The sequence below is a fragment of the Nicotiana sylvestris genome, chromosome 9 (genome assembly GCF_000393655.2).
Source record: "Nicotiana sylvestris chromosome 9, ASM39365v2, whole genome shotgun sequence".
NCBI lineage: Eukaryota > Viridiplantae > Streptophyta > Magnoliopsida > Solanales > Solanaceae > Nicotiana > Nicotiana sylvestris.
This window is the reverse complement of record NC_091065.1, coordinates 178,572,598-178,644,686: the sequence shown is the minus strand read 5'-3', so window position 1 is coordinate 178,644,686 and position 72,089 is coordinate 178,572,598. Positions and strand designations below refer to the sequence as shown.

At 37.9% G+C, this 72,089-nt stretch overlaps 5 protein-coding genes and 1 non-coding gene across 8 annotated transcripts; 3 read left to right on the top strand and 3 right to left on the bottom strand.

The window, feature by feature from the left end:
- Window positions 1-12,392: 12,392 nt before the first annotated feature.
- On the top strand, window positions 12,393-13,238 carry LOC138878652 (uncharacterized). The gene is made up of 2 exons (XM_070158340.1): window positions 12,393-12,666; window positions 12,787-13,238. The coding sequence occupies exons 1-2, from the start codon at window positions 12,393-12,395 to the stop codon at window positions 13,236-13,238; spliced, it is 726 nt and encodes a 241-aa protein (XP_070014441.1).
- A 7,760-nt stretch (window positions 13,239-20,998) lies between these two features.
- LOC104246411 (MYB-like transcription factor ETC1) lies at window positions 20,999-22,408 on the bottom strand. The gene is made up of 3 exons (XM_009802221.2): window positions 22,275-22,408; window positions 22,074-22,158; window positions 20,999-21,315 (listed from the first exon to the last, which is right to left on the bottom strand). The coding sequence occupies exons 1-3, from the start codon at window positions 22,327-22,329 to the stop codon at window positions 21,228-21,230; spliced, it is 228 nt and encodes a 75-aa protein (XP_009800523.1). The 5' UTR covers window positions 22,330-22,408; the 3' UTR covers window positions 20,999-21,227.
- Window positions 22,409-26,721: 4,313 nt separating this feature from the next.
- Window positions 26,722-26,795, top strand: TRNAT-AGU (transfer RNA threonine (anticodon AGU)). The gene has a single exon. It is a non-coding gene; the product is annotated as a tRNA-Thr (tRNA).
- Window positions 26,796-33,608: 6,813 nt separating this feature from the next.
- Window positions 33,609-37,703, bottom strand: LOC104246410 (protein translation factor SUI1 homolog 2). Its single transcript, XM_009802220.2, has 5 exons — window positions 37,625-37,703; window positions 35,677-35,763; window positions 35,243-35,448; window positions 34,514-34,567; window positions 33,609-33,974 (listed from the first exon to the last, which is right to left on the bottom strand). The coding sequence occupies exons 2-5, from the start codon at window positions 35,711-35,713 to the stop codon at window positions 33,930-33,932; spliced, it is 342 nt and encodes a 113-aa protein (XP_009800522.1). The 5' UTR covers window positions 35,714-35,763; window positions 37,625-37,703; the 3' UTR covers window positions 33,609-33,929.
- A 1,974-nt stretch (window positions 37,704-39,677) lies between these two features.
- LOC104213714 (tyrosyl-DNA phosphodiesterase 1) lies at window positions 39,678-55,406 on the bottom strand. Of its 3 annotated transcripts, XM_070155894.1 has the most exons (16): window positions 55,133-55,406; window positions 53,743-53,928; window positions 52,936-53,202; window positions 52,644-52,808; window positions 51,311-51,371; window positions 50,858-50,934; window positions 50,514-50,771; window positions 50,022-50,111; window positions 49,169-49,303; window positions 48,872-49,021; window positions 48,395-48,498; window positions 41,073-41,126; window positions 40,880-40,970; window positions 40,378-40,455; window positions 40,150-40,288; window positions 39,678-40,064 (listed from the first exon to the last, which is right to left on the bottom strand). In XM_070155894.1, exons 1-16 carry the CDS (start codon window positions 55,154-55,156, stop codon window positions 39,967-39,969), a joined length of 1,977 nt encoding a protein of 658 aa, XP_070011995.1. In that variant the 5' UTR covers window positions 55,157-55,406; the 3' UTR covers window positions 39,678-39,966. The 3 variants fall into 3 exon arrangements, with proteins under 3 accessions (XP_070011995.1, XP_070011996.1, XP_070011997.1); XM_070155895.1 differs by lacking the exon at window positions 52,644-52,808; XM_070155896.1 differs by lacking the exon at window positions 53,743-53,928 and having other exon boundaries at window positions 55,133-55,391.
- Window positions 55,407-69,060: 13,654 nt separating this feature from the next.
- On the top strand, window positions 69,061-69,701 carry LOC138878651 (uncharacterized mitochondrial protein AtMg00810-like). The gene is made up of 2 exons (XM_070158339.1): window positions 69,061-69,199; window positions 69,460-69,701. Exons 1-2 carry the CDS (start codon window positions 69,061-69,063, stop codon window positions 69,699-69,701), a joined length of 381 nt encoding a protein of 126 aa, XP_070014440.1.
- The last annotated feature ends 2,388 nt before the right edge of the window (window positions 69,702-72,089 follow it).

Genomic DNA, 72,089 nt, shown 5'->3' with positions numbered 1-72,089 from the left:
ATAACAACTGAGACTGAGATATGATATGAATGCATGAATATGACTGAGTACGAAATATCAATAAAATATGTGAGATGACATCAAGAAACGGCCACTATGGGTCCCAACATCGACATAAATCCTAAACATGATATCCAGCATGATTGACAGCTCTATTACTTTATCACATGGTGAAAACATGAATATCAACAAAATAGGACCACTACACAGTGACATGGAAACAACGGAGTCACAATCACATGGTGCACGCCCACACTCCCGTCACCTAGCATGTGCGCTACCTCAATACCAATCACATAACATGTAATTCGGGGTTTCATACCCTCAACACTAAGTTTATAAGTGTTACTTACCTCGAACAAGCCAATTCCAATACCGAACAAGCCAAGCGAAGCTTCAAAAATGGCATCCCATATGTATCGACCTCTGAACATCTCAAAACTAGCCAAAAGCTACTTAAATACATCAAATAAAGCCCAAGGAAATAATTCCAAATGATAAAGATCGAATCCTTAATCAAAATCCAAAACCGGCCAAAAGTCACACCCGGACCCATGCCTCGAAACCCGACAAGACTTATAAAATCCGACAACCCATTCAATTAAGAGTCCAACCATACTAGTTTCACTCAAATCCGACTCCGAATCGATATTCAAACTCAAAAATTCATATTATGAAACTTTAGGCTAAACCCTCCAATTTCTCTTTAGAATTCATCAAGCAATTGCCAAAAATGAAGATAGATTCATGAAATAAGATAAAAACCAAGTGTAGAACACTTACCTCAATCCTTGTGATGAAAATTGCTCTAAAACCCGTCTCAATCCATGCCCTCAATCTCAAAATATGATAAAAGAATCAAAACCTCGATTTGTATAGCTTCTGCCCTGCGTTTTCTGCATTTGCGGACAATTCGTCGCATCTGCGACCATCGCTTTTGCGGTAAAACTTCACTTCTGCGAAAACAGCCTAGCCCACCAATCTCTCGCACCTGCAGTCTTTAAGCCGCTGCTGCGATCACGCTTTTACGCACTTGAACCGCACTTGCAGTTATGCAGGTCGGTCGAAGCACCCACAGCTGCGATCATAATGCTTATATCCCCTTCACGCTTCCGCGATGACATTGCCGCTTTTGCGGCTCTACACTTGCGGCCAACACCCTGCAGGTGCGATCACACTAGAACCAGAAATCTTCAGCAATGCAACATGGAATGAAAATCATCTGAACCTCGTCTAAAACTCACCCGAGCCACTCGGTGCACGTCCAAATATACTGACAAGTCCCATAACATAACACGGACCTACTCGAGGCCTCAAAACACACATAACAATATCGAAACGACGAATCACACCTCAATTCAAAATCAATGAACTTTGAACCTTTAAACTTCACAACTGATGCCGAAACCTATCAAATCACGTCCGATTGACCTCAAATTTTGCGCACAAGTCCCAAATGACATAAAGAAGCTATTCCAATTTCCGGAACCAATATCCGAATGCTATATCAAAAAGTCCAGTCCCGGTCCAACTTCCCAAAAATCCAACTTTCGCCATTTCATGCCAAGTTCAATTACGGGCCTCCAAATCACAATCTGGACACGCTCCTAAGTCCAAAATTACCCAATGGAGCTAACGAGACCATCAAAACTCTGATCCGAGGTCAAATACTCAAAAAGTCAAACTTGGTCAATTGTTTCAATTTAAAGCTTCCTAGTTGAGAGTCATTCTTCCAAATCAATTCTGAATAACCTAAAATCAAAACCGATGATTCACAAAAATCAAGATACATCATACAAAGCTACTCATGCCCGTAAACTACTAAGTGAAGTACAAATGCTCAAAATGACCGGTCGAGTCGTTACATAGAAGCTGCTACGAGGGAACCACGTGAAGGTTTAGGATACAAGCAACTGTCACCAGTGCACATCTCCATAAGAAAGGCAAGCAATAATTATATCATTGTAGAAAAAGAATCAGCCGCTTCTAACAAACCTTCTGTCTTTCATCGACTTGGAATCAACTGTGAGGACTTCTTTATTCGAAAGATTGGGTCCATTAAAGAATGGAAACAAGTTCTAGAGAAATCATCAAAGCATAAGAACACCTGCTTCGCCTAGAATCCAGAAGATCTCTAAGGATTTTCAAAATTTGGTTCCTTCTAGAATGAGGCGACAAACAAAACTTGTGGTTTCCTGTAAAGAAGTATTGAAGGTAAAGCCATATAATGTGGTCTACACTAAGGAACATGACAAAAATGAAGAAAGTGTGGGTTCTTCGTATCATGTTACTGCATATGGCGAGAATGGTATTTCGTCTCTAATGAAGGATGATGAGAAATTGGAGGACGTTTCACCATGTTATCACATATCCTTCAATGATGGGGATGCTCAAGAAGATGAAGATGCAAAGGATTCTCCACCAGAACTTGAAGAAGGGGTAAAACCAACAGTGGATGCTTTGAAAAAAGTGAACCTTGGCACTAATGAAGAACCGAGGCCCACTTATCTAAGTGCTTTACTAGCAGCAAGAAAGAATTTATATGGAGTTACTCAAGGAGTTTAATGATGTCTTTGCTTGGAGTTACAAAGAGATGATTGGCTTGGACCCTAAAGTAGCAATCCATCACTTCGCAGTCAGAATGGCACTCGTCTTGTTAAGCAAGTTGAAAGGCGCTTTAGGGTGGACTTGGTTCCCTTGATTGAAAGTGAAATTAACAAACTCATTGAAGCTGGCTTTATTCGTGAAGTTAAATACCCAACATGAGTCCAAGTATTGTCCTTGTAAGGAAGAAGAATGGTTAGATTTGTGTGTGTGTTGACTTCAGGGATCTCAACAATGCGTGTCCTAAAGATGAATTTTCTCTTCCTATTCTAGAGCTAAGGATCAATGCTACTACTATTTATGAGTCAATGACTTTCATGGACGGTTCATCGGGTTATAACCAAATTCGCATGGCACCAAAATATGAAGAGCTTACTATATTCTGCACCCCCAAGGGCATTTATTGCTACAAAGTAACGCCTTTTGGCTTGAAGAATGCTGGTACTACTTATAAAAGGGCTATGCAGAATATCTTTGATGACCTTCTTCACAAGAATGTCGAATTATATGTGGACGACTTGGTAGTAAATCAAGAAAGAGGGGTGACCACCTGAAAGACTTGAGAATGGAGTTTGAATTGCTCTGGAGGTACCAACTTAGGATGAATCCATTGAAATGCGCCTTTGGAGTTACTTCTGGAAAGTTCCTTGGTTACATTGTCCGACATCGAGGGATCGAAATTGATCAAGCCAAAGTGGATGCCATTTTGAAAATGCATGAGCCTCGCGATATTCATGAATTGAAAAGCATGAAAGGAAAGCTAGAATATCTTAGGAGATTCATCTCAAACCTAGCACGGAGGTGCCAACCATTCAGTCACCTCATGAAAAAGGCATTCCTTTCAAGTGGGATGTCATGACCCAAACCAATGGGCCGCGACGGGCACCCGTTACCTTACTCAACCAAGTACCTACGTAATGTATATTTCGTATCATACTATCATAGGTAAATGAGCCAGAAAGGCTATCGTGTGATAAATAGAATAAAATATGGAGAAATACTCGACATTGGATGAGCCAACATGTAATCCAAATTTATACATATGACGTACAGGCCTATAAGGCCGGCATGATCCTTTATATACTCAAAGTATAGGCCGACAAGGCCATACAAGAATCCATATATATGACATCTGTCTGCAAACCTCTAAGAATACATAATATCGTAAAGGTCGGGACAGAGCCCTACCATACCAATCAATGCATGTACTAATCATACTGACCCAATAAGCAACTCCGGAGCAAATGGAGCACACAAATATCTTCTGCTGAGCTGATAGCCTACTTGGAGGACTCTCGACCTCTCTGTTGGGACCTGCGGGCATGAAATACAACATCCCCAGGCAAAAGGAATGTCAATAAAAATAATGTACTGAGTATGTAAGGAATGAAAATCAGTAAACAATAGACATGAGAGAAACATGGAGTAAAAGACTCGACATGTAAATCTGAAAAGCTCTGTGAAATCCATTAATATTTAAAATGTCATGCATATACGTATAAATTCCATGCCATGTATGGGTATATGTGTTCATAACTTCATCAAGCCTCTGAGGGCATCCCATCATATCATCTCATCCACTGTGGGCAAATCATCAACGTATACCAGCTGATCAGGTGGTGGTGCGTATATAATGCCATAACCTTTTCCCATATACCATATACATATAATTATATATATATACCATATACATATATATACATACATATATACGCGTATATAATGCCATCTGGTCATGGGTCAATGTACATGAATGCAATGCATGAAAAGTACGTCAATAAAATCTTTCAAAGTGTCATAAGACCATTATACCTTTGAGTAATCTCATGAAGTAAACTTTTTTTTCAACTTACATATTTTTCTGAGACCCATGAACAGATGATAGAATAATATGGCACATGAGGAATCAAGAACATAAGCATTTCTAGTATTTCTATGAATAGAGTAATTTATGGAAATTGTGCATTTGCTCATTTCGCTTGTGTCGTATAGATCATACCAAAAGAAAGAAGGGATAGCCTTAACATACCATAGTCGATTCTCTTGAAAACCCCTCTAACACACGTTAATTGTGACAAAACACATAATGGCGAACCGAAGTAGGGAAAAATCTGTATGATTGTCTTAAGAAAGATTGCACTATATTCCCTTATAATTGCCCAATCCTCACATTCTGATATATGAGACTTTTATGCCCGATTCTCATATTCTTAAGAATGAATATAAGACTTTTATCCCCAATTCTCATATTCTTAAGAATGAATATAAGACTTTTATGCTCTTAAGAGTTGATATGGCATTTCTTTAATAAATGGATATGTTCCTACTTTCTTAAGAATTGCCAACTTCACATTTCAACTTTTGCCACTTTTTGTAATGACTTGAAGAGTCATTTATGGATTTAAGGGGGGATGCCACGTGAGTTCCCCCTCACTTATCCAATTATCCACCCCTTTATCATAGTCATTCCATTAATTTCCCCACTAGTCCAATAGTTCATCAATTACCCACATAATTAAGAATTATCTCAAATTACATAAAATATCACTTACTTTTAATACACTTTATATACCTTACTATCATATCCATATGGTACCTTGTATGGTACTAGTCCATAAATATCAGGTATTTTAGCTTGGGCCGTATTTGATCCCAAAATGCTAAATTTCGACGAAATTCATTTTTTCGATTTGCTTACCCTCTCACCTTCACGAATTTACTCATTACTTGTTTGAGGTAGCATAATATTTGTAACCTAAAAATAATCTCATTCCCGAGCTTGCGTCGATAAACTTACGACGAAACCTTAACGTCCGAAAATGAGAGATGTAATATCTCATTTCCAAGCTTTCATCAATTTATTTCTAGCATATTTCCATATACGAAAATATAGGGTGTAACATCATTCCTCCCTTTGGAATATTCGTCCTCGAATGTTGACTGGTGCACTTATCCTTTTCATGACGTATGCCTTTTGAATACTTTAGTACTTTCCTTTCCATCTAGGCAACCGTTTTGTAAATAATTCCAAAGGCCAGGGCATTTCCCCCTTTAGGCCTTTTTCTCACACTATGACTTATGGTCGGAATCCTTTCAATCTCGTAACTGTTGTTACCTTTTATCATGCAGCATGTATGGCTTTGACCTTGTAAGTACGCCTATGCGACTCTTCTCCCCTTTTTCCTTTAGCTCTTAGCCAATCTCTAGGCCTTATTTTGTAAACATATACAGAGCTTGACAAGGTGTCCCCCCTGGGCATCTATAGGTATACTTGAAGTTCTTTGCTCGGTTGTACTTACGAATATTGCTATATCTTATTTCATAGACCCGTTTATCCATCCGTATGACTTTAATGCATCAATGTAGGTCTTACTATACCACAACTCTTACTTCAATTTATCGTTGCTGATGTCTACTACCAAATTCCAGCTTACTCCCATTGCTTATCATATATGCATAAATCTAAGTCCTTTAGTGTTTCTTCATTACTGTTCATCTTAAGAATGATGGTCTAATCTCATCCCATGCTTGTAATTTTTATCCATCCACTATTGATTCACCTTAATATCGATAACTTGATCCCTTATGTAACACTATCGCTAGGGCTCACATCTCATCAGGAGACATCTGAAATGATTAGACTGATCCGCCTAGGGCGATACCAAGCTTTCATAATCGTATCTCATAGCATCCCAATGGGATTCACCTTACGTGGGTATTTTAATCCTGTATAATTCAAGAAATCCTTCCTTTTCTTCTTCAAATCCACTTTCGTCACAATTACACCCTCATTCTATTACCAGGGCGGCATTCCATCTCTTCTAAATACTACCAGTCTTAGAATCCTTTGAGTTCATTCGGCTATACTCAGCTTTCTACAACTTAGAGAAACCATCAACTCTCTTGTTTTCATGGTCTTAATCTTGAGGACTTATCCCTTCTCATTACCTTCTCACTAGCCCTTTCTTATACTTACTTCTGTCTTCCTAAAACATTGTCGCTTTATCATATTTTAGCTTGCGACCTATACATATCTATTTATACTACTCGTAACCTTTCATCAATCTTGCTTACACCATATATTTCCTTATGTTATTCTAGGATGTCAAGCGAGACATTACATCGTCTCTAACTCTGCTTTAGTCTCTGAACTAGACCTCTCGGTACCTAGAAACTATAGGCTGGAAGATATGCCACTTATAACTCCAATATCGATACTGAATCCCAGCACTTCTAGACTTATGTATGAAGTATGGACTATTCACAACCTTCTGCATTTGAGTATCTTGTGCGTTTTTCACCTTTTCCTAACTTACCTTAAAATATTTCCTCACATTCATCTATCTCTTTCATAACCTCCCTTCTACATTGGTATAATTTACCTCCACAGCCTGAAGCTCTATTATAATACTTGCACCTCTGGTGCATACATAATTTGGTGGGAGCTTCATACTAACTTCTTATGATGCTAGTACCTTTCTAACTAGTTTTATCATAGAGCCATTATAGAATATGGATATTGTACTATCTCTATTGTACTTATGATATTAAGAGTAATTCTGTGATGTTCTCAATCACGATTTCTATAATTTCCTGGGTCCAATAATCAAATTCTTGATTTATTTCGTTGACGTAACTCCTTAGTTTCCCCTTCTTCTGATCAGCCTTTATGTAGGCTTAAACTATCTCCTGATCTGCGGCTCATGGTACTAGTATTACTTTTAGCCTTTCATGGGCTCTATGGAAGATTCATGATGCAATCCTTTAACAGTTCAATCCTTTGTCTATGCCCTGGGCTCAATTTATTCTTTTAACTTATACAGAGTCTTCTACGGTTGTATGAATGTCAGTATATATGTTGCATGGATAATATTCCGAAATCGTAAGTGCGTTCATGGCGTAGCTAATTCTGTATTACTAATCGAATAATTCCTTTCGTTCCTTCTCAGCTTTCTTTAACGTAGGCAATTATTTTTCCTGGTTTTTATGCCCCAATGTTACGTGCATACTTCACTTATCTTAGTTTCCATATGTATTGGAATTCCATACTACCCATATAATCTTGAATATCACTTTTGATTTTTACTTCCCACCCATTAGCCATGGTAGGTACCACTTTCTTAAGGAGCGCATACAAAGTTGTAGTGAGACTGATTTTACACGACCATTTCATTCTTCAAGTTACCATGCCTCGGTTGGAGCCTTCTTCATTATTTTCCCAACTAGTCTTCCATTGTAGTACTTAGGGAGGACCACCTGATTCTTGCAAGGCTGCGAGCTTATTACCTTGTTTACCCGAGGAAATTTTTTGATGCCCTTCCTCGCCTATAATTATCAGTAGTTACTTACCTCCACGCCTTTGTGCTTGTTGGGTTGCTTCTGAACTTGATATTTGACTGCCTTCCTGGTGGCATTCTCTTTTATTTCTGTAATAATCATACGGTACCTTTAACTACCCCCACTCCTATCTGAGTATTTCTCAAGGTTACAATGTCATATCTATGAGATTGAATGCCTCATGTTGGGGTTCATTATGTTTATCTTGTACGATCTATTGAATTGTTTGTATCTTATTGCCTAGCCATAACTAGGCTTTCCCTGAATCAACTACTAACTACTCGTTGGCCCATTCTCATATCAGTATTTCGCGTAATCTTTCCTGGGTCATTTCTTTTATCTTAACTTACCTCTTACACTGGCTCCTTATTTATTAAAAATATCCCGGGCCGGAACCTTTACTTTCTCTCCTTGACATCGTGTCTGCATAATTTTCTAGAATCGTAGCATATCTGTAGGCTTTGAATAAGTGCAATCTAATCCCTCTCTTATTTTTATCGCATTCTTCCTTTACCTTTCCATAATTACTAGAACCACTTAATCCCGACTTAATGCCACATCACCTCATTTTCCCCCATTTAGAGAAGTACTAAGACTTAGTGCTACGATGATCTACGTGTAGATGTTTTATCTCTTCATCTTTGGCATCTTTTCACATCATCGATGACCCTTACTCACCTTGCGGCAATCCTTCTGGATCAAGGATAATAAATTTTCTTACTCGCGAGGGTGTAACTGGCACATATAGTCCCTTAAGCTTAACTTTGCTTACCTTTCTTGCTTTAGGAAAGCTTCTTCCTGAATGACTTTTAAAGGTTATTCTTCTATCGTCCATTCTACTATCACCGGAACGCAATCTCTGAAATTCTCATGATGCCGACTATTATCAAATCATTCAGTCCCTAATTTATGTTTAGTTTATCTTGTTTACCAGCCCATACTAGTTCCTATTACCCTTGGGTTTAACTTTTCCTTCTGGTAGTCGCGTTGGAGTCACAAACTTATTTCTTGAAATGAGGATATGACTTTATGGCCTATACTTTTTTTTTGTCTCAAGGCTTACCACCTCTTGTCTTTTCCTTCACTTGACAATAGACTCTATAATGTTGTCATCTTTTGACCTACCGTTGTTATCCATGTGTCACATCTTACTCATAATGCTTCATTAACTTTCTTCTTATTTCCCGCTAACATTTATGTCTCTCACTTTATTCTAAAAACTCGAACAAAACGTCCTTTTGCTTTTAACGCCCCTTGTTCCATCCATTGGCTCTTCAGGTTGCCTACCATTCTTTCTCTACTAGGGACGAGAGCCATACTAAGGTAATTTTTATCCCTTCCAAGGCTTCCAATGCCTAACTTTGTAGTACTCATATCTAGCTGTACTATTTTAGAGTGCACCATCTGGGTGTCTGATAAGGAGATCTATTAGTACATATGCAATATCCTTCGTAAATGTCGACTAATGCAAACAATCCATCCACCATTTTTGGGTCAATCTAACCCCAGCCATATCTTGATATCCCATCTTTTTCTCAAACCATATTTTTTAGCTCCCATAGGACATAACTGGGATGGGTGTGGTCAATTATACATACCTCTATCACTGCTGAAGATAACTCAGAATGCTTATATTTCTCTGCTTGAATTGTAAATAATGATCATCTTCACTAACTAGGTACCTCGTACCCTTCTTTATCTTGCTTCTTTTACTTGTTAAACTTGTACATTCTGAATCTCTCAATGCTTTTCACCATATGGGTGGGCAAATATTTCTTCCTTAAGTCCCCTTATCAAGAGGCTTACACATCTTAGTACACACATGATCTGCTGGAGACCTTACATTTACTCATCATAAACATGATGTAAAATTGAGTTGCTCCAACTCAACTATTCCACAGCCACATTCAATTCCATACCAACCATCTTTCTTGATGTAGGCGTCGTCATATTATGAATAAGATAGAGCTTAGAAAATTGAGTTCTTACAACTGAGCTCTAACACACGATCTAGAGTAAAAAGAAAGAGTGATAGTCCTAAATGCCCTGTATCCTCCTGCTTATAAGTGTGATGCACGACACACCTATAAACAAGACTCTACTAGACGCGACTTGTAGAATCCCTAGGACAGAACTACCCTAATACCACTTTGGTCACGACCCAAATCGATGGGCCGCAATGGGCACCCGGTACCTTACTCAACCGAGTACCTATGTAACATATATTTCGTATCATGCTATCATAGTTAAATGAGCCAAAGAGGCTATCATGTGATAAATAGAATAAAATATGGAGAAATACTCGACATTGGATGATCCAACATGTAATCCAAACTTATACATATGACGTACAGGGCTATAAGGCCGGTATGATCCTTTATATACTCAAAGCATAGGCCGACAAGGCCATACAAGAATCCGTATACATGACATCTGTCTACAAGCCTCTAAGAATACATAATATCGTAAAGGTCGGGACAGATCCCCGCCATACCAATCAATGCATGTACTAATCATACTGACCAATTAAGCAACTCCGGAGCAAATGGAGCGCACCAATATCTTTCGCCGAGCTGATATCCTACTTGAGGACTCTTGACTTGTCTATCGGGACTTGCGGGTATGCGATGTAGCGTGCCCAGGCAAAAGGGACGTCAGTACAAATAATGTACCGAGTATATAAGGAATGAAAATCAGTAAACAATAGATATGAGAGAAACATGGAGTAAAATACTCGACATGTAAATCTGAATAGCTCTGTGAAATTCTTTAATATTTAAAATGTCATGCATATACGTATAAATGTTATACCATGCATGTGTATATGTGTTCATAGCTTCATCAAGCCTCTGAGGGCATCCCATCATATCATCTCGGCCAATGTGGGCAAATCATCAACGTATACCAGCTGATTAGGTGGTGGTGCGTATATAACGCTATAACTTTTTTCCATATCCCATATACATATAGATACATATATACGCGTATATAACGTCATCTGATCATGGGTTAATGTACATGAATGCAATGCATGAAAAGTACATCAATAAAATCTTTCAGAGTGTCATAAAACCATTATACCTTTGAGTAATCTCATGAATTAAACTTTTTTTTAACTTACATATTTTTCTGAGACTCATGAACAGATGATAGAATAATATGACACATGGGGAATCAAGAACATAAGCATTTCTAGTATTTCTACGAATAGAGTAATTTATGAAAATTGTGCATTTGCTCGTTTTTCTTATGTCGTATAGATCACCCCAAAGGGATAGCCTTAACATACCTGAGTCGATTCTCTTGAAAATCCCTCTAACACACATTAATTGCGATGAAACACGTAACGGCGGATCGAAGTAGGAGAAAATCTGTATGATTGTCTTAGGAAAAATTACACCGCACTCCCTTATAATTGCCCACTTATCACGTTCCGATATATGAGACTTTTATGCCCAATTCTCATATTCTTAAGAATGAATATAAGACTTTTATGCTCTTAAGAGTTGATATGGCCTTTCTTTAATAAATGGATATGTTCCTACTTTCTTAAGAATTGCCAACTTCACATTTTAACTTTTGTCACGTTTTGTAATGACTTGAAGAGTCATTTATGGATTTAAGGGGGGCTGCCACGTGAGTTCCCCCTCACTTATCCGATTATCCGGTCCTTCATCTTAATCAATCCATTAATTCCCCCACTAGTTCAATAATTAACCAATTACCCACATAATTAAGAATTACCTCAAATTACATAAAATACCACTTACTTTTAATACATTTTATGCACCTTACTATCATAGACATATAGTACCTTGTATGGTACTAGTCCATAAATATCGGGTATTTTAGCTTGGGCCGTATTTGATCCCAAAATGCCAAATTTCGACGAAATTTATTTTTTTCGATTTGCTTACCCTTTCACGTTCACGAATTTACTCATTACTTGTTTGAGGTAGCATAATATTTGTAACCTCAAAATAATCTCATTCCCGAGCTTGCGTCGATAAACTTACGACGAAACTTTAATGTCCAAAAATGCAAGATGTAACATCTCATTTCCGAGCTTTCATCAATTTATTTCTAGCGTACTTCCACGTACGAAAATATGGGGTGTTACATGGGACTAATCTTATAACAATGCCCTTGAAAGCATCAAAACTTACTTGATGAAGCCTCCAGTTTTGGTAGCCCCTATACCTGGAAAGCCGTTGATATTATATATTTCAGTACAAGAAAGGTCTGTTGGAGTGTTGTTGGCCAAAGAAAATAGTGAAGGGAAAGAAAACTCCCTTTACTACTTGAGAAGAATGATGATACCAAATGAGCTGAATTAGTTGCCAATCCAAAAGTTATGTTTGGCACTAGTCTTTTCAATTTAAAAGTTGAAGCACTACTTTCAAGCTCATGTCGTTCGTCTTATTTCTAGAGCAAATCCCATCAAGTTCGTGATGTCAAAAGTTGTCCTTAGTGATCAACTAGAAAGGTGGTACCTCCAGTTTCAACAATTTGAAATTATGTACATCCCTCAAAAGGCTATAACAGGACAAGCGTTAGCAGACTTCTTGGAAGATCACCCTATACCGGATGATTGGGAGATAAGTGATGAACTACCTGATGAGGACGCAATGGTCATTGAAGTTCAACCTCTATGGAAGATGTACTTTGATGGTTCTGCACATCGCGGAGGAGCTGGTGCTGGCGTAGTATTTGTCGCTTCTCAAGGTGAAGTTTTGCCCTACTTTTTTACGTTGACGCAACTCTACTCTAACAATATTGCTGAGTATCAAGCATTAATACTTAGGCTTGAAATAGCTGTCGAAATAAAGTGATTGCAATTGCAAGTCTTTGGTGACTCTCAGTTAGTGATCAACCAGATTTTAGGTAGTTACAAGTTCAAGAAACCTGAACTCTGCCCATATCATGATTATGCTAAAACATTAATGGGGTGCATCGGTGACGTGACTATTCAACATGTGCCTAGGAAAGAAAACAAGAAGGCTAATGTTTTAGCTTCCCTAGCTTCATCGTTAACCCTGCCTGATCAAGCACAAGTTACTATCTGCCAAAAATGGGTAGTACCGCCACCAAATAAGAGTGAAAATGAACTCAAGCATATTGTCGTTGTTTCTGAAGCTGAGGAGGAAGAATGGCGACAACCCATTATCGATTACTTGAGCTACAAGATACTTCCAGAAAATCCGATGAGAAGGACTAAAATCCACCGTCGTGTACCTCGCTTCCTTTACTACAAAGATACCCTATACAGAAGATCATTTGAGGGAGTACTCTTGTGATGCTTAGGGGAAGATGAAGCACTCCAAGCTTTGCAAGAAGCGCAATCTGGGGTATGAGGATCACATCTGTCTGGACCAAAGCTCCACTTTCATATAAAAAAGATGGGATATTATTGGCCGACAATGGTAAAAGATTGCTTGGACTACGCTCAAAGATGCAAGGCTTGCCAACTCCATGCAAATTTTTTTCATCAGCCTCCTGAAGTGTTGCACCCAAATGTTATATCCTGGCCGTTTGACGCTTGGGGATTAGATGTTGTTGGATCAATACCAAAGTCCTCTGGTGGGCACCTATATATCTTGGCTGCAACTGACTACTTCTGAAAATAGGCTGAAGTTGTTGCTCTTAGGAAAGTAAAGAAGGAAAATGTTGCAAGTTTCATCTGAGTAAACATAATCTATCACTTTGGCATTCCTCGTTACATAATAATGGATAATGGCAAGCCATTCGACAATAGGTTGATGAACAATATTTGTGATCTCTTTGGCTTCAAGCAACGTAACTCTTCTATGTACAATGCTTCCACCAATGGTCTAGCTGATGCATTCAACAAGACTCTATGCAACTTGTTAAAGAAAGTTATCTCCAAATCCAAATGAGATTAGCATGATCGTATGGAAAAATATATGTGGGCATACATGACAGCTCATCAACACCAACCCAAGCGACCCCTTATTCACTTGTCTATGGAGTCGAAGTCGTTTTGCCACTTGAGCGTCAAATACCTTCATTATGATTAGCTATTCAAGAAGGGATCACTAATGAATAAAATGCTCGACTTCGACTAGTAGAGTTGGAGGCTCTTGATGAGGAGGTTGGAAGTTTAACTGAGTCTTGAATGTTACCAAGCTCGATTATCTCGTGCCTTCAATAAAAGAGTTTGCCCAAAATCCTTTCAAGTAGGAAATCAAGTTCTTGCCATACGAAGACCCATTATTACTTCCCATAAACCTATAGGGAAGTTCACTTCAAAATGGGATGGGCCATATGTTGTGCAAGAAGCTTATTCAAGTGGAGCTTACAAGCTGGTTGATGCAGATGGCATGAGAATCAGCCCTATCAATGGCAAATTCTTAAAGAAGTATTATCCTTGAAGTTGCAACGTCCTTTGATGCACGAGCCTAAACTGCATGTTCCTACACTCCTGGCCCACATGTGTCTGAAATGTGTACAGGCCACAAAAAAGAGAAAAAAAGTCTGCTAGGTTGAAAACCTCGAAAAAGGCGACCTAGGCAAAAGTTATGACATAAAAAAATAAAAAAAATCACCCATTATGAATTACGGTATGACTTGATCCTCTTCATCGAGGTACGTAGACAACTTAGAGTTTTATTCTAAGTTCAGTCGCATAAGTTCAAAAGATACATATTGCCCCAATCGTTGTCCAAATGAAGTATGATAGAAGTAATTCATTCAGCCAGCACTTGAAGTCGGGTTGAAATATCGTTCTTCTATTGAATTTTGGATCTCATATGACTTACAGGGGGCAAGCCTCTATGGTAAATCAGTGTCTTCAATGGGACGATTATAGTTTTTTCAGAGGCCACCAAGTATTTTTGCTGAAGTCCGGAGTTCACTATGTCTTCATGTTAGCTATATTTTTAAGTCTATCGGTCTTCAAGTTCTTCGTTCTTCAAGTCGAAATATTTAAGCCTGGAAGTCTTCAAGTTGAAGTCTTCAAGTCTGTTAGTCTTCAAGTTGAGGTCCTCAAACTCGTTGGTCTTCAAGTTGAAATATTTAAGCCCTCCAGTTCTTCAAGTTGAGGTCTTCAAGTTTGCAGTCTTCAAGTTGAAGCACTTAAATTTGGTTGAAATATTTAAGCCCTCCAAGTCTTCAAGTCTGCAGTCTTCAAGTTGAAGTACTCAAATTCGCTGGTCTTCAAGTTGAAATATTTAAGACCTCCAAGTCTTTAAGTTGAAGTCTTCAAGTTAAAGTACTCAAATTCGCCGGTCTTCAACTTGAAATATTTAAGCCCTCTAAGTCTTCAAGTCCGTCGGTCTTCAAGTTGAAATATTTAAGCCCTCCAAGTCTTCAAGTTGAAGTCTTCAAGTCTGCAATCTTTAAGTTGAAGTACTTAAATTCACTGGTCTTCAAGTTGAAATATTTAAGCCCTCAAAGTCTTTAAGTTGAAGTCTTTAAGTCTACAGTCTTCAAGTTGAAGTACTCAAATTCGCCAGTCTTCAAGTTGAAATATTTAAGCCCTCCAAGTCTTCAAGTCTATCGGTCTTCAAGTTGAAGTTCACGAATTCTCCAGTTTTCAAGTTGAATTGTTTAAGCCCTCCAAGACTTCAAGTTGAAGTCTTAAAGTATGCTAATTTTTCAAGTTGAAGTTTAAAAGTCCACCACTCTTCAGGTTGAAGCGTAAAAGTCCGCCGAATCTTCAAGTCCATCAAATCTTCAAGTTTGTCAGTCTTCAAATTGGAAATCTGCAAAGTCCGCCAAATCTTCAAAGTTCGCTAAGTGTTTAAGTCGATGTCATCAAGTCCACCAAGTCTTTGAGTTGAAACTTTCTAAATTTCCAATCTTAAGGTGGACATTTAAGTCCTTTTGCACCTTAAGTTGGCATGTTCGTGAGTTTGTCCTTAAAGGGAATTATAACTTTCCAATCTTAAGGTGGACATATAAGTTCCTTTGCACCTTAAGTTGGCCTCTTCATTGGTTTGTTCTTAAAAGGAACTATAACTTTTCAATCTTAAGGTGGACATATATAAGTCCCTTTGCACCTTAAGTTGGCCTCTTCGTGGGTTTGTCCTTAAGTAACTATACTTTCCAATATTAAGGTGGATATGTAAGTCTCTTTAATAGTCGGGTCACCTTGAGAGTAATCCCTCCGATAGTCGGGCCACCTTGAGAGTAATCTCTCCGATAGTCGGGCTACATTGAGAGTAATCTCTCCGATAATCGGGTCACCTTGAGAGTAATTTCTCCGATAGTCGGTCCACATTAAGAGTAATCTCCCCGATGGTCGGGCTACCTTGAGAGTAATCTCTCCAATAGTCGGGTCACCTTGAGAGTAATCTCTTCGATAGTCGGGCCATCTTGAAAGTAATATCTCCGATATCCGGGTGGTGATGAATATCCATCCCTTCGCACCATAAGAATAATACCTCCGATATTCGGAAGGGGATGAGTACCCATCCCTTCACACACTAAGATCACCTTCTTCATATGGGGAACTTATCCTTCTTTTATTAACCTACAAAAAAAAGAGAACAAAAGATAGTGTAGAACAAAAGAAAGAATTTGCCTTAACAGTGGGTGCTCCCTAACTGTAGCTTATGAATGTTACAACTGATGCCAATTGAAGGAAAATCACGTCGTTACTTATAGAGCTTCCAAAGACAGGTATTGAAGAGTTAATACCGATGTGGGATCGGTGGTTATCAATGTTGAAGAAGGACTAGGTATCCTATTCCTAATTCAATTGGAAAAGCTACTGGCGATGAAAAGTTTTCCCAACATATTTAGAGTTGGACAAACCATTATCCAAGTAATACCTACCATAGCTTTTAACTTCTAGTAGGATTTGTAAGAGTCCAAGTAAAATTCAAAAAAATTGTCCTATGTGTATTGGGAGGCTTATCTTTATCAATATTAAATAATTGATCAAAGAAAGCTAACGCTAAGTTTATTAGTGAGACAGTCACGTGAAGTTATATAGAAGGCTAACATCTTCTTAAGTTCCATTCTCCTTAAGTTACAACTATACGTGCGGAGATCAATTGAGCATTTATAAGAAATCAATCAAATGAAGTGTGATAATTGCTTTTTATATACTAAGTTTCGTCTTCAAAGCTCGACAAACGTTGAAGTAGGGCGCATTTGTAGGCATACAAAATTTATTGAATTTAAATTCTATAAAATAATTTGGACTATATATTAAATATGTTAGTCCTACTAAATATTATGGACTAATATAAGTAGATTAATTATATAAGTCTTAAATCTTAATCCATTGGGCTAGCCTGTTTAGTTGGGGTAAAGTGATAAGCCCACTTTATTATGCCCAAAATGTCATTTTCCTAGAGGCCCAATTTAGTGCCACACGTGAAATGATGTGGCACGTCAAGTCAAACGGAAGAGCCAATAAGATCATGCCACATGTCAAAATGACAAGGCATGCCAAGTCACATTAAAAGGCCAATGAAATCATACCACGTATGCAAGTGACATGTTCTGGCTAATCAAATGCAGTCTTGTCACACTTCAATTTGATTAATCGGAAAGAGTTTGTTCTTATCATAACTCTTTCCTCCCACAACTATAAATAGGGGTCTTCATAATCCAGAAAAGACATCAGAAGTTATACAAGAAGTAAGAAAGAGCTCGTGAAACAAATGCTGCAAATTCCTCCACAAGTTTCAAGCTTCAAGTAATCAAGTTCAAGTTCAAGCTCAAGAACGAAGAACAAGTCAAGTTCAAGCTCAAGAACAAAGAACAAATCAAGGTTCAAGAAATACGAGTTCAAATCAAAGTTCGTGCTAGTTGAATTCAAGATCATCGTTCGTGGCAACAACTACATATTCAAGATTAAGCTCAAATGTCCTTGAATTTATTTACTATTGGAAAGAAGAATCAGAGGATTCATAGAGATTACAATAACAACAACAACAACAACAACAATCCAGTATAATCCCACTTAGTGGAGTCTGGGGAGGGTAGTGTGTACGCGGACCTTACCCCTATCCTGGGGTAGAGAGGTTGTTTCCAAATAGACCCCCGACATCGTTCCCTCCAAGAACTTCCCACCTTGCTCTTGGGGAGACTCGAATTCACAACCTCTTGGTTGGAAGTGGAGGTTGCTTACCATCAGAGCAACCCCTCTTGTCTTCATAGAGATTGTACACTTATATTATTTGAAATCAAATACTACGATTGTTGCAATATTTTTCGATATTGATTTTATTTTCTCGACGCAATTTATTGTCTATAGTAGCGTAGTCAGGAATCTCGCCAAGGGTGTTCAAACTTTAAGAAAATCGATAAAATTATTTTTGATGAATGGGTGCACCAAATATTAATATTTATGCAATATTTAGCTAATCAATTAAAAAAATACTTATAATAGAACTATAATTTTATAAATTAAAACTAAAATAAACAAGATAACAGAATAAATTTAGGAAAGAGAAAGTCGAGGGTGTTCGTATCACTTTTAAATTATAAAATTTGTTTAGGATACAACTTTAAGATTAGTTGTTTGCGTCTTACACAAATGTTAAGTTTTAAGAGTTATTTATTAGGAACTTTTTTAGATTGAAAGAGAGTTAAATAGATACATATGGTGATCTCCGTTTTGTTTAAATGAGAAGATAAAAATATTTAGACAGAGATTCAAACCCGTAAACAACGCCTCATTTTAAACACTCTGAACTGTTAGATTACCTCATTCAACAGTATTAAGGGTGTTCAAAATATAATATATATAATCATATAAAGTAATATTTAACTTATATACACAATATAATTATTCGGCGAAAGATGTTTGCTTGACCATCCTTAATGTGGCTACGCCATTCACTACTAGAAATTCGGCAAAAACCGACCAAGGTCGACTGACCAACTTTGGTCGGTCAAAAAAACCGGCCAAAATTGGTCGATTTTGCAAAATATTTTATTTTTTATTTTTTTTTACAAAACCGACTAACTTTGGTCGGTTTTCTTTGGCGCAAAAATGCGGGAAACTATTTTTGAGTTCCACGAAATTTATTTTTCAAGAAATCGACCAACTTTGGTCGGTTTTTTATTTAAAATAAATTAAAATTAATATTTAAAAAAACAACCGAAATTGGTCGGTTAATTTGGGCGGTCATTTTAAAAAACCGACCAACTTTGGTCGGTAATTTTATTTTTTAATAAAATCGATCAATTTTGGTCGGTTATTTTCGTGCAAAAATATAATTAAAGAGTATAAATCGAATAAAAGACAGTCTTAAAATAAAATGCACCAATGGTCTAGTGATAGAATAGTATCCTGCCACAATACAGACCCCCGGTTCAATTCCCAGATGGGGCATTTTTCAATTACATAATTAAAATACTGACCAACTTTGGTCGGGTTTTTTGGCAATATTTTTTTAAAATTTAATTGACCGACCAAAGTTGGTCAATAATTTCCGACCAACTTTGGTCGGTATGCCTTTCCGACCTTCAAAATATCGTTCACACGTAAATGGTCGCGTTTTGGACGGTTATTGGCCATTACTGACCAACTTTTGTCAGTTTTCTTGGACGATTTTGCCTGAATTTCTAGTAGTGATTGTTCGAGGTTTACAACAAATTAATATAAGACATGTGTAGTTACATACGTATATATTTTTATCGCTTTGATGCGCGTGCCCAGCCATACATGATACACCTGTGAGCTCGGCCACACAGAATCCAGACAATATAAAGCAATATCTTTCCATGTTCTCTCCTCTGTGACAATACGACTTCTGTATTGTTTTTGACAATTTCCTACTAGGGATCTGGATATATTGCAGATGAACACATTATCGGAATATCCATAGTACATTATTTGCAAGCAACAAGTACATCAAGATTCTAATAAGTATAGTCGTACTAGTGCTTATAATAGGTAATGTACTATGCTTAATTCTAATGTTAACATATACTCTTTCCGTCCAATTTATGTGACATAGTTTGAATAGATACTATGTTTAGAGTATCTTTGTGTTCAAAACGGATAATATCACACTATGTTAATAGTAGTTTCGGGTCATTTTAGCCCGACCAGAGTAATGTTTGATGATCTAACTTAGTTTGTTACCGTAGGGATCTCATCCTTTTACCATTTGGTGTTTTTGGTGAATTAATTAGATCAAATGTGATGAGTGACAGTGGATGCTTGTTAAGTATTTGATTCGGATATATAAACATATAGAAGTTTGTTGAATGCTTAGATGTGTACAAGTTGACCCGAATATTATTGCTATAAAACAAGAAAAGAAAAGGAAAATATGAGATTTGCAGCGCTATGCACCCATGGCAACGCCGACTGAAAGGTAAAGCAAACCAAGCAATGGCTTTAAGCCCCAATTTTTGGGGGTTGGGGGGGGGGTGGGATGGGGCAATTTCCATTGGTAGTAATTTTTTAGATAAGAAATTATTGAGTATCTAAAGGTTAAAAATTATACTCCCTCCGTTCCAATTTATGTGTACCTATTTGACCGGGCACGGAGTTTAAGAAAAAATGAAGACTTTTGTAATTTGTGGTCCTAAACAAGTCAAAAAGGAACCTAGAATATTTGTGTGGTTATAAAAGCTTCTCATTAAGGGTAGAATGGTAAGTTTAAGCTAAATTGTTACCAAATTTAGAAAGGGGTCATTCTTTTTGGAACGGACCAAAAAGAAAATAGGTTCACATAAACTGAACAGAAGCAATAATATTTAATACAAAAAGGAAAATAAAATTTTAATTTGTTACTTGACCGCTGAGATTTGAATAATCTAATTTGTTAGTGATGTTGGCTACTGAGATTGGAATAATCCGAAGTGTATAAATACATTTTTGATTTTTTATTTAATAAAATTGATATTACTAATGATAAGAATATGAAAATAAATTATTGCCTTAGCCAGGATTAAAATATAATAGATACTCTGATATGATAGTTTAGACTTATTTTCTAAATTATACAGTACTAAAAGAAAATATTACAAGTAGAAGATAATACTCTAATCGATATACTATAAAACTTGATTTTTTTTTCAAATGCTACATTCCTTATAGAAAGATATTACTATAATAGTTGCATTAGGGGAAAGAATTTTTTCTAAATTAAACTTGATATAATCTTACATAGGATCAACAATGTTTTAAGAGAAGCTAAATGGATCAGATTAGCTATATTATCAGTTAGAAAAGAATTATTAGAAGAACTCAACTATAAGAAAATTATTAATAACTTTGCATCTAAATTAAAGAACTCAGTAATTAATATAATGTTCTTCACGATAGAGGCATAAAATGTTATTGGCATTATTTATTGACTGGTTGAAGATCGAGTGTCCCAATACTTCTCAATCTCCTCTGCAGTTCGTCCGGGGATTCTTCCAGCTATAAGAGACCACCTGATAAATAAATAAAAAAGAACTATCAATCACAACAAAGCGCGCAACTTCTTTTTCCGTTCCATTTTACATGACAATGTTTGACTTAACATAGACTTTAAAAGGAAAAAGATATTTTTAGTCCATTTCAAAAGTACTCTATGATGGTGAGACTTGGAGCAGCGGCAAAGTTAGAGGTGGAGGTAGAGTTTGGCCGCCAAGTTTATCTGACCCATTACTTTTGATGCGGAACATAAATTTATCTGTACAAATTCATTAAAAATGCAACAAATGGTAGTATGAACCCATAACTTTAAAAATACAATGTGTTTAATGTTAAAAACCTTAGAAGTTGAACAAATAAAATTTAAATCTTGAACCGCCTCTGGATGAAATTGTCTTCGTGTGACCTATATGTCACGGGTTCAAGCTGTGGAATCAACCACTAATACTTGCATCAAAATAAGCTTCCTATATCACATCCCTTAGGATGCGACCCTTCCCCTTACCCTACATGAACGCGGGATGCTTTATAAACCGGGCCGCTAGCTCATTCCAAAAGTACACTAAAATTTGTGTTCCTAAATATATTATAACCTTTCTATTCTATAAAAGTATTTCTATATCATTAAGGTAAAATAGAAAGTCTAAAATTTAAAACTTTTTAAACACAAATTTTTTTTTTTTTATAAAACAGAGTAATAAAAGAGTGCCATATATATGAAGTAGAATAAAGGGAGTAATAAGAAAGTTGAAGCAGTTAGAAAGGTTGAAAAAACCTCTCGCCGAGCAAATTATACATCCTGATTATCAATTCTTCTTCATCTTCAGAAAATTCAGTTTCAACTTCTTTCGATATCTTTCCTGAAACAAATATCCAACGAACAGTAAAAATTCATATAACCGACTCCAACTTGTTTGATATAAAGTAACAAAAGAACAAACATTGAGAACAAGATCAATTAGAGGTGAGTGGATACCTTGAGAATCAGGAGGAGTATAGTCAGAGAAAGAAAGTTGTTCTGAATCTGCCATATTAAGTAGAGAATGAGAGTACAATATTACACGTTAGATCAACTTTAAATAATGACAGGCTTCAGTCTTCTTTTTTAAACTTATTCCTATCTGTACAGGATGGCTTAAAATAGTAGTACTACTCAAGCTTAAGTTTGTAAAATAGCACAGATATTAAGGAGGTGGAATGCGCTGACTGTTGAATGGTAGGTAATGAAGAGCTAGCCTTCCCTCCTCCTACTACTACTACTACAGGGGTTGTTGGGTTTGTTTTTTTGGAAAGTAAAATCCTGGTGGACAGTGTATATATAAGATTTTTCGTAAGTGGTATCAAATGTTAGTAATGTTTAAAGAAGTGAATAAATCAGTATAGGACAATAGGGGTTACTTATATGGTCAGCACCATTCACCTATAATTCTAGGATTGTGAGTTCGAATCACCAAATGAGTAATAACTACAACAAAGAGAATCAAAGGGAGAGGGGAGTAAAAAAAAAGAGAATTAAATCACTATAGTGACAACTGACATTCTTTTTTATATTTATAACCAATATCTTTATTTTACTTAATGTCTATATATTGATATCTAATAAAAGTGACAAAGCGATGTGTCATGTGACACTGCTTGGGAAGGTAGATTAGCCCCTATTGATGGATAATAGGTTGGATTAATCCCTCTAAGCTAGAGGGGTTCCGTAGTAGGATTTTTTCTCATGCCCGAGCGAATTTATGTGGAGGGAGGTGGGGTATATGCATCCATGCTTCCCTTTCTAGCTAGGCTATGGATAAACAATAGCAATTTTTCCGATTATGTACCTAAATATACTTGTGGCCACCCAAACTCAAGTGACTACTTTTGTGCACCGGTGAATAAGTCAGGGCCGGCTGGAGGGCCAAGCAAATAAAGCATTTGCTTTAGGCTCCCAAGCACTTGGGCCCCACAAATTAGTACTAGTAATAATTCTTTTAGCTTAAGCTAAGAAGTATTGGGGAGAGGTGATCATGCAGGATATGGCGAGGCTTCAGATTCCAAGGACATGACATTTGATAGGAAGATATGGAGGTCGAGTATTAGGGTTGTAGATGATGTGTAGCTATAATTTCATAGTTTCGTACATTATGTGCCTTGTATTTTACATGCTTTAATGATAAATCACACTTTATTTGCGCGTAATGGAGTCTATTTTATGTGTAGGTGAATTGAAGATAAAAGTAGAGAAAAAGGGATACTTGAACGTAGTTTGCTCGAGAACAATGAAAAGGAGAGGCCAGCCAAAGGCCAGGCTGAACCAGGCTTTAGCCTGGCAAGGCCAGGCTGAGGCTGGCGTTAGGCCTGAGGCCAAGTCCAATCCGAGTTTTGAAGGCTTATTTCATCTCCTGGTTTGACTAGGGCTTGGCCTACACGTTTAGGTCTTTTCCTACATATATAAATAAACCTAAAAATATCACTTTTGTATTTAGACCGAGATTAGAGAGATCGATTTTGGAAATAATTTAGACCTAAGGAGCCGTCGTGTAGACGGGAGATTCGACCTAATGAGGCAAGAACACACTAGGAGCAAGGCGGAGAATTCTTCTACGAGTTTTTCACTTCCTTCTTTCATTGTTGGTTATGAATTCTAGTATTGTAGTTATGCATACTATTATGAATAGCTAATTTATTATCTAGAGTTTTGATGGAACCTATTGGAAGATGATATTCTTGTTACGTTAATATAGATTTGTTGTAGTATTTTCTCTAATTGTTCAACTACATTTATATTGTGGTTGGTTGAAGAGCTCTCAATCGACTGTGCCTATTTAGTATGTATTACTCGGGAAAGAGTGCATATTTAGGTAGTTGTTGAACAACATCACTCCTAACGTATAGGAGAGATCAATACGGAGGGTTTAAAGGTGGGATTAGGGATAACGAAACCTTGGTGCGATCCGATTGAGCCGTACTTAATGCCAGAGAATATGTCTAGTAAATTGTGGTAATTACTCGGGAGAGAGTTATGACAGTCAGAGTACTCATGATCGGTAGAGAAAACTTAGGGAAATTTATAGGAAATATAGCGGAAAGGATTCCGACAATAGGGAAAATCATAACTCTAGACCTCCATAATCTTATCTCCAATCCTTATCTTTGTTAATTAATAGTTTACTGTTTTCTAGTATTTGTTGGTTAATTAGATAAAAATAAATATTATAATCTTTATAATTAAGAATTGTTTAGACTTGTGTTTCTTAGCGATATTGAACAACTGTATCTAAGCCTTAGTTCTCTGTGGGATTCGACTCCGGACTTATAAACCGGATTATATTTGCAATGACCGTACATTATGTGCCTTGCATTTTACATGATTTAATGATAAATTACACTTTGCTTGTGCGTAATAGAGTATATTTTATATGTAGGTGAATTGGAGATGAAAGTAGAGCAAAAGGGACACTTAAGCGTTGAAAGTGTGCTCGAGAACAGTAAAAAGGAGAGGCCAGGCAAAGGCCAGCTTAACTAGGCTTTAGCCTAGCGAGGCCAAGCTGAGGCCGGTGACGCCAAGCCTAATCCAAGTCAAGTCCAAGTTTTGAAAGCTTATTTCGTCTCCTAGTTTGACTAGGACTTGGCCTACACGTTTAGGTCTTTTCCTACACATATAAATAAACCTAAAAATGCTACTTGTGAATTTAGACCGAGATTAGAGAGATAAAGTTTGGACATAATTTAGACCTAAGGAGCCGTCGTGGAGACCGGAGATTCGACCTAAGGAGGCAAGAACACACTAGGATCGGCGTAGGATTCTTCTACGAGTTTTTCACTTCCTTCTTCCTATTTTCATCATTAGTTATGAATTCTAATATTGTAGTTATGTATACTATTATGAATAGCTAATTTGTTATCTAGGGTTTTGATAGAACCTATTGGAGGATGATTTTCCTGTTACGTTAATATAAATTTGATGTAGTATTTTCTCTAATTATTCAACTACGTTTATATTGTAGTTGGTTGAAGAGCTCTCAATCGACTGTGCTTATTTAGTGTGTATTACTCGGGAGAGAGTATATATTTAGGTAGTTGTTGAATAACATCACTCCTAACGTATATGAGGGATCAATACGGAGGGTTTAAATGTGGGATTAGGGATACTGAAACCTTGGTGCGATCCGAATGAGCCGTGCTTAATGCCAGCTAGCATAATTCGGGAGAATATGTCTAGTAAATTATGATAATTACTTGGGAGAGAGTTATGACAGTCAGAGTGCTCATGATCGGTAGAGAAAACTTAGGCAAATTTATAGGAAACGTAGCGGAAAGGATTCCGACAATAAGGGAAATCATAACTCTAAACCTCCTTAATCTTGTCTCCAATCCTTATCCTTGTTAATTAATAGTTTTTTTGCTTTCTAGTATTTGTTAGTTAATTAGATAAAAATAAATATTATAATCTTTATAATTAGGAAATTGTTTGGACTTGTGTTTCTTAGTGATATTGAACAATTGTAGCTAGGTCTTAGTTCTCTGTAAGATTCGACTCCGGACTTGTAAACTGGATTATATTTGCAACGATCGATTAGTCCTTTTTATAAAGCATAGTTGGGCGTGATCATAGGTTAGGAGGTAGTTTAGTCTTGTCTTACTTTGTACTTTTGTGAGCCTAGTCTGGTAGGGTTTTTATCTAAGATAGCTAGTGGCAATGTTGTGTCTTACTATTTCGCTTTTCAGTGCAGGACCTATTTAATAGCCATCGCTTTTCCTTTGCATCTTTCTTCTGGATTTCATGTTGTTTCTATTTTTCCTTTGATTTCTGTGGTGAAACTAATATTGTCTCCTTTTGTCTTTTTATTCTCTTGAGCCGATGGTCTTTCGAAAACAACATCTCTACTCCTTCAAGATAGGGGTAAGGTCTGCGTACACACTACCCTCCCCAGATTCCACTAGTGGGATTTTACTGGGTTGTTATTGTTGATTCTTTTAGTTTAATTTTTTAATAGAAAATATTGAAGAAATGAAGTAGCAAAAACGGACAACTTATGGATGGAGTTACGGACATACCATATTCCGGTTTCCTTTTTAAGGTCATATTTTCCTAATTCTATTTCATTCTTTTGAAAGATTTTAAGCATTAAAATAAACAAAGTAAAATTGATTTATTCGATATCAATCGTCAAAATTATCAACTTCTAGCATTAAATTAATCCTATATTGTTATAATATTTTTTTATGTGATAGCTTTATTTCCTGTATGCTTATTTATAGGTATACCTTATGTTTTTATTATGTACTAGAATTTAAATATATCAACTGAAAAAGTGGATCACCTCAAGTCTTAAAAAAGAGGGAGAGAGAGAAGAATTGAAATTTGATATAATTTCAAAAAGATTTTTTTGATGAAGTCTTAACAAACAATAAAAAATTGATCGTTCTTTAACAAGGCTCTTGTAGCTCAGTTGGTTAGAGCACCCGTTTAGTAAGCGGGAGGTCTTGAGTTCGACTCTCAATGAGAGCATTTTGGCTGAGCTGAAATTCCTCCTAAAAAGGCTTCAATTAGCGACAACAATACTGACTCGGCTAAAATGATTCAAATCGCCTAAAGTTGTTAGAAAGTTTTTGGCATGTAATATTGGCTAGAAATACTATGCATTGTATTTCCTATATATATATATAACCAAAAAAAATTGACAGTTGTTGCAAAAAGGAGAAGAAGAAAAATTAAATGAATTAACCTTATTATTAACTGAAAGGGATTATTAGAAGATATCGACTATAAAGGATTAATTGATAACTTTGTATCCAAAAAAATAAAAAGATAAATTTTAGCTAAAATACATATGAAATTTCATTAAAAATAATTAGGCCTCATAAATAATTGTAGCTTTAGACCACTATTATAGTTGAGCCGCCCAGGAATAAGTGTCCCTTTTGGCCCTCAGGTCGGGGTTCAATTCCCATACAGTTCTTTTTAATTAATCCTTTTTAATAATTAATAAATAAACAAACCCTAATTCCCCATGCCCTTTTTAATTTAAACACACCCATGTTTTTAAACTCCTAAATATGCCTCTGCTCCCGTCTTTTCTTCACTTATATAGACTCTAACAACAAGAAGACTTAGCTAGCGTTTGGCCATAGATTTTTAAATTTATTTTGAAAAATCTGATTTTGGTGAAGTTTGATTTGAAAATGAAAATGTGTTTGGACATACGTTTTTAAAACATATTTCCCAACTTTATTTTGCAAAAAACATGTATATAATTCCCAAGTTTTGAGATTTTGGCCTAAAATCAGCAATTGGGGTGATTTTGAGATTTGGAATTTTGGATTTTGCCAAAATGTGGGTAAAATTTATGGCCAAACATGAATTTGCCAAATAAATCCTAAATTTATTTTGGCAAAACTCATGGCTAAACGGGTCCTTAAATTCTTGTCGTGCGCCTGCTACGCACCCATACACTGTACTATCTTTAACTTTTTAAAAATTTAGCTTTGGAATCGCTAAATGTTATTGTGACGAATATATCAACTTGTCATCTTTTGTTATACAAATTGGTTAACTCGATTTTTGACTAACAAAAAAGTGATGGACAGTTTTAACAAGATTATTTCGTACGGAAAGTAATAAATTATATTTTTAACGAGCTATCGACTATGGTATATCAAAGTTAACCAATTTACAGGCAGGAGTGTACGCAAAATTTTTGTAAGCGATATCATCATTTAAAAAAAATGATTATGACGATGTGAAAAATAAAAAGTTGAGAAGAGTATCTTCAGCCAACCCGATCACTCAGAAGTTGTAAATCATAGAAAAAGAGGAGTAACTTTTGTTTCAAAATTATAGTTCTAAATCCGTTTAAGTTATACTAAAATAATTGCATGTTATATTTGTTAGCTATTTATCACTTTGATTAATGTGTAAGGAATTTGGTGTACTGGTTAGAGGAAAGAGTTTTATCCTTTCAGAATCTAATTTTTAATCTAAAAATGCTTTTAAAATGTGCAAAAAATCGAAGGAATGGTTTTCGATCCCCCCCATTTTTGGGGTGAAAATGGACGTACAGTCCATCAATCAGATCAAGCAAGCTTATTAGCCAAATAGTATCCTTTTATTAATATTTTTTTTGATACACTGGTTATATGTGTATTTAATAAAGTTTTCCGAAGAGGTGTCGGATGACACCGCTTGCACCAACGTGCATCCGCCCTTGTTTACAGGTCGAATCCTAATAGATCCAATATGTAGTTTGTTTCTTTCCATATTCTGTACACAGCAGGAGCATAGTATATTTTTTTGTTTTGTTTTGGGGATCGAACATTTCAGCCGTATAGAATTATTAAGAAGTTATGATCACTTCTGTGATAAATTTTTAATTCTTATTATATAATGGTTAAATCATTTTCGATCTTAATTTTGGGTTCAATATCAACCACCTCTTCCATAAATAAAACATTTGTCCTTCTTCAGTATGGTACTGACAAGTTTTTAAACGCAAAGAGAATTTGATATAAAGCCAAAGATTGGGATAAAAAGCATATTTAATTTCCAGTTACAGACTTGCAGTAAGGTATGTCAATAATATTATTGACTCTTTTAATTTCTTTCTCTACACACTCACAAAAATGCCTTCGCTATTGAGTTGTCCCACGTCGGAGGGATTTGAGGTTCTTGGTCTCCTTGTATGGCTTGGGCAATTCTCACCTCATAAGCTAATTTTTGGGATTGAGTTAGATCCAAGGTCCATTCTTATCAATGTCCGTTTTTTCCTTTCTCCGCACTTCAATATTCTTTTTTTTTTTAAGAATATTTCTTGAAGGAAAAAGAAAAAGATTAAGCATTAAGAAGTTGATTCATTGATAATTAACTATAGTTGATATGAACTAGGATTTATATTCCAATGAAGGTTAGTGGAAGTGAAAAGGACTAATGCACCAAATTAAAAGTCTTAATCTCTATCTAGTGGGAAGATAGCTTACTTGTTTATTTGATATTAATTTCCCCTCACATGGATAATTTTGTCGTCTTTCATACATGGTGAAGCCAAGATTTTTACTAAGGGGAATCAAAATATAAAGAAGTAAATTCATGAAAAATTCATAGGATGTCAATACATAGTAGATATACATAAATTCTTTTTTTCTCTTTCTAGCTAAATAATACAATTTTCCAACAAAAAGGTGTCGGTTGACGCCTCTTCAATACATGTAGCTCTGCGACTGCTTTCATATGTGTTTAGTTGTTTACTGATTCTTGGCTGATACCTCTCTTGTACTTAAAATGTTATTCCATTTCTTTTACTTTCTAGTGATTGATGAAGAAAAAATTACCCACATTCGGCAGTGGCGGAGCCATACTGAACTAAGGGGTGTCAAGCGACACTCCTTCGCCGGAAAATTACACTATATTGCTAGATAAACTTTTTTATTTTATGTATATTTACTATACGTTGACTTCCCTTGACTTTTCGATATATTTAATTATTTATATTTTGACACCCCTTGATGAAAATTCTCGCTCCGCCACTGATATTCGGTATTTATATTTAACCTATCAATTTAATTATAACAATCACAGATTAAAGCAAGAATATATTTATGCAAGATACATGTCATGCACAAGTTATTTTGGGTTTAATAAATATTAAATTAAATTTGCTAAATTTCTATTGGCCACTTGGGAAAATTAATTTTGATTAAAACCCCCCACTCCCCACTTTGATGGAAAGTGGAATTATGCCTTAAAACTATCGGTCCTCTTTTTCTGTCTTTAAAAGGCAAAGAATAACATATTTCAGCGTTGTTGTTCTGAAAGTAAGCAGAAAGAAAAGAGAGAGAGAAAGAACTTTCTTAATCACAAGTAAAGGTCACACAATTCCGCTACGAATCATCAAGAAAACATTATGGAATCATGTATGTTTCTTGATTTATGTATTTACTTTGTTTAGAGTGGTAGAGTTAAGAGTGAGGAGGAGTGTGTCTATTTCCGAGAACCAGTTCGGGTTCATGTCGGGGCGTTCGACTACAGAAGCCATCCACTTTGTTAGGAGATTGATGGAGCAGTATATGAAGAGGAAGAAGGACATGCATACGGTGTTCATCGACTTAGAAAAAACGTACGACAAAGTTCCGAGGGAAGTTTTGTGGAGATGTTTGGAGGCTATAGGTGTACCTGTTGCCCGCATTAGGATGATTAAGGACATGTATGATGGAACAAAGACCCGAATGAGGATGGTGGGTCGGGACTCGGACCATTTTCCGGTTATGATGGAGTTGCATCAGGGGTCGGCACTCAGCCTTTTTTGTTTGCCCTGGAGATGGACGTACTGACGCGCCACATCTAAGGGGAGGTGCCGTGGTGCATGCTATTTGCAGATAATATTGTATTGATTGACGAGATGCGAGGCGGTGTGAATGCGATGTTAGAAGTATGGAGGCAGACCTTGGAGTCTAAAGGTTTCAAGTTGAGTAGGACCAAGACAGAATACTTGGAGTGTAAGTTCAGTGGTGTGACTCAAGGGGGGGAGGGAAGGTGAGGCTAGTCTCGGAGGTCATCCCTATGAGAGGAAGTTTTAAGTACCTTGGGTCTATTATTCAGGGGGATGGGGAGATTGATGAAGATATCACACATCGTATTGGGACAGGATAGATGAAATGGAGACTCGCTTCTGGTGTTTTGTGTGACAAGAAGGTGCCACCGAAACTTAAAGGTAAGTTCTACAGAATGGTAGTCAGACCGACGTTGTTGTATGGGGCTGAGTGTTGGCCAGTCAAGATCGCTCATGTCCAGAAGATGAAGGTAGCAGAGATGAGGATGTTGAGATGGATGTGCGGGCACACCAAGTTAGATAGGATTAGAAATGAGGTTATTCGTGACAAGGTCAGTGTGGCCCCTATTGAGGACAAGATGCGGGAAGCGCGGCTTAGGTGGTTTGGTCATGTAAGGAGGAGGAGCACAGATGCCCCGGTGAGGAGGTGTGAGAGGTTGACATTAGAGGGTCTATAGAGAGATAGAGGTAGGCCAAAGAAGAGGTGGGGAGAGGTGATTAGGCAATACATGGCACAACTTCAGCTAACCGAAGACATGACCTTTGATAGGAAGATATGGAGATCGAGGATTAGGGTAGTAGAGTTGGTAGTCTAGAGTATTCATAACAGTAGTATTGACATGTAGTCTCGCCTTCTATTGGTAGTAGGTTTTTATGACTAGCCGTTATTTTCTTCCATTGTTGATCACCTTACTATCTTGTTGTTTTTATTCTACTTTTATATGGCTTTTTGGTGTTGTCCCTTCTTGTCTATATTTTCATTAATGTGGTGTTTATGCTTTACTGAGCCGGGAGTCTATTGGAAACAGTCTCTCTATCCTCACAAGGTAGGGGTAAGGTCTGCGTACACACTACCCTCTCCACATCCCACTGATGTGGGATAATACTGGGTATGTTGTTGTTGTTGTTGTAATATGTGAAACCACATAGTTCCTAGATCCTGAAACTTATGATAGGTTTATTATGTTAGTTGTTTATAATCATAGTCTAGAATTGTAAAACCTTACAATGCATTCATTGTTTGGTTTAAAGGATAAGTTTATTCCAACCACAACTGTTATGTGAATAGTTAACAAACTATTTTAGGTATCTTTAAACAAATAATCAGACATATTTATTGTTTATTTATTCTAGCCGGTATAATTATGCACTAATTATACATAATTATGCATATATTATATATGAATTATTCTTATATTATACATCCGTCGACTATTTTATTTTAAGCGATTGAGTTGACTATTTAGGTCAATTCTTCTTTAAGGTTGTACGCCTTGACAATATAAATTAGAGATTTGTAATTCTATAATAATTTAATCTAATTGTGTAAAATATTTTTACATAGTCATGGAATAGAACTTGATCACACTCTTATATCCCCTTTGAGATAAGAGAAGATTCTAGTGTAATAGTTCAGGAGTTCAAATTGCTTTAGGCTATTGGTGCAAATTTTGTGTGACTAGATTTTTTTTTACATCCCCATATATGTATACTTGACTTCGTCAAGGAAAGCTCAATTTCGTGGCCTAAAGCCAAAGTTTAATATAATTTTTTTTATAAAAAAAAAGATTATACTATATATTTTTATTTGAAATCTATTCTTCTAGCTCTTTAAGATGCAAAGTTGTTAATAATTTTTTATAATCGATTTCTTCCAATAATTCCTTTCCAAATGATATTATAACCAACCAACTTAATCTTTCTTGAGGCATTATCGATCTTAGCTAAAATTTATTTTAATTTTGAAAAACTTGTTTCCCCTGAGAAAACTGTTATAGGAACTGATAACATTATTCCATAAGCAATATAAATATTTGGAAAAGAATCAAGCCTTTTTATTTGATTGAGTATATAGTATCTTCTATGTGTACTATTTTTTCTTGTCAAATAAATTTCAATTCACACATTAGAAAAATCATTCATACTCTCCATTTTTAAGTAAGTCAAACGATTACTTTAATTACATATCTAAAAAATTTCTTTCGTTTTATATAAAAAAAAGTCTACTATTGTACTAAAAATTCTAAATTTTATTTTATTTAAATAATTATATACTTATTATTTCTAAAAAGTGGGGCCCCCCAATTTTGGGGCCTAAGGCACAAGCCTTATTAGATACAGCATTAGAGCTGGCCTGAACTTCGTGCAACACATGACATAATTATGGGTGAAATTCAAAAATAGCCAGATTTACAATTGGTCGTTCAAAAATAGCTCAGCTTCAAAAGTAATCGAAATTTAGCCACTTTTCATGTAAAGATAAATCTGAGCGAAAACACTGTTCAAAACCCGAAAAATACGCCAATAGATTATACTGGAGTTGCAGCATAAGTATACTTGAACTCCAGCATATTATACTGGAGTTCCATGATAAGTATGCTGGAACTCCAGCATAATATGATGGAGTTCCAGCATAAGTACACTAGAACTTCAGCATAATATACTGGAGTTCTGGCAAGTATATCATTCCCGCATAATATACTGGAGTTTGGAGCACCGGTGCTCCAGTCTCCAGTATATTATGCTGGACCGGTCTTTGTTGCAGCAAAATAGTGGCTATTTTTCATTGACTTGGTAAACGCTGGCTATTTTTGAATGACCAGTACGAAAACTGGCTATACTATGCTATTTTTACCATAATTATGATCTTTCATAATTAGTACTTTGTGGTATGAGGTATATACCCTTCCTGTAGGATTACAAGACTGGATCACATATATGGCCATGGAATTTAAACAAGCCAATTTGCAGAACACTAACAAGCACAAAATAAAAGCTCATGAAATAAGCAAATGAATATTGATAGTAGTAAATTATTATATACAGAATGACACAGATGTTCATCCAAATTAATAGAATATAATCTGGTAAATTTTTGGAGATTTTTCTCCACCTCCATTGGGGACTCGAGAAAAGCAGCACACCAAACAACTACCAGATTTTTCATATACTGATCTGCACATCAACAAGCTACTAATACCAGCTTCTTCTATATGGGAAATGCCACAAAAATTAAACTCAGAAACTGTCGTAGCGCGCACTGATGGAAAAAAAACTGGAAATTGCACAGAAATGCATCAATCCCCTTCCTTTGCTTGTCTTTAGAAACCATGAATCTTGATGTTTTCCTTCTTCACAATGCCAGCCTAAATCACAAAAGCACCAGAAATCATATTCACTAAAGGATTTAAGTAATATACCCTACCACGCAAATACTTTTTATATTACCAGTGTTGTTTAACCTGTACGCAGTCTTACCCTACATTTCTGCAAGAGTTTGTTTCCACTGCTCGAACTCATGAGCTCCTAGTTGCTGCCATGTGACTAGGAGGTCAGGGATTTGAGCCGTGAAAACAGCCTCTTGTAGAAATGCAGGGTAAGACTGCGTATAATAGACCCTTATGGTACGTCCCTTCCCCGAACTCGCACATAGCAGGAGCTTAGTGCACCGTACTACCCATTTTAATGTTGTTTAACCTATAATAGTAGGTCGCTTAACAATTTTAGTATGTTACAGATTAATGCTTGTCATAGAGATTTAGTTGTAATTACGTTATAAGTAACTTGACTGTACGAATAAGTATTGTTTACGCATCAGTATATAGGACTTAAATTCTTTACTAAAACCGTTCATAGTTATATGTACTCCTATATCATATCTCAAGCAATAGGGCTAAGATCACACCTGTATGAGGAAGGTTGAAACATTCTTCCGCTGATCGCCTTGAAGCTGGATAACCTGTGTGAATGAAACATTCAGTAGAGGAGAAAAAAGGAGAAAGAGGAGATACAACGAATAGCATCGGTTTTTCTTTTCTTTTTTGTTTTAGGCATCAGGTATCAGAAACTTACTAGCCCGACTAATCTAGATTGGCAGCGTAAGAGACAAAAGGAGAGGGGTTATAGAAACGATCTCTACCAAAAAGTTTTTCTTTCTTAAGACTTGAACCCGAGAACTCTAGTTAGTGATCCCAACCATCCTACTATGGTAATAGCATCAGTTTTTCTTTTCTTTTTGTTTTAGGTATCCGATATCAGAAACCTACTAGCCCGACTAATCCAGATTGACAGCGTAAGCAACAAAAGGGGAGGGGTTATAAAAGCGCTATCTACCAAGAAATTTTTCATTCTTAAGACTTGAACCTGAGACCTCTGCTTAGCAATAGAGTGATCCCAACCATCCTACTAGGGTAATAGCATCGGTTTTTCTTTTCTTTTTACTTTAGGCATCCGATATCAGAAATCTACAAGCCCGACTAATCCATATTGATAACGTAAGCGACATAAGGGGAGGGGTTACAAAAGCGCTCTCTACCAAGAAGTTTTTCATTCTCAAGACTTGAAAACGAGACCTCTAATTAAGAATAAAGTGATTCCAACCATCCTACTATGGTAATAGCATCAGTTATTTCACCTGGCCAAGTTCTGGATCTTGCACAACAGTACCATTGCAGCAAAATTCCTTCTTGAGGTCCTTCAGAATTTTATTATAGCTGAATTCCCTCTTCAGGCCTTGAACTGTAGTCAGACTTTTCCTGCCATTTCGCTGCTGAACTCGGATATGCACATACTCTTTCGCACCTGCACCTGAGTTCTGAGCATTTGCATCAGCGAACGGATCTGTCCTCACCAGACAAAGCACAAAACAATGTTACTGTAATCAGTTGGTTGTCAACAATAACATAAGTGGAAAAAGGAGAAACAACAACAACTATGCGTCATAGCGTCAGTCCCAAATAAGCTGGGGTCGGCTATATGAATCCTACACTGCTTCATTTAAGCTTAACTCATGTCATCTGTGAGCAATAGGAAGACCAGAACAATAACGAAAAAAGGGATACTACATACCAAAGTTGGTAGGGATTTGGACGTCGATCTCAGACATGAACCTAGCTTTCAGAAGTACGGAGAACAACCTTGAATGCAAAATTCCAGCTGAAATGAAAAAACAAGAAGTGATTCACTTTCAAGCTCATGTATACTACTAAAAGAGTAACATTAAGGGAAAACAACAGAAAAGGTTCAGTTATTTGATGAAATAGAAAATTGCACGTTTAGTCCGCCATTTACCGGCAGTGGCGGATCCAGAATTTTAAAGTGATAGGTACTAGCCGATAAAAAATCCGAAAGAAGAGGAAAAAAAAGTTTAGTTATGGGTGCTCACTCTATATTTATCTAATTATTTTTATAATTGTCTATGCAAATTTACTAAATCCGGTTAAAAGTAATGGGTGCTTAAGCACCGATAAGTATCCATGTACATCCGCCACTGTTTACCAGGATACTAAACTCCCGCTATGCGTGGGACCGGGGAAGGGCGGGACTAGGAGTGACAAACGGGCGGGTCGGGTCGGATATGGTTCGGGTCGAAAACGAGTAATGAAAAAACGGATAAATTATCCGACCCGGCTCATATTTAATACAGATAGAAAACGGGTTAACCGGTGGATAATATGAGTAACCATATTATCCATGACTTCTTGCATATGATCACTTTTGGGAGAATTCTTAGTCTCCCTAACTTGAGGAACCCAATTTGAGGCTTTACAAATGTAAAAGTTAGATCCACCAGTTATCCATTTTTTAAATGGATAATATGGTTCTTATCCATATTTGACCCGTTTTTAAAAAGTTCATTATCCAACCCATTTTTTAGTGGATAATATGGGTGGTTAACCGTTTTCTTTGAACCATTTTGCCACCACTAGGCGGGACTATAAGGGTCTATTGTATGCAGTCTTACCCTGCATTTCTGCAAGAGGCTGTTTCCACGATTTAAACCCGTGACCTCCTGGTTACATGAGGCAGCAACTTTACCAGTTACTCCAAACATCCCCTTCCTAATCTGCCATTTACTGATAGATTTTATTGGCTATCGGAATTCTAATTAAGGACATTCAACCTAAAAGTAGTAGAATTGCACGTTTTTGTTCCTTAATTAACAAATTTATACTAATCAAATGAAGCTTTCAACTTAGAATAAAAATTAAAAATAGAAATAGAATTTCATCCTAAGCTCACCGTACAGGCTGGCTATAAACAATCCTTTCGGGGCAGAATACTCGAATTGCGAAAGCATCCATTTTTGTGACCTAAATGCTATAGACTAGGGGTTGGAATTTTAGCCCAAACCCTTTCAACCCGCCTAAGGTTGAGCCTGTCATTGACCTACCCATTTATTGAATCAGCCTATTTTGACCAGCCCGGAAACGATTTGTTCTTAATGATGAATCGATCATTTGATATCCTTTTCTTTCTCCCACTTCGTCGGACCCCAACTAGTTTGTGATTAAAGCGTAGTTAATTGATTGATTATCCCCCTTCATGGTTATAAAAATTAGTCTTTTTCTGTTTCTCTATTTCTTCAATGTCAAATCAAGAATAAATTAGAGGTCATAATTGTATGGAACTAACACCAAATAAAGACTAAAAATAGAAAAATTAACACCCAATATCCATATAAACAAGCCTAATAAGGTCCAATATTCTGTTTTATCAGAAATAAATATGGTGAAAAAAGATGCTTTTATTGGAACTTTGATCAAATATACTACTAGTATTTTCTTATTTTTTCTGAATACTGAAGAAAGAGATGAAACAAAAGAAATATACAATAACCAAAATATCAATTCAGGGTATAAAAAATAATCAAGAAAGCTGCATGCATGAACAAACAGACAAAAACTAGTAAATTTTGATATTATAACAAACTCTGAACAACAAGAATTACATTAAAGAATTAGAAAAAAAAAACATATTCTTGTTTAAATTAAGTTGAAAATTGAAGAGAATTTACCTGACAAGAAGAAGAAACAGAGATAGGAGTTGAAATATAGAGAAAAAATTGTATAGAATGAAATTAATGTTTAAAAGATGAAATGTGAGGAGATAAAAAAAAGGTTTATATATAGAGAGATACAAAAACAGACAATGTTACACTTTTTAGAATGATCAGACACTTGGATTGTTCTTCTTTTTTATGGAATCTCAGCTTCCAAAATTATCTTTCAGTTATTACAACAAGTTTACGTTTATTAGGACCCGTGCATGGTGGCCAACCTCAATATCATATTCTCTCTGTTTCTTTTTTTTTTTAATGCATTTTTTTTTCTTTTTTGATTTTATGTTGTAGGCGCTGGCTAACTGTGGAAAAAATATTTTCACAAATAAAAAAAAGATATTTCGGCGCACAAGGTATCCTACATCGCACCCCTAGAGGTCTGATGTAGACGGTCTATCCTAATGCAAGCATTAGTGGTTGTTTTTACGGCTCGAACACGTAGAGCCCGTTTGGGTTAGCTGATTGTAAATAGCTGATAAACTTGAAACGCTAAAAAGTATTTTTAAGTGTTGAAACTAATTTTTTAAACAAGCATTTACGTGTTTGGATAGACGTATTGAAACTGATAATTGATTAAAAAAATACTGATAAACTGTTCTGTTATAAAAAATGACTAAAATACCCTTAAAAACTTTACAAAAGATTATAAATTTAAAAGTTTCTTTATAAAGAAAAGCGTGAACAATGAATATAGAATGATGAAAAAGTTAAAAAAAAAATTAATTTTTTTCCTTTTTTGATTTTATGTTGTATGCGCTAGCTAATGGTGTAAAAAATATTTTCACAAATAAAAAAAAGGATATCCCGGTAACAAAGCATCTTGCATCGCACCCTAGAGGTCTGATGTAGACGGTCTATCCTAATGCAAGTATTACTGGCTGTTTTCACGGCTCGAACATGTGACAGATAGATCAATATGGAGACAACTCTACCGTCACAGATAACAAAGTAATAAATCCTTTGTTTTTCATCTTCTTCCAACCTCCCTTTCAGTTGATCTCTCTCCTGTTTAGTTTTTCTATCAACTTCTCTTTTAGTTGATCGCTTTTTTCTTTGACTTTGAACAGTGTTCAAGTAGATCCCTGGCTTCTCCAACTTCTTTGATCCTACATTATAATTTACTTTTGCAACTTCAGTCGCGTATGCATGAAGTTGATGCTAAAGTGGCTTGCAAATTTTTATACACGGCATCTATGGCATAAACAACGGTCCCAAAATTGACTATTTGTGCACTTTACTCGGTTGATGAAGACCGGTCAAAAAGGCGAATCGGCAGGCTTCTAAATTAACAAGCTTCTGAAAAATTGGTGCATACACACCTTAGATAAATCTCACATCGAAAAAGGAGGAAGAGTGAAACCATATACAAGATAAAGCACAAGTTCACATAATAATTGGTATGTGTCCTTTTGCACTCAATGATGGATTAACTCGAGAGATAAATCCGTGAGGTTTGTTAGGAGTTAGGCCAATATGAATAATACGTGCCATGAGCTTGAATTATAACATAGTTTAAGATTTTTTACACTGTCAATGACTTTTCATCTATAATTAATGCTCAGAAACTTACATGTATTTAACTTATAAGTGACCAAATTGTGTAAACATTTTTTATACCTACATGGCTCGTTTGGTACGAGTGATAAGGGATAATTAATCCCGCGATTAAATTTAAGATGAGTTTATCTCACGTTTGGTTGGGATAAAATCGTAGTATAACTAATCCCGGGATAACTAATCATGGGATAACTTGTTTTCCAACCAAACGACCCCTCAGAGTATAGAACTTAAACTTTCTTATATTCGAGTCCAGCTTAAATCAGCTGAGTAAAGGCTCAAATCAGCTGAGCAAAGGCTCAGGGACTCACCTTAAAAGATGCAAATAACAAAAGCAGTTCTCAAAATATGATTGCATTGGAGAAGATAGGTTGCATTCCTAGGTAATTTCAAGGATAAGAAAACATGGGAGTAATAGCTAGAAGCCTAGAACAAAAAGAACAAGGCAGGGTGGGGAAAACACATCAGCTGTATATGGAAAACTTGCTGATAAATGGCACTCACATTCTAAAGATTCATGCCTAATAATATATACAGAAGCAAGGACTCTAATTGAGTGTCAACCGACGAAGAGCTCATCAACTGTCTACAGAAAATCAGCTCATAATGGTGCTACCAACATTCTAAAAGATTCGTATCGCAGAATATATACAGAAAAAGCAAGGACTCTAATCTAGTGTCAATTGATAATTAAATCATTAAACTTATCACCTAACACAATAATCCCATCATCGAGAATATCATGAGTCTTGGTTGGTGTATAGCTTCACTTGTCTTGGCCAAACTTGGCCATACACGTCTTTCTTGGTATAATGACGATCCCATGACCAAGGGATATCTGCATTTAACAAAAAATGTGGTGAGCTTGATGTTGTAGCGGAGCAGCATATAATGGGATTCTAATAGAAAAGCAGAGCTAAGACCTTCAGGATAATATGGTTTTGGAGGAAGCTCGTAAGGCACAGGCAACTTTATTACTTCGGCAGAATCATCGTTTTCCTTTCCTTTCCAAGCCAGAGTTACCAGCTTTATTCTTTTCCCTTCGTGCATACTAGTTTCGTCCTGTAAATTCAAAGAATCAAAAGCCGGACGATACATATCAAGCTAATAAAGCATAAATATAACACGAAAAACCTAGATTATAGTTGTACCTCTGATGGATAACCATTATCTGTACAAGAAAATCCACAGCCACGTTTAACAGAAGATGACAAAAAGAGCACGCCTAGCTGTCAAGGGCAGCAATAAGTTACAATCACAGAGTCATTTTTGCAACCTCAACTCAAGATGAAATTAAAGGATAAACAAGATATCAATATTAATCCATGAAAACTATCACCAAAAAAAAGATATGATTCAACTTTAGGGGAAATGCGTAAAGGGGGAATTTCTCCACGTGTCCACATACATTGCAGTGGTTTATAGCGCTAGGACTGATTAAAATGCACATGAGGAGGGCCATCGATAAAAAAAGGGCAAAAGTGGTTCTTAATGGAAAGTGCATTCATATTGGCAAAGTATAACGGTAGACAAAAGTAAGCAATAGTCGATAGTTCAGGTGCAAGTTTGGAACTTTTTACTAATTACGTATCATCGATATCTATTTCAGTTCGTCTCTTGAATGCTTATAGCCTCTCAGAGAGAGAAAAATACCTCGTAGGAACGAATCATCAACTGAGAATTATTTTTCTGAAGACTTCCCCAGGCAGCTTTGCTGAGATTTGACGAAGTAAGCAATAACCACCTGTTTTATCAGAGAAAGAAAACGAACATTAACAAAAGCAATCATGTAACATTGAAGGCTACTGGAGAAATCAAATCTCCAAGCAGAGTTCAGGAGTCATACGCTAATGATTGACCATTGTAGCGTAGAAACGTCTTGATATGAGGCATTGCACGACTGAAGCATTAGAAGAACAAAAGGTAAGTGTCCTTTCTCCAGAAAATCAATGAAAGCAAGAGCCAAAATCCTGCCTATTCATTCTGTTAATGTACTTGGTACTGGAATAGACGTAAACAGATTTTTTGGAATTTTATGCAAGTACATCAGCATTTCCACTAGAACCATTGATCCTACAGCAGCTTCGCAATGATCCTCGTCCGTGCGTTGTTATGTTACTCAAACATTGGACAACTACCACATAATTTTACAAGATATATTGTATGAGTTTATAATAGTCCCCTGGCAATTTATTTCGCAACGCATACAGCCGAAGTACGTAAAAGTAGAGACAAGGTTACAAAAGGTTATGCTAGTGCGACTGCTTTCATTGCCACCTATTAAATAGTTATGTATAAATAGTCCTAGTCCTATATTTAGTAGGAGTAGAATATGTCCTAGTCTCATATGTAGTAGGAGTAGAATATGTCCTAGTCCCATATGTAGTAGGAGTAGAATATGTATTATATATAGGGCTCATTGTATCATTGTTAATAAAAAAAGATAGATTTTTTTTTTGAATTGGTAACTATTGTATATATTATAAAAATCAGTACATAGGTTGCACTGAAAACCAAATTTACATAGAGAGAATTTATAGATATTCTAATTTGAGACCTAGCAGGATCCTAGTATGTCTATGATTGTCAATGTATCTTCTGTGTACATCTGTTTGCACCAAAAACAAAATAGAAGAATACAATTGAGTTTGATCTTCTGCAGTGAATTGCTTCTATCTTCAAAACATCTAGTATTCCTTTCCCTCCAGACTGTCCACCAAATACATGCCGGAACAGTCCTCCATCTATCTCTACTTGTTGCTTCAGCTCCAGCTTCTTCCCAGCTATAGATGACATCTTTAATCCTGTATGGCATTGACCATGATATACCCCTAAGACTAATAAAGATTTTCCATAGTTGGTTTGTAACCTTGCAGTGTAGGAACAGATGGTTGACCGTTTCTGCATTTTCCCCACACAGAAAACATCTTGAACACAGAGAAATTCCCTTTTTATGAGATTATCCTGGGTTAAAACCGCCTCCTTTGTTAGTAGCCAAGTAAAGCATGCTACCTTGTATGGAATCTTTGTTTTCCATATATGTTTCCAAGGCCATGTGTCTACCTGTTGATTATCATGATTCAAAATCTTATATGCATCCTTCACTCGGTAAATCCCTTTGTTGTACCTCTTCCACCATATTGAATCCAAACCTTCCTGTAGTCCTGTAAATGCTTCCAGCTCTTTGTAGAGGTCAGTTAATCTTGTTATCTCCCAGTCATTCAGCTGTCTTCTTAGAGCTATTTCCCATCCTTGACAACTCCTCATATCAGCGACTGTCTTATGCTGGTTTTGTGCTAAACCGAACATATCTGGGTATCTTTCCTTTAAGCTTCCCATTCCTAGCCAGTTATCATTCCAAAATGATGTGTTCCTTCCGTTGTTCACTCTTATGGAGGAGTGATTCTTCATTATTGGCCAAAGTTCTCTGATTGATTTCCACACACTTACTCCATATGATGTACTGACTTTTTTTGACACCCAGTTGTTTTCTTCACCATACTTGGCTTTGATCACTTTGGCCCATAAAGATTGGGGTTCTTTAGAGTACTTCCATAACCATTTAATTCTAAGAGCCTTGCTTTGATTCTTCAAATTCCTTATCCCTAATCCACCTTGTTTTTTATCCATTGTTGTTGTCTTCCAATTGACTAAATGGAAGACCTTTTTCTCCTTATTGCCTTGCCAGAGGAATGTTCTTCGGAGTTTGTCCAATCTCTGTAAAATGCCTGATGGAATTGGGAACAAAGACATCATGTAAGTAGGTAGAGAGTCTAATACTGAGTTGATTAGAACTAGCCTTCCCCCCAATGATAGGTACTGCGATTTCCATCTTGACAACTTCTTCTCACACTTTTCTATGACTGAATTCCAGATTTCTTTTGATTTGGATCTTGCACCAAGAGGCATACCAAGGTAAACAGTTGGTAGGGACCCAACTTCTCCTCCCAATATCTGAGTCAGTTGCCCCATGTTGTTTACTTCATTAATGGGAAAAATATTGCTCTTTCTCCAGTTAATGTGTAATCCTGATACTCCTTCAAATAAAACCAAAATGATCCTTAAGAATCTAAGTTGGTCTTTTTCAGCATCACAGAAGACTAGAGTATCATCAGCATATTGGAGATGTGTGATCTCTAGATTGTTAGCCCCACTCCTGTTTACCTCAAAACCTTTAACCCATCCACTGACTTTAGCCGTTTTGATCATGTTGTTCAATCCTTCCATGGCTATGATGAATAAAAAGGGAGATAGAGGATCACCTTGTCTGAGACCTCTGTGTGAGTAAAAATAACCTTTAGGACTTCCATTTATAAGAATGGAGAATTTCACAGTAGATATGCAAAATTTCATCCATCTAATCCATTTTTGCCCAAAACCCATTTGTTCTAACATTCTTAGTAGGAAGCTCCAGTTCACATGATCATAGGCCTTCTCGATATCCAATTTGCATAAGATTCCAGGTTCTTTCTTTTTTATTCTTGAATCCACAGCTTCATTGGCAATCATCACTGCATCAATTATTTGTCTTCCTTTGATGAACGCCATTTGTTGAGCATCAACAAGTTTCCCAACCACCCTCTTAAGTCTTTCAGTTAAGACTTTTGAGAGCAGTTTGTAGAAGCTCCCTATCAGACTGATCGGTCTGAAGTCTCTCAATTCTTTCGCACCTGTCTTCTTTGGAATCAATGCTATATATGTTGCATTGAAGCTTTTCTCAAACATCTCCTGTGAATGGAAGTTGTTAAAAGCCGCCATGATATCTTCCTTCAGAATGTCCCAACCCTTTCTGAAAAAACCCATTGTGTATCCATCTGGACCTGGAGCCTTGTCACTTGCACACATTTTCAAGCTGCTCAGCACTTCTTGTTCCTCAAAGTTACTCTGTAGAGACTCCCTTTCCGATTCAGAAATGCTTGGAGTATTTTCGAAATTGACTGTTGGTCTCCACTGTTCAGGTTCTGTGTATAGCTCCTTGTAGAATTCAATAATCTCGTTCTCTATTCTTTCTGGATCCTCGATTACTTCATGTCGAATCATTATTTGGTCAATGTTGTTGTTTCTCTTGCGTGCATTTGCAGTCCGATGGAAAAATTTTGTATTCCTATCCCCTTCTTTGAGCCACAAAGCTCTTGATTTTTGTCTCCATGCAAATTCTTCATTCTTGAGTTGCACCTCAATCTCCATTAGAGTAGCTGCTTTCCTGACTGATTCCTCCTCTGTCAACGCTCTTAGTTGTTGCGTTGTCTCAAAATCTGCTAGTTGACTTAGCAATTTTGATTTCTGCAGTCCCAGATTGCCTTCGTAACTTCTGCACCATCCTTTTAGCTTGCCCTTGAGAGCTTTTAACTTGCAAGCTAAAATGTAATCAGGTCTTCCTGAGAATTCAAAAGATCTCCACCACTCTCTAATTCTGTCCTCAAAACCTTCCACATTCAGCCACCAATTTTCAAACTTGAAGTATGATTTAGCTTGTTCCCACACACCGCATTCTAGAGCCACAGGTGAATGGTCCGAAATCAGCCTTTGTTGGATAGTTTGCTTGATGTTTCTGAGTCTTACATCCCATTCATCTGAAATGAGAAATCTATCAATTCTTGAAGCCGCTGTGTGATTGTCCCCTTTGAACCAAGTATAGTTTCCTCCTTCAAGTCGAAGATCTATCAGCTCCATATCTTCTATAAAATCCGAAAACTCTACCATCGCTCTGGACCTCCTTGAGCATTCCCGTTTTTCAGAAGAGTACCTTGTAACGTTAAAATCGCCACAAACCGCCCAAGGACCTTCCATCAATCCCCTCACTGCACCAATTTCATTCCATACTTTTTTCCTTTCTATTCTACAATTTGGAGCATACACTCCTGTTATGTGGCATTGAAAATTCTGTAGAAGCGCGTCAAACTTGCATGTCAAAGTGTATGCACCAATCTGTAACACCTCCCCTTTCCATACTCTGCAATCCCATAACATCAAAATTCCCCCTCTCGTGCCGCTAGCTTCTAAACTTGCATACCTAACCCATCTACCACCCCATGTTTGCTTGACTATTTCCTCGATATCCCCCTCGACTTTTGTTTCTTGCATGCAAATAATGTCTGCCCTCCAATTCTGCACTTGACTTTTTATTATCTCCCTTTTCTTCTTATCATTTAGACCCCTTACATTCCAGGAAATTACTTTGATCCTCATATAGAAATAATTGATAGATCTCTTCCCCTACTCCTTTTCCCGTCACTCTTGAATTTGACATCGAAAGAAGTCAAACCTTTTAATTCCAGTGATCCTTTGAATCTTTGTTTCTTCACCTCCAACTCTGTCTCCACCCTTCTAACCTGTCTGCAGCTGTCAATTTGCATTAACAATTCCAGTGCTTCTTCTTCATGTCCTTGGAAATCTACTCCAAACATTTTCCCCAATTTGATCATATTTTGATGGACCCATATTGTTGCATCCATGTCTTTATCCAATAATGGATTGTACTGCTGAACTGCTAAAGGGTTCACCTCCTCAATTTCCCACTCTTGAATAGGGCTACATTGCTTTAGATGTTCCAAAGTACATCCCACGTGATCATTCCCCATCTTTAAGTTTGTGCTTTGCTCCCCTTCCTTCTGTTTCAATCTTGCTAAATCTACTCCACCTTCTGGCTGACTACAACTGGAAATTGTTTCCTTTTGCATACTTTCACGATTCACATTAAGGTTTTGCTCCCCTGGAGATGACTCTTTTGCCCCCGCGTGAGAAGGTCCTCCCATTTCCTCGATATAGGGCTTCAGCCCAGTATCAGTGAACTTACACGAGAGGTCATTAAAAATGACTTGTGCAGCCATATCGGGGTCATAGTATTTCAGCTTGACTTTTGACTCTCTACTGTTTTGATTCATCGAAGTTGAACCTTGTGTAAATTGACCACTTGCCTTTCCTTTACCATTGTTTAGCTCATACCGTGTCTTTCTTTCAGCCCAGATTGGGATGAAAAATTTGGTACCGTCTCTTACAATCCCCACCTCATTGGGAGTCTTCCTGTCATCACCAGCAATTTTGATTCTTGCCCACTTGAGATGGTTTTTGAGATCAGTTTCTTCTTCTGTGGCTAGCCAACCCCCACAGAGATCTCCTATTTCTTTGAAGATCTTTTGTGACCATAGATGTACAGGAATCCCCATGGCTCTAATCCAGCATGTTTCCTCAATTTGTGAGTTTGGAATGCAACCGGCAGTATGATTCCACCAATCCAGATGAAGCTTGAATTTTTTCCATCTCCATTCTCCTTGCACAACCTGCTCTGCCATGAATCTGTTTGGAAATTCAAAAAGAAACATGTTTCCTGTCATTTCATAAATGTTTACTCCGTATGCTTTGTTCCATGACGCACTAGCTCATCGCCTTATGTCTGCTAAAGTGGGTCTCTCATTGATTTCTTCCCCAAAAGACCCGATAATGCATCTTTTTAGTAGGCCTGTGTCCTCTCCTCCAATAGGGTCCAGAACAGAGATACCGCCATTGCTCGTGCTGACCCTTGCCTCTCGAAGCGTATTGGATTGCCATTTACTCTCCTTAACTGCTTGGGCATAAGGGAAATTGTCCACAGTGTTTCTAGGTGGTACTATGGGATTCAACTTGATGGTCTGATATATGAATCTCTCTATCTTAGCTGCTATGTCTTTCCAACCAGAATTCAAAGTTAACTCTGGGATTATAATCACTGACCTCCCTTCTCCCTTCAGTGACAGAATACTCATATATCTTCCATGGGTGTTAAATTTCCTAGTGCAGAAATGTTCTGTCAATTGCTCCTTGTACTTCCATCTCTTCACTAGATTATTTTGATCTGTCGACGCTTCTTTAAGTGTAAAGCATATCCATTCCATTGCCTTTCTACCCATGGATGATCTTCTCATCATGTTGCGGCTTCTCTCCACCCATTCAAACCAAGTGTCTTTGTTGGAGTTCCATCTGGTGATATCAAAAGATTTGAATCCTGCGTTGAAATATATCCTGTTGTCTCCCATATTGTACAAATCAGCTGCACAGGTTCTGGAATTTTAGGAGTTGTTTAGAAGTTATCACAATGAGCTATAGAGCTTGGCAAAGAAAAACAGAACCCAAAATTTCTGAACAGAGAAGGGTTCCCCGCCACCGGAAAAAATAAAAGTTGTCGGAATTCAGAACTAAATGTATGGATGTACTCGGAATTTCCCAGCGAGTGTTCTGTCCAAATCGAAAATTTTGAAAATTGGCCGGGATTGAGCTCACGCGCCGGCGCGTGGATTTTGCCTCGCCGGAAAGAGCCGCGCGTGCGGTGTTGTTTGTCGGAGCTGTTTTCAGAGGGTCGGTCGGAATTGAATATCCGTGCTAATGGTGTTTATGGATACTCAAGATTCTTTTTTCTCAGGCTCCTCGGGGAGTGTGCCTGAGAGCTCGGGTAAATAGAGAGAGAAATTATTAAAGGGTTAGAGAGTAGTAAGATAGATTTTTCTCCCGTGCATTCTCACACCACCACAAGAGAACATCCACAACTATAAACGCTCTTTCACCACTGCCACCACTTTTCTCCCACCAATCCCAGTCATCTCTCATCATCATGATTTTACTTTTTTTTTTTCATAATACAACCAAGAAAAGACATTCATTTAATCTATAACGTAGAACAAGAACAGGTTCAATTGGTAGTACCAGATCAGATTTATTTTAACTAGTAAATTTTGACGTGAAATTTACATTAATACAGGCCCAACAAACGGAAATGAGCAAAAACAGTTTTGACAATGTTTTTAGGTTGAAAATATTTCCCATTTTGGCTCCACTAAACGGTCTCAAGGAGCTCTCCGATGTAGTAATGACAGCTTCAGTCAATTACATGCTCTTAAAATGACTAGTATAAGATGTTTGGCAAGCCCGAAACCTTAGGCCAGGTCATTAAAAAGAAAAAAGAAGAGAACTCATGTGATAATTCAAGTATGCAATTACTTAACAAGGCTATGCCTGATTTTCTCTCACTCTGAGACCCAAGTGATTACTCAGCAAAATTATAGAGGTCGAAGCTTTGAAGGATGCATCCATAGGTTTAGGAATTTAATAGAGAAATGCACGGGCTTCAAAGGGATTCTAGAATATTGTATTGAAACTTGTATTTAGAAAATTCAAAACTTTGTAAGGACATTATACCAACGACCAGTGTGGCTAGCCTTCCATCTAGCCCAATACTTCTTCAGAAATTGTTTCTCCACATTCTTTAATGGGCTTGGAACGGCATTTCCAGCTGCGTATCCCTACACGATGAAGCAAGATGCACTAAAATTCATGATACATAAATGAAAGGAGGAGTTAGGTCTCACCTCTGAAACTCAGTAAGTATCTAAAATAGCAAGCAAATGGAGGCATGCACTATAAACTCCGGTTTAACTTGTCAGGTATTTCAATCACATCTATTGCAAATTTCAACTGAATAATAAAGACAAGTTTATAAGTATGGTTTTAAGTCCCACCAATAGGCTGTGCATTTTCCTCTATATAAACAGGTCAAAAATCTCAAGATATGAGGACACCAAAAGAATTAAAGGGACCATATAACTTATGTTTGACATCCATAGTCAAGTTAGTGATGCCAGTAATAGTCTAACAAGAAGACTTGTTCAATATTACCTCCAAAGAACATCTAACATCTTCGACACTGGGCCATACTATCAACGGCTCCCCAATGCCCAGAGGTTTTTTATCTTCTGAAACTCCAGCCGACATTGAAGAGGCGAGCTCCGCCATCCATTTCTCATCCAAAGAACCTAGGGAGGAGAACTGCAGGAGGCAATAGATGAATCACATAAATTGTATGAAAGAGTAGAATGCAGAAAGAGATTTTGTATTTGATAATGCAGGTGCAATATAGAAATAAACATCTGATGAAAGAATCATTGGAGCTGAATGGAATGCAAATACAAATACCTGGTAAATAAGAGGAGATTTCTGAAATTCTTTGCTAAAAGTACATTCCTGAAGAATAGTACGTAACTTGATATGACCCCACTTCTTCAAACTAGGACCTGAATGATATCCAGGCACAGATGCAATTAGCCTAACCTGGAATTGAAGAAACGACGACTTCAAGGTCACGTTATCACATTGCACCTTAAATGGTACAACAAACAGTTTCCCAGCCACCTTCTTAAGAATGCCAAGCAACGATTTACACTTCTTGTCACCTCCGCCACGACATGGAAACAAGAATCTTAAACGGAGAATCAGCCACTACGATAACTAGTGAAAGAGAACATAGCACCCAGTTACAAAGGCCTTCCTTTCCTATTTTCACACATGTTAAAGCAAACTTTTTCACCAAACAATGACACGCTAGCTTCAAAATGTGAATATGAAGTGCCATGTTTGTCAGCTTTAAAGGGCAGCCCAGTGACAAAGCATCCCGCATTCACACAGGATCCGAGGAAGGGCCGCACCCCAAGGGGGTGATGTAGACAGCCTACCCTAATACAAGCATTAGCGGCTGCTTCCACGGCTAGAACCCGTGACCTATAGGTCACACGGAGACAACTTTACCGTTGTTCCAAGGTTCCCCTTCATGTTTGTCAGCTCTATTTTGCTTTTCTTTCTTCTTTTTCTCCTTTTTAGTGGTGAGGCTGCCTATGAGCTGTAAATGAGAAGAGAGCTGACAGTAAAGAAATGAATATTTATGCCCTGGGGGTCGGTAAAACCTCAGGCACCACAGCATCTGAATACAGAATCAGCACATGAAGTATGAGCAGAAAGGAGATAAAGTTCCATTAAAGAAACGAGCAAATACCGCTGCACTACTGTAATCAAATCTTTTGAAGAACAAGGAATTGATCTTGCAGCTTCCAAAGGCTGGTATGTTAGCAGTAAATTCTGGCCACTGCAAATTTTAACAGAATTAAACAACGTCAAGGAAAAAGGAAATACTCCGACAGAAGAGGGTGAGTTAAAAAGTATGGAAAAAACTAAATCTCATCAGAATGCAGACACCAGGAAAGTGTGAAGCTTCTTGGTCCTGATTTATTGCATAACAAGGTAGAGTTCCCTCTGAAATAGCATGTTATGCAGCATTAACAGATACATAAAGTCATAGCTTTCCACATAGAATGAAACACTTAATTTCTTTATTGCCAAAAAAAAAAGTGTACTTCTGCATATATAAATAGGCCATCAAGTTTAAGAAACCAAAAGGACTAAAAGCAGGGGAGACTACAAATAAAGATTAAAAGTTGTTCGATGCAATGGAAAGTAATTCTTCATCAGGGTTTGAATTCATCTGTACCTTTAACGCACTTAGATAATCAACCAAATCATTTTCAAATCCCCCATCCTTGCCCAAATTGTTTTGATCCTTCCATGGGAAATCTTGCATCCATAATCCCTGGCTTTTGTTATTCCAATCAACATAGATCAAGTTTGCAGTATGCACAATAACTCTAACTCCTGTTGGATACACAAGAATCATGGCTTTTGAATGATGTGTTCCATATGCAATTGGTAAAGAAGGTTTGTGCAGAATCCAATTTGCGGGCTTGCTTCTCTGTAAAGGAAAACGATAATGAAGTCAAAAATTTCATCTAAGAGAAGCTCCAACGACATCAGATTCTCATAACTTAAAATTTTAACCTTCATGTGCTCCATGACACCATCACCTTCTCCATGAATGATGAGAACATTGGGAATCCGTTTAAGAGCTGGACATGCTGCATTAGAAAGGACCGGGAGAAAAAGATTAACATACTTCATAAAGCAAATAAACTTATACAGAGTATTTAACAATCAATGGCAACCACAAATAAGCACACATAAATACATTTAATGAGACATTTATAAGACTGCATGCAAGTGAACTTTGTGGTAATGTAAACAAGTGAAATTCACAACAGAAAAGTTTGAAAGGGAAAAAGACTGGAGAGTTTCATCAGCAATAGCTGTAAACTTGGACAGAATTAGTATGCTAGGAAACCACTTCATCTAACAACCCAACGTCAAAACGCGTAAATAAAAGGAGAAACAGACAATGGGACAAGACAAGAAACAAGAAAACAAACGAAAAGGCAAAAAATTGACAGAACATACCAGAAAGTAGCCAATCCATATCCACCATGTAATTCGAAAGGATAGCTACAAGCACATTCCCCTGCGATGAAATACAGAATGAAAGTCAAGCCACCAACACAAAACATAGACATTATCCAACAGTTACAGGCTCACATAAAGGGTTCATCAGTTATCATATTGGTACAACAACAACAACAACAAAAACGACCTAGTGAAATCCCACTAGTGGAGTCTGGGGACGGTAGTGTGTACGCAGACCTTACCCCTACCCCGAAGGAGTAGAGAGGCTGTTTCCGAAAGACCCTCGGCTCAAGAAGACAAAAAGACAAAAGGAGACAATATCAGTAACACCACAGAAATAATATGAAAAATATGAACAACATGAAATCAAGAAGAAAGATAGAAAGCAAAAGCGAAATAGTATCCCTACCAAACTAGTCTCACAAAGTTATGACATAAGGCAAGACTCAACTACCTCCTAACCTACATACAACCCTAATACTCGACCTCCACATGTTCCTATCAAGTGTCATGTCCTCGAAAATCTGAAGCCTCGCCATATCCCGCCTAATCACCTCCCCCCAATACTTCTTAAGCCGCCCTCTACCTCTTCTCGTGCCCTCCACAACCAGTCGTTCACACCTCCTTATCGGAGCATCTGGGCTTCTCCTCTGAACATGCCCGAACCATCTGAGCCTCGCTTCCCGCATCTTGTCATCAATAGGAGCCACGCATACCTTATCCCGAATATAAGTTATCATATTGGTAGTGTAAAGAAAATAGACCACCTTGGGCCTAAATCAACCCGAAAAGCTAGATCATGAGATGAGTATTGTCTAATACCATAAAAGAAGACATCAACGCCCATTCCCTCAACCAACATGGGACATTCTAACACTTCTGCACGTTTTCGACTGGACAGCTGGAGCGTGGAAAATATAACATGGAGGCCCAACTCAATCTTAAAGCTAGCTCATGAGGTGAGGATTGTCAAAAACCATATAAGGAGACAACCTATTCCCTCGACCAATATGGGACATTCTAACAGGTCGCAAATGTAGGACACTTGTACACAGTGAGCACTTGGAACTTGTTAAACAACATCGCTCCAAAGTCTTCACTGCCATATATATATATTATAAACTTTGTTTGTAGAAAAGAATTAATAAATACATAGACTCGGACTCAAAAAGGAAAGAACCTAGAAACATCAGTTCAGGCAATTCAGAGGCGAACTTGATATCGCATCTGTTTTCACCCCTTTACTAATTCGTGAACACTAATGCACCCAAGGACCAACATCTCATGCAAACAGAACCAATCACACAACAACCATAATGCATAACTCTACCTGAATAACATCATTAATAGAAACGGCCTCGGTATTTGCCCATGCTGGAAGCTCACGCACTCTCATTAATTTGAATGTGAGCGGTAACTTATGCTTCGGAACCCTAAACTGGCGTATGGCCTCAACAGAGCTTTCTGTTTCTTGGCCATTGTTGTGCAGCATATTCTGGATACGAAAGACATGCTTTAACAAGTAAAATTAATTGAAACTTTCTTCATAAATATTTTTTCCGACACGTACTAGTGAACTCTGCCTACTCAGAGACAAAATGAGGAAAGAAAGAAACCCATACCTTTTCTGAAGCTTCCTCTTGACAGACTTCTCGAGCTTTCTTCTTACCATGCATCTGACCTTTGTCGGTAATACTTTCTTCACTGAAAGGCCTTTTTTGTTTGTTGATTGTTGAAGTTTCATCCTTAGGAACTGTGCTAACATACTTAAATAGGTAATGGCCCGGTATCAACTCTATGACATCACCACTTTCAATTTTCCACCTCTCTCCAGACAAAAGCTTCTTTCTCTCACCCTTTAATCTTATAACAACGGGATTCGTTCCTTCCTACAATCCATTCTCCATGTTTAGTCCAAAGAAAAGACTTCAATAGCAAATTAAAAAGTAAGAAACTTACGTACTTTTACATTAATAATTTGAAAAGCAATCACACTGTGAATAGAACTCATGCATTTAAGCAATGTATACATGAATTTAGGCGTCACGACTTTAAAAAACTGCCACCAACCCACCGAATCACTCTGTATACAATCCTAGGAAACTTAGCAGCACATTCACCATTGCAACTGCAGACTCAAACAAGATATTATCAAGAATCCTAGTATCCACAAGTTACAAACAGGTAATTCATAATAAACACAAGAGCAACACACACTCCTGTGTGTTTGTGTACACACACATAAATGTATGTATGTATTAACTATGATGAATCATCCAAATATTGAATTCAACCTGAATAGAGTTAATGGACATATCCGACCTAACTACTTTGAGATTGAGGCATTGTTGATTGATTGATTGATAAATGAAAAAATACATGAATAGTATTTGAATATGGACGTGAAGGAAAATTAGTTAGAAAAGTACCACGAGGACATCAGTGGAGCCAGTGGAGGTGGCAGTGACAGTAAGATGCTTGCGGCTCAGCCGTTTATCAGTAACTGGAATGCAATCGCGGCCCACCCAATTAAACCCTTCTAGAAGTGGAATCTTAGGTATGGAACTTTTCTCATCCTCTTCCAAATTATCACTTAGAGGCACCAAAAATCCAACCTTTGGAACCAAACATAAAACAAAATCAATGTGAGAACTAGAAAAATACAAAAAACTAAGGTTGTGTTTGGTATGAAGGAAAATGTTCTCAAGGAAAATAAGTCATTTCCTGGTGTTTGGATGCCATAAAATATTTTCCAGTGATAAAAGTTTCCACCAAAAGATGGAAATATCTTTCCTCACTTTTGGGCAGAAGTATCTTTTCCTTCACAATAATCTCAACTCTTAACTATATATCACTGCTTTAACCAACAATTAGACATTATTACAATCTTTAATACTTAAAACTCTCATTGAACACCATCCAGTTTGCTAATAGTATTCTCAATCTTTAATAAATATTTTTTTCCAAAAAATATTTTCCGCTCTCATTCTCCTCACACCAAACATAACCTAAAATAAAATAAAGCCATGCTACTAATATACAGAGTTTAAGTTTTATGCACTGTAAGTACAGTAGTGGAGCCAGAATTTCAAAATTTAAAGAAGTAAATACACAAAGAAGTCAATAGGTTCAATACATAGTATACATACATAAAAAATATTTTTTACCTATTTAAACAGTGTATTTTTCTGCAAAAGGGGTGTTAGTAGACACCCCTAGGAGCTATGTAGCTCCGCCATTGTGTCCGTGTAAAGATTTTATACACTATCAGTGTCACTTTAAGGGCCTCCCTAACCGGTGAAAAGTGGTAGGTGTCCACTAACGGCCAACCCTGGCTCGGCTCCAATAACACAATTTCGGGAGGAGTTGGTAGTTGGGGGTTTTCCGCGTTACTGTTCCAATGTTCAGAAGGACGAATGCTACTAGGGGAGTGCAGAAAAGAACAGCTTAAGATGGAAGAGTGAAGCTCTAAAAGTAAGTTCAAGTCGGTCACTTTAAGTTAATTACAGGTAAATCTTTCGTCAAACAGTAGTTGTTAAGCTGGTAAATACAATAACTAATAACTAACCGATTATCAAAGGTCAAAATCCACTGATAGTGCAAAAAATCTTTACATTGTCTGTGTACAAAACTTAAACCCCTAATATATATGACACCAACTTAGTTGAGGAATGTTTATTCTGGATTGTAGCATAATTGTAATTTAGAGAATCACTAGCTTTAGACAAATTTAAATTTTTTTGTTAAAGCAAACAAATTATTTAGTACTACTAAAATGAAATGGAATTTTTGGAATGAATTGTTTAATAGAGAAATTACCTGAACCTGACAAGAGGTGGACATTGAATTGTAAGGTGTTAAAGAAAGGTCAAGAAATTATTTTGGGGTTTGTGGAAATGCAGTAAGGAAGATTTTTGGGGTGGCAGCGATGTAGCAGTTGGTTTTTTACCGTTCGGTGCCGCCAGCTTCCCCTACTGAAAATACAATTGCAAACGAGGGCAAGAAGCATGTACAGTACTGTTTTTTTCTGATTATTTTACGTTACTTTTTGAGTTCTCTCTCTCTCTTTTGGTTTCATTTTTGGTGTTCTGCCTTTGAATACTTCTCGTCATGATTTAAATTATACTATATACTATAGCACAATTATTTGATCTATTATAATAAGTTATTATTATTTACAACTTTTAGTTTAGGTATCTAAATGTAAAACTGAGAAAAGTTTAAGGAACTGCATATGTATTTAGCCTTGATAAAAATCATTTCCATTTCCTTCGGTTGTGACTAAAAGTCTACTTTACCTATATTGCCCTCAAATATGAGGTAACAATATAAATTTAAACTACAATTATATCGTTTAATAATTATTAAGTTTTGTAACTTTTGGAGCTGGTTGACAATCGTTTAGCAAGTCTCTCTCGCTCTTTAATAGACATCGTACGGTTCTTGGTCATCATCCTTTGGTTGCTTGATCGGGATAGAGCCCACACTTCGTTAAACTTTTTAAGATTTAAAAGCACAAGGATAAAAAATGTACCTGTCAATTGATTGAGGTTAATGTACTTAACTAGATATTATAAGTATCAAAATAAAAATCTATCAATAATTTAGGGACTAGTAGTGTAACCTTTAATATTTGAAAGTATATGTATATGTGTGTATATATACACACACTCTTTATATGTATGATGATTATGTGTCACATGTCGATGTATATGTAGAGGCGGATGCACACTATGGGTTAAGGGGTCACCAGCACCCCAAAACTTCAGCAAAAACTCCATGTGTACTTGCAAATGTCTTCAAGAAATAGTTAAATATATGCATAAGTCCTCGTACAAAAAATTTCTGAGCAATGATAAATTTGTATTGAATATCATAGTGGCCCGGCGACCGTCAAATCATGGGTCCGCCTCTGCATATATGTGAGCAGTAGATTTATTTTGAGTCAGATTCAGATCGATCAAAGATGAAAGGAAGTCCGTGGACTTTATTAGCAGAGTTATATTGTAACTCTATTTCCTATGTAATATATTCTAACTAGGTTGTACAGTAGGAGTTTTCCTATATTTAGAGTTCTTCTTGGCTTCAGTATCCCTCTATTGTAACATGTATATAAGCATATATTGTGCCTATGGAGAATAACGAATAGTGGAGGTTTCACTGCAATTCTTTTGCTTCAGTTTTTACATGGCATCAGAGCCTTGTTGGCTAAACATCTAGAATAATGTTCAAGCATCAACAAGGCTTAAAAGGAGAAGAGTTGAAATCGATTGGTTTCAGTTCACCATTTTATCCTCATGCCTCGGACAATCCCGGGATATTACTTACCTCATGTCTGCTTGATGGAACAGATTATGCAACATGGTGTAAAGCCATGAAAACGCTCGAAGGTCCAAAAACAAGTTGGGTTTTGTGAATGGTTCAATCACAAAGCCGAAGGATGGAACTCTAGAGGCGAACTCATGGGAGAGGTGCAATTTTAATTATCATATCATGGATATTCAATTCACTAGACAAAGGTTTACACAGTAGCATAGCATATGCTGAAACTACAAGAGAAGTTTGGGTAGATCTAGAGGAACGTTTCTTCCAAGGGAAGGCTCTAAAAATTTACCAAATCAAAAGGGATATCAGTTTTCTCGTACAAGATGGACAAACAGTGCTTGCCTACTACACCAAATTAAAGGCGCTATGGGACGAGCTAAAGGACCTCGACCCGCTGCCTGAATGCAATTATGAAGCAAAAGATGACCACCAACGCATATAAGAGAGGAACGAGTTTACCAGTTCCTCATGGGCCTTGATTCAAGGCTCGATGATTCAGTGAAATCGCAGATCCTTAATGTTGAGCCAATGGTGAACTTAAGGAAGGAATATTCCATTGTCGTCAGGGAAGAAGGCTAGCGTAATGTTGACTTACAGAGGGAGATAGGGCTGACGATGGATCAAATCAATCAATTGTTTACTCTATTCAAGGAGAAGCAACAACAAGAGGACAACACAGTTCAAATGAGTGGAAAGCTAATTCATAATTCTTGGTTAATCGACAGTGGAGCATCTCACCACGTGACACCATTTAAATCATTATTGAATGATCTTCATGAGTTAAAGGTACCAGTACAAATCATGATGCCCAATGGAGAGAAGTTAAAGGCATACCAAGCAGGGAGCGTCAGATCAAACACTATAACCTTATATGAAGTGTTGTTTTACCTAGTTTTGCCTGCAACTTAATTTCTGTACATAAGTTGGCAAAGGAAAGTAAACGTATAATAATCTTTGAAGCCTTTAATTGTTTGATAAAGGACTATACACTGTGAAGGCAGATTGGACAGGGTAAACTTGCCGTTGGAGTCTATTGTTTAGAGAGCATGGTGCAAGGTTGCAGTCTAGTTGTCATTCCAAGCAAGGATGAAGACCTTTGGTATGCAAGATTGGGGCATCCATCATATGGAAGCATGGTTCAATTGTCTAGTTTACTTGATGTTAGATTCAATAAAAAATCTTCTTTCCCTTGTGATATTTGTTATAGGGCAAAACAAACTAGAATGCCATTTGCTGATAGTAGTAATAAAAATACTAGACCATTGCTTTGGTGCAGTGTGACTTACGGGAAAGATATAAAACCCCTTCTTTATTTGGAGCACATTATTTTCTCACTATACTGGACGACTATAGTTGAGGGATATAGGTCTACCTTCTTAAAGAAAAGAGTGAAACGTACAATGTGATCAAAAATTTTTGTGTGATGGTTGAGAATCAATTCAACTTAAAGGTACAAAGAGTTAGAAGCGACAACGGCATGGAATTCATGGGGGCTGTTACAAGCATATTATAGGGAAAAAGGAATAATTAGTGAAACATCTTGTGTAGGAACACATCAACAAAATGAAAAAGTTGAAAGAAAACATCGCCACATAATGAATGTAGCAAAGACCTTACGGATTCAAGCAAATCTGTCATTGATTTTTGGGGGAGATCGCGTGCTAACTGCTGCTCATTTAATAAATAGAACTCCCACAAAGTCAAACTCACATAAAACACCATATGAGTTATTGTTTAACAAGACACCAAACTATAATCATTTAAGAACTCTAGGATACCTATGCTATGTTAGACCAAGTCATGGACAGAAAGACAAGTTTGGCGAAAGAGCAATAAGATGCATTTTCATAGGATATCCTCAAGGTCAAAAGGGTTGGAAAGTGTACAATTTGGCGTAAAGGATATCTTTTGTTTCACACGATGTAGTGTTTGAAGAGAAAGTTTTTGCTTTTGCAAAAAAACATTGGGATGATCACAAGTGACATTGAACAAGCAATAGAAACCTTCAGATGCGTCAATGAAATACCTCCAGTTGAGGAAGATGTTGAGCAGCCGCAAAATGATGATAACACTCAACAATTTGATCAACTCGATGCAGGAAATGAACCAGCGATGCCGGAAGAAAATCTCAACATTGAAGAGTCCAATATCCAGGATGATACACATGGGCAAAGTATTGAAGAAACTGCACATTACATTCCAATAAGAGAAAAACAACAACCAACATATCTCACAGATTATGTGTGCCATGCAATCTCTAAACAAACTCCAAAGGCGGTGGACATCCAAGCAGCCTCTTCAGGTTAAGAATATCCTCTCTCGAATTATCTTTCATACACTAAGTTCTCACCTCTTCAATGTGCCTTTCAAGCGGCCATCACTACACATGATGAGCCAAAATCTTTCCTCCAGGCAATAAAAAGTGATGCACAAATAATGTCGAGGTCGTACGACCCGATCCAACATAAAAGTAAAGTGTGCACTACCGAAGGGTCGAACGGCGCGAACCATAGATGCATATATTATCCCACTCGCGAATCATACATGCGATGCAGTCAAACACAAATAAACATATCAAGCAATCAATCAATAATTTATAAGGAAAACAATTATCCATAGTAATATCAAACTTCTCTTTAACGATCAAGAAAATAATGTTTAAATTTTTAGAAATTCATTTGCCAGGTTCGATATGATTCACGTAATCTAATTTAACAATAAAGTTACAAATATGGCAAGTAAAGCATGCTTTTGGGTCCTAAACTACCCGAACTTAAGCATAATAGTAGCTACGCATAGACTCTCGTCACTTCGTGCGTACGTAGCCCCTGCACTTAGTGGTAAATATTCAATTATTTCTCCTATACGGACAGTTTCCTCTTACAAGGTTAGAAGGGAGACTTACCTTGCTCCACGGTCTACTTTCTGGTCTAAGCTTATGCCCAAACTCTCAAATTGGCACCAAACACTCTGAAACTATCCAAATAGCATAAAAACTAATCAATATAGGCTTAAAAGTTCATATCACAACTATTAGAGTGATTCCCCAACCCAAATTACAAGATTCCTAAAATTAATCCCCAGGACAACGTGCCCGGATTGCGGAAATATTTGAAGAAAGTTATTACCCATAACCTAAGGATCAAGAATATATGATTTTTACCCCATTCCATAACAAATTTCGTGGTTACATCGCGTTTTTATCAAAACCCTAGGTTTTACTCTAATCTCATACTTTTCACTAATCTTGTTGTGTTAATCTACCCAAAAACCAAGTATTAAACTCACATTAAGTAGGAGTAACTTACCTCACAAATGCTAGGTTGAAATCCCCTCTTTAGAAGCTCCCAAATCGCCCAAACAATGAATGAAATCTGTCAAAAATGACACATTCCCGTATTAAATGAAGGCACCGCCTTCAGCGATTTTCGCACCTGTGGTTAGGGGACCACATCTGCGGTCTTGCTTCTACGAGGAAGTGTCCGCATCAGCGGACTTTGCTTGGGCTGGCTAGGGGCCGCAGCTTCCATCTGTGAACGCTTCTGTAATTCCGCTTCTGCGAAAAAGGAGCCGCATCTACGGTTCCTGGGACCCTCCCTTGTGGCCGCACCTGTGAAGGATCGACCGCTTTTGCGGTCTCGCACCTGCGGCTGGGCAACCGCAGGTGTGGTTATGACAGATGCCTAGGGCTTCAGCTCCTTCCAAAAATTTCTAACTCAACTCGAGCCTCGTCCGGTTGATGCTCGAGGCCCCCGAGGCCCCTCCCTAACATACCGACAAGTTTGAAATGATAAAACGGACTCGCTTGAACCCTCGAAACACCAAAAACAACATCAAAACTAGGAATCACACCCTAAAACCAATTGATTCAAACTTATGAACTTCAAGTTCTTCAATTTACTTCAAACGCAAAACGTACCTATACTACTCGTATTAACACCAAATTTTGCGTGTAAGTCTTAAATGACACTACGAAACTATTCCCGGTCTCGAAATTCCATTCGGACCTTGATAACATAAAAACCTGCTCCAAACCAAATATTCAAGAACTTCAAAATCCTTAAGGAATCAACTTTCACTATTAGACGCTAAAATGCTCCCCGGTTATCCAAAACCCAATCCGGACATACGCCCAAGTCCGAAATCATCATACGAACCTGTTGAAACCTTCAAATCCCGATTTCGAGGTCGTTTACTCAAAATATTGATCGAAGTCAAACTTGGTTTTTTAAGCCAACCTTAAGGAACCAAGTATTCTGATTTCAACCCAAACTCTTCCAAACCCCGAACCAACCATCCCCGCAAGTCGTAAATCAGTAAAAGCAAGTAAGGAAATTCTTATATAGGGGAACGGGGTTCTAGAAAGCAAAACGACTAGTCAAGTGGCTACATTCTCCACCTCTTAAACAAACATTCGTCCTCGAACGGGTTTAGATTCATACCTGAAATGCTGAAAAAGTGCGGATATTTGTACGCATGTCCTCCTCGGGCTCCCAGGTCGCCTTCTCGACTGGTTGGACCCTCCACTGGACCTTTACCGGAGAAATACTCTTGGATCTCAACTAGAGATCTTTTCTATCAACAATGGCAATTGGCTCCTCCTCATAGCCCAAGATATCATCTAGCTGAATAGTACTGAAGTCTAACACATGGGACAAGTTGGTGTGATACCTCCGAAGCATAGACACGTGAAAAACTAGATGAACCCTTGATAGGCTGGGAGGTAAAGCAAGCTTATAAGCAACCTCTCTAACTCGCCCCAACACCTCGAATGGGCCTATAAACCTTGGGCTCAACTTGCCCTTCTTCCCGAATCTTATAATACCCTTCATCGGCGAGACTTTCAAGAGAACCTTCTTGCCGACCATAAATGATACATCACGCACCTTCTGATCCGTGTAACTCTTCTGTCTGGACTGTGTTGTGCGAAGTCTTTCTTGAATCAACTTTACCTTTTCCAAGGCATCTTTCACCAAATCTGTACCATAAAACTTAGCCTTACCAGGCTCAAACCACCCGATAAGAGAACGACATCGCCGACCATATAAAACCTCAAATGGATCCATCTCGATGTTGGACCGATAGCTGTTGTTGTAAGCAAACTCGACCAAAGGCAAGAACTAATCCCACTGTCCTCCAAAGTCAATCACACATGCTCTAAGCATGTCCTCCAAAATTTGAACTGTCCGCTCTGACTGTCCATCGGTCTGAGGATGGAATGTTGTGCTGAGCTCCACACGGGTCCCCAACTCGCTCTAAACAGCTCTCCAGAAATGTGAAGTGAACTGAGGGCCTCTATATGATATGATGGAACAGGCACACCGTGCAATAAAACTATCTCCCGAATGTAGATCTAAGCTAACCTCTCTAAAGTATAAGTAGTAACCACCGGAATGAAGTGTGCCGACTTGGTCAACCTATCAATAATGACCCAAACTGCATCAAACTTCTGCAATGTCTGTGGCAACCCAACTACGAAGTCTATAGTAATGCGCTCCCATTTCCACTCAAGTATAGGCATCTGCTGAAGTAGGCCACCTAGCCTCTGGTGCTCATACTTAACCTGCTGGCAATTCAAGCACCTAGCCACGTACTCAACTATGTCTTTCTTCATTCATCACCACCAATAATGTTGCCTCGGGTCATGATACATCTTCGTAGCACCTGGATGGATAGTGTACCGCAAACTATGTGCCTCCTCTAGAATCCTCTCCCCCAAGTCATCAATATTAGGAACGCATAGGCGACCCTGGAGTCATAGAACACTATCCTCGCCAATAGAAACCTCCTAAGCACCACCCTGTAGCACCGTCTTTCTAAGAACTGCCAAATGCGGGTCATCAAACTATCGAACCTTGATCTGCCCCAATAATGAAGACTGAGCAACAACACACGCAAGTACCCGGCTGGACTCTAAAATATCCAATCTCACGAGTCTGTTAGTCAAGGACTGAATGTCCAAAGCTAGTGGCCTCTCCTCTACTGAAATGAATGCCAAGCTACCCATACTTTTTGCTTTCTTACTTAAGGAATCCGCGACTACATTGGCCTTACCCGGATGATAAAGAATGGTGATATCATAATCCTTCAGGAACTCAAGCCATCTACGCTACCTCAAATTAAGATCCCTCTACTTGAACAAATGTTGTAAGCTGCGATGATCAGTATAAACCTTACATGATACCCCATACAAATAATGCCTCCATATCTTAAGAGCATGAATAATCGCGGCCAACTCTAGATCGTGCACAAGGTAATTCTTCTCATGAATCTTCAACTGACGTGAAGCATATGCAATAACTCGCTCCTCATGCATCAATACACAACCCAAGCCAATGCGTGAAGCATCACAATATACAGTATATATTCCCAAACCGGAAGGCAACACTAGGACTGGTGTTGTAGTCAAAGCCATCTTGAGCTTCTAAAAGCTTGCCTCACAATCATCGGACCAACCGAAAGGAGCACCCTTCTGGGTCAATCTAGTCAAAGGTGATGCAATGGATGAAAAGCCCTGCACGAATCGGCGATAATAACCTGCCAACCCCAGGAAACTCCTGATCTCAGTCACTGAAGTAGGGTGTGGCCAACTATGAATCGCCTCAATCTTCTTGGGATCCACCTTAATACCCTCTCCTGATACAACATGCCCAAAGAATTCTATTGACTCAAGCCAAAACTCACACTTGGAGAACTTAGCATATAGCTTCTGCTCTCGCAACATCTGAAGCACTACTCTCAAATGCTACTCGTGCTCCCCCTAGGCCACGTGAGTATATCAATATGTCATCAGTGAAGACAATAACAAATGAATCAATATAAGGCCTGAACACCCCGTTCATCAAGTCCATAAACGTCGCTGGGGAATTAATCAAGCCGAAGGACATCACTGGGAACTCATAATGGCCATATCTAGTACGGAAAGCAGCCTTCGGGACATCTGAGTCCCGAATCTTCAGTTGATGATACCCTGATCTCAAGTCGATCTTAGAAAACACCCTATCACCCTACAACTGGTCGAACAAATCATCAATGCGTGGCAATGGGTACTTGTTCTTGATGGTAACCTTGTTCAACTGGCGGTAATCAATGCACATCATGGTTTCATCCTTCTTCTTCACAAATAACACTGGTGCACCCCAAGATGATACGCTGGGTCTCACAAACCCCTTTGCTAATAACTCTTCAAGCTGCTCCTTCAATTCTTTAAACTCTTTCGGAGCCATATGGTACGGTGGGATAGATATAGGCTGGGTACCTGGAGCCAAATCAATGCAGAAATCAATGTCACAATCTGGCGGCATGCCTAGAAGGTCAGAAGGAAATACGTCGGCATACTCTCGGACTACTGGCACCGAATCAATCATCGGAGATGCTGCGGTGGTGTCCGAGAACATAGGCTAGATAAGCCAAACAACCCTTCTCGATCATATGTCGAGCCTTTAGAAAAGAGATAACCCGACTAGATGTACTAATTGAGAAACCCTTCTACTCTAATCTCGGCATCTCTGGCATCTCTAACATAACAGTCTTGGCATGGCAATCTAGGACGGCGTGATAGGGGGATAACCAATCCATGCCCAAGATGACCTCAAAGTCAGTCATATCAAGCAACAAGAGGTCTGCTCTAGTCTCAAAACCATAGAATGTGACCACACAGGACCGATAGATCCGATCTACCACTACAGAATCCCCCACAAGAGTGGATACATGAACATGAGTACCCAAGGACTAACGAGGAATATCCAAAAAATGAGCAAACAGAGATGATACATATGAATAGGTAGACCCTGGATCAAATAGTACTGAAGCATCCCTACCGCAGATAGAAATAATACTTGTGATAACGGCATCTAAGGCTAATGCATCTGGTCTGGCCGAAAAAGCATAAAATCTAGATAGAGCGCCGGCTGACTGGCCTCCACCTGACTAAACCGTAGCTGGATGACCTCTCCTTGTTTGACCTCCATCTCTAGGACGACCCCTACCAGTCTATCTCCCACCTCTAGGCGGCTGGACAGCCGGTGCTATAATTATGGGTTGTTGATTCTACTGCACTGTCTTGCCTTGAAGTCTGGGGCAGGTCCTCTTCATGTGCGGATCTCCACACTCGTAACAACCTCTCGGCACCATAGACTATTGTCGTGAAGCCTGGCCCTGATGGCCTGAATACCCACTAGAGTAACTCTGAATAACTGGTGGGCGGTATGAACTCTCCGGTTTAGGACTAAAGTGGGAGATGGAAGAACCCTAGGGACCTGAATACCCACTGGAAGAACCGTGGATGGCTGGCGGGCGGTAAGAACTCTCTGGTATGGTGCTGAAATAAGGGGCGCTGGAGCACCTCAAGGAGGTGGGGGTGTTGAATATGTGGGCCTACTGGGTTGACCCCTCCCAAAATGACCTCTACCTCTAGCCGGGGCACCTCTAAACTCTCCAGAGAATCGAGCCCTCTTATCTTGTTGCATCTGCTCTCTACCCCTCAGACAATAGCCCTTAATCCTCTGAGAAATCTCCACAACCAGCTGATAAGGAGTCCCCATCTCAACCTCTCGGGCCATGTTGGCCCTAATGCCAGCATGCAACCCTATAACAAAGCTCTGCACCCTCTCTGCGTCAGTAGGAAGTATCATTAGTGCATGGCGGGACAACTCAGAAAACCTCGCCTCATAGTCGGTCACCGACATCTGACCCTGCTCAAGCTGCTCAAACTGATACCGCAGCTATTCCTTCTTAGAGGGTGGAATATACCTATCCAGGTAAAGCTGTGTGAACTAACACCAAGTAATTGGAGGAGGCCCGCTGGCCTGCCGAGAATATAAGACTGCTACCATCTACGGGCCCTGCCCTTTAGTTGGAAAGTAGTGAAGTCAACCCCATGAGACTCCAATATCCTCGTGTTGTGCAATCTGTCCCTACACCTATCAATGAAATCATGGGCATCCTCATGACGCTCACCCCCAAAGATAGGGGTGTAGCCTAGTCCATCTGTCCAATAACTTCTACGGATCACCATCCGCAGCTGGTCTAGGCTCGGTTACCACTTCAGCAACTGGCTGAGCCCCATCTACAGGTAGTGCACCCGAAGTATGATACACTGTTGCTGCATGACCAAGAGCCTGAGCAGTAGGGGTTTGTGCTCCCCTTCCTGCCTGAGATGTAGCTGGGTCTGCTGGAAATAAACCATCATGAGTCATGGTATCCATGAACCGCAACATACGTCCCATGACCTCCTGGAAACCCGGTGCCGTCATAAAGTCCGTCGGGGTAGGCTAAGCTGCGGGCACCTCGCCTTGCTTCTCAATGATAGGATCCCCCACATGATCCGCCGGTGGTGCAACTGGAGCAGCTCTGGGATGGCCCCGTCCCCTACCTCGGGCCGGTGTCCTCTCCTAGCCTCTGCCTTGGCCTCTAGCAACAGGGGAGCAGCTCCTCCCAGTTCTAGAACGTCTGTCGTGCGCATCTTTACCATCTCTGAGAAAATAGAAGAAGAAATTTAGTATACCATCAACTGGACGATAGAAGATGAATAAAGAGTAGTTTCCTAACACCCTATAGCCTCCCAAAAATAAGTACAAATATCTCAAGTACCGATCCACAAGACTCTATTAGGTTTGCCCATGACTTATGAGACCTACGTGAACCAAGTGCTCTCATACCATGTTGTCACGACCCAAATTTCATTTCAGGTCGTGATGGCGCCCAGCACCATGGATAGGCAAGCCAACCCTAACAACTAGTGAGTTCCCCATTATTGTATTAAACATTCCCAACATTTACTTAATTTATATTCAAAACAGTCGATAATTAACAATTTCATAACAATAGAAATACAACCCAAAAATGATAGTCTACTAATGTGTGTGTCAGGAACTAGTGTCACAAGTACTAGGGCAACTAGTAGAATATACAAAAGATGTAACTATCCTACTGTCTGAAACAGAATAGACAATAATAACAAAAGAAGAGACTTCGGCCTACTACTAAATGGCTCAGAAGGGGCAGCTCACCGTGGAATCTCGGTCAAATCAGGAATGCGTGCCAGGCTAGTAGCTAGATGTACCTGCCTCAGATCTTGTACATTTAAGTACAAAAGCGTAGTATGAGTACATAAACAATATATACCCAGTAAGTATCCAGTCTAATCTCGAAGAAGTAGTGACGAGGGGTCGATTTGACAGTTAATAGGATCAATAATAATGTAAATTAAATACTAAGCTAAGCATGGATGTCAGGAATAAATAACAGTTGGTAATAGGAAATGACAGGTTCTTTCATAGATAATATTTCAGTTAACAATCCATATTTTAAGGCATTTAAAACAGTTCAAACCACAGAAAGTACCAAACATATAGCATGCACAAATAATGCCGAGGTCGTACGGCCCGATCCAACATAAAAGTAAAGTGTGCACTGCCGGAGGGTCGAACGACGCAAACCATAGATGTATCTATTACCCCGCTCGCGAATCATACATGCGACACGGTCAAACACAAATAAACATATCAAGCAGTCAATCAATAATTTATCAGGAAAACAATTATACACATTATTGTCAAACTTCTTTTTAACGGTTAAGAAAATGATGTTTAACTTTTTAGAAATTCATTTGCCAGGTTCGATATGATTCACGTAATCTAATTTAACAATAAAGTTACAAATATGGCAAGTAAATCATGCTTTTTGGTCCTAAACTACCCGGACTTAAGCATAATAGTAGCTACGCACGGACTCCCGTCACTTCGAGCGTACGTAGCCCCCACAATTAGTGGTAAATATTAAATTATTTCTCCTATAGGGATAGTTCCCTCTTACAAGGTTAGAAAAGAGACTTACTTTGCTCCACGGTCTACTTTCCAGTCTAAACTTATGCCCAAACTCTCAAATTGGTGCCAAACACTCCGAAACTATCCAAATAACATAAAAATTAATCAATGTAGGCTTAAAAGTTCATATCCCAACTATTAAAGTGATTCCCCAACCCAAATTATAAGATTTCTAAAATTCATCCTCGGGCCCACGTGGGCCCGGGTTCCGGAAATTTTTGAAGAAAGTTGTTACCCATAATCTAAGGATCAAGAATATATGATTTTTACCCCATTCCACAATCAATTTAGTGGTTAGATTGTGTTTTTATCAAAACCCTAGAAATTTACTCTAATCCCATATTTTTCACTAATCTTGGTGTGTTAATCTACCCAAAAATCAAGTATTAAACTCACATTAAGTAGGAGTAACTTACCTCACAAATGCTAAGTTGAAATCTCCTCTTTGGAAGCTCCCAAATCGCTCAAACAATGAATGAAATGTGTCAAAGATGACACATTCCCGTATTAAATGAAGGCACTGCCTTCAGCGATTTCTGCACTTGCGGTTAGGGGACCGCATCTGCGAGGAAGTGTCCGCATCTGCAGACTTTGCTTGGGCTGGCTGGGGGCCGCTTCTGCGATTCCGCTTCTGCGGAAAAGAAGCTGCATCTGCGGTTCCTGGGCTCCTCCCCTGGGGCCGCACCTGCAAAGGATCGACCGTTTCTGCGGTCTCGCACCTGCAACTGGGAAACCGCAGGTGCGGTTATGACAGATGCCTGGGCTTCAGCTCCTTCCAAAAATTTCTAACTCAACTCGTGCCTCGTCCGATTGACGCTTGGGGCCCCCGAGGCCCCGCCCGAACATATCGACAAGATTGAAATGATAAAATGGACTCGCTCGAACCTTCGGAACACCGGAAACAACATCCAAACTAGGAATCACACCCTAAAACCAATTGATTCAAACTGATGAACTTCAAGTTCTTTAATTTACTTCTAACGCGCCGAAACATACTTATACTACTCGAATTGACACCAAATTTTTCGTGCAAGTCTTAAATGACACTACGGAACTATTCCCGGTCTCAAAATTCTGTTCGAACCTCGATAACACAAAAACCCATTCCAAACCAAATATTTAAGAACTTCAAAATCCTTAAGGAATCAACTTTCACTATTAGGCGTCAAAATGCTCCGGGTCAGCGAAAACCAGATCCAGACATACGCCTAAGTCCAAAATCATCATACGAACCTGTTGGAACCTCCAAATCCCGATTACGAGGTCGTTTACTCAAAATGTTGACCGAAGTCAAACTTGGCCTTTTAAGCCAACCTTAAGGAATCAAGTGTTCTGATTTCAACCCAAAATCTTCTAAACCCCGAACCAACCATCCCCACAAGTCATAAATCAGTAAAAACAAGTACGAAAAGTCTTATCTAGGGGAATGGGGTTCTAGAAAGCAAAACGACCAGTCGGGTCGTTACAAAGGAGGCTATAGAAAAAGAGATCATGTCTCTTAAGAATAACAACATGTGGGAATTAAAACCTCTCTCTACGGGCAATAAGGGAGTCGGTTGCAAATGGATGTTCCGAATCAAATATAAAGTTGATGGAATGATTGAGTGTTATAAGGCAAGGCTAGTGGCCAAAGGATTCACACAGGTAGAAGGAGAAGATTACAATGAGACATCCTCACCAGTGGCGAAGATGGATACAATACGTTGTTTGTTAGCAATTGATATGGCAAAAGATGGTTAATCAACCAACTAGATGTACACAACGCATTCTTGCACGGTGACTTGGATGAAGAAGTATACATATTGCCACCACCAGGGTATAAGGTATCCTCTCCACACTTGGTGTCCAAATTGAGGAAACCATTATATGGCTTGCATCAAGCATCCCGCAATTGATTTGCAAAATTGTCAAGTGCCTTGGAAAAATATGGGTTCCAAAGGTGTCCATTGGAGCACTCTCTATTCGTGTATGCTAAAAATGAAATTTTTTTGGCAGCATTAGTATACGTGGATGACATAATATTGGCTGGGAACAATGATGAGGAATGTCAATCCTTCAAAGAGTATTTGGATAATTATTTTCATATCAAGGACCTTGGCAAACTTGAGTATTTTTTGGGCATTGAAGCTGCAAAGTCACCAAATGGTTTATACTTAAACCAATGCAAGTATGCCCTGGACATACTTAATGAGACGAGTCTGTTAAATGCAAAACCAAGTCCTACGCCTATAGAGTAAAGATACCATCTTTCTGAGGATGCTGGTAATCTTTTTACAGATCCATCATAATATAGAAGATTAATTTATTATACCCCATGTTTTCGTACGTGTAAGTATGCCATAAGTAAATTGATGAAAGCTCGAAAGTGAGATGTTACATCCAGCATTTTTGTATGTTAAAGTTTAGTCGTAAGTTAATCGATATAAGTTCGGGAATGATATTATTTTGAGATTATAAGCATTATGCTATTCCAAATAAGTGATGAATGAATTCATGAAGGTGAGAGGGTAAGCAAATTGAAGAAAATGAATTTCGTCGAAGTTTAACATCTTGGGATAAAATACGTCCCGAACTAAAACACCTGGAATTTATGGACTAGTGTCATACAATGAACCACATGACCATGATAGTAAGGTATATAAAGTGTGTTAAAAGTGAGTAATATTTTAAGTAATTTGAGATAATTTTTAATTATGTGAATAATTGATTAATTGTGGGGATAATTATGGTATTAAGTAAGGATTAAGTGGATAATAATCCTTTTAGGGGCTGCCAGATGGCATTAAGCCAAGCCAAAGTGGCACAAATGGGCATGATGAGTCATGAGACATAAATTGCCTTGTTTACACGTAAGAGCCATTGGATAACTACCTTGGTTTAACTCTTTATTTGATGAACGAAACTGCAAACAAAAAAGCTTGTTGGAATTAGCATTAAGAACCAAGACTCACAAATCTTTACATGAGAGACGTAAAGATTTCCTCACAAACCAAGACCACTATTCTTATGCTTTCCCAATCACTTTGATACATTCTTAAATTTTTTGTCATTTTTAAATACTTTTTGATAAAAAAATAATTTAGAATATAGGAAAAAGTTTGGGCACCATTAGAAGGAATCTTGGCTAAGCCATAAAAGTCTCAAATTCACAAAAGAGAGTACAAGAATATGATCAATTCACAAGAATATGATCAATTCACGTAAATAGCTTCAACAAGAGATTCATACGAAACTTCTTAGCATAATAGCTATGAGATTTTGTGATTCTAAGGGAGTACGGTGCAATCTTTCTCAAGAATATCATGTGGATTCTCCCCTACTTCGATCCTCCGTCACGTGTTTTCATAAAAGACGTGTGTTAAAGGACTTGTCAAAATAAATGGTTCAGGTATGTTAAGGCTATCCCTTCTTTCTTTTGGTATGATCTATACGACACAAACGAAACGAGCAAATGCACAATTTTCATAAATGACCATATTCATAGAAATACTAGAGATGCTTATGTTCTTGATTCCCTATGTGTCATATTAGTCTATCATTTGTTCATGAGTCTCAAAGAAATACGTAAGTTGAAAAAAGTTTACTTCATGATATTACTCAAAGTCATAATGGTCTTATGACATTCTGAGAGATTTTATTAACGTACTTCTCATGCATTACATTCATTAATACATATACGTTTATCCATGACTAGATGGCATTATATACGCATATATATGTATAGTATATGTATATGGGATATGAGAAAAGGTTATGGCATTATATACGCACCACCACCTGATCAGCTGATATACGTTAATGATTTGCCCACAGTGCCTGAGATGATATGGTGGGATGCCCTCAGAGGATTGATGATGTTATGAATGCATATACCCATGCATGGTATGACATTTATACGCATATGCATGACATTATAATATTAAATGATTCACAGAGCAATTCAGATATACATGTTGAGTCTTTTACTCCATGTTTCTCTCATGTCTATTGTTTATGAATTTTTATTCCTTACATACTCGATGCATCTTTTGTACTAACATCCCTTTTGCCTGGGGACACTGCATTTCATGCCCAGGTTCGATAGATAGGTTGAAAGTCCTCCAAGTAGGCTATCAGCTCAGCGAAAGATATTGGTGCGCTCAATTTGCTCCGGAGTTGCTTATTTGGTTAGTATGATTTAGACATGTATTGATGGGTATGTCGGGGCCCTGTCCCGGACTTATGACATTTATGTACTCTCAGAGGCTTGTAGACACATGTCATGTATATGAAAGATTGTACAGCCTTGTCGGCCTATGTTCAGTGTGCGAGTGATTATTTTGGCCTTATAGGCCCATACGTCATATGTATAAGTCAGTATATTAGGTTGGGTCATTTTATGTCGAGTGTTCTCTCATGTTTTATTCTTATTACCACATATGGCCCTTCTATACCACTAACCCATGTTGATTTATTGAGAAAGATACGTTACCTTGGTACTCGATTGAGTAAGGGCACCGGGTGCCTGTCACGGACCATCGGTTTGGGTCGTGATAAAAGTGGTATCAAAGCAGTTTTGCCTTAGGGAATCTACAAACCGTGTCTAGTAGAGTCTTATTAATGTGTGTGTCGTGCACCATACTTAT

Bases quoted from the DNA above. Each gene is read 5' to 3' on its own strand.
- LOC104246410 (XM_009802220.2), bottom strand. From the start codon at position 35,713: ATGTCTGAGATCGACGTCCAAATCCCTACCAACTTTG. The intron at 35,449-35,676 runs GTATGTAGTATC...TGGTGAGGACAG, and splicing joins CCAAATCCCTACCAACTTTG to ATCCGTTCGCTGATGCAAAT. The intron at 33,975-34,513 runs GTGTGATCTTAG...TTTGTGATTTAG, and splicing joins TTTCAACCTTCCTCATACAG to GCTGGCATTGTGAAGAAGGA.
- LOC104246411 (XM_009802221.2), bottom strand. From the start codon at position 22,329: ATGGCAGATTCAGAACAACTTTCTTTCTCTGACTATACTCCTCCTGAT. The intron at 22,159-22,274 runs GTATCCACTCAC...TATTTGTTTCAG, and splicing joins TACTCCTCCTGATTCTCAAG to GAAAGATATCGAAAGAAGTT. The intron at 21,316-22,073 runs GTTTTTTCAACC...TTTATTTATCAG, and splicing joins TATAATTTGCTCGGCGAGAG to GTGGTCTCTTATAGCTGGAA.
- LOC138878651 (XM_070158339.1), top strand. From the start codon at position 69,061: ATGATTGAGTGTTATAAGGCAAGGCTAGTGGCCAAAGGATTCACACAG. The intron at 69,200-69,459 runs GTTAATCAACCA...TTTTTTTGGCAG, and splicing joins AATTGATATGGCAAAAGATG to CATTAGTATACGTGGATGAC.
- LOC104213714 (XM_070155894.1), bottom strand. From the start codon at position 55,156: ATGTCCACCTCTTGTCAGGTTCAG. The intron at 53,929-55,132 runs GTAATTTCTCTA...TTGGTTCCAAAG, and splicing joins CCACCTCTTGTCAGGTTCAG to GTTGGATTTTTGGTGCCTCT. The intron at 40,971-41,072 runs GTATGACTCCTG...CTGATAAAACAG, and splicing joins TACAATGGTCAATCATTAGC to GTGGTTATTGCTTACTTCGT.
- LOC138878652 (XM_070158340.1), top strand. From the start codon at position 12,393: ATGTCAAAAGTTGTCCTTAGTGATCAACTAGAAAGGTGGTACCTCCAG. The intron at 12,667-12,786 runs GTGAAGTTTTGC...TGCAATTGCAAG, and splicing joins AGTATTTGTCGCTTCTCAAG to TCTTTGGTGACTCTCAGTTA.